Source organism: Arachis hypogaea, chromosome 6 (genome assembly GCF_003086295.3).
Source record: "Arachis hypogaea cultivar Tifrunner chromosome 6, arahy.Tifrunner.gnm2.J5K5, whole genome shotgun sequence".
Lineage (NCBI taxonomy): Eukaryota > Viridiplantae > Streptophyta > Magnoliopsida > Fabales > Fabaceae > Arachis > Arachis hypogaea.
The window spans coordinates 11,960,090-12,032,178 of NC_092041.1; the positions used below are offsets into that span (position 1 = coordinate 11,960,090).

Here is a 72,089-nt window from a genome sequence, read left to right on the forward strand (position 1 = left end):
GTCTGTGATCTGTTTTCATCGGGTTCCCTTATCCTAACCATCCTTGGCCTTCCTGGTTTAACTCTGAAAATTGGAAGGATGATGGTATCGCATTGTATCTTTGGCCACAAATTTTCTCCATTGATTGGTGATATTGACTGCCCATATGTAGCAAGGTATGCTGCCTTGCTGTAATAGTTACTACAATAATCTTCCGGGTTGTCACTCTTTTCAAAGATAGCACAGCAAGCATGGGGACACGGCATACCACACAAACCCCAGAACCTACAACTACACCTTCCAGCCATCAAATCGACCACAAACCTTTCCATGATCATCCTGTTCTTATGGTGGACTTCATACTTCAGGTCTCCTGCCCATTTAGCTTGCCACTCCATAGCTCTAACCGCGATGATATCTAGCCGTTTCTTGGGTTTTGGCAAAAGTGTACCCTCATACCTCTCTGCCTTCTTCTTTTTCTCTGCAAACCTTGTCATCAAATAGCACCTAATCCATTCAAACATTGTCAAAATTGGCTTGTCTCTTGCCTCTAGGATTCTTCCATTGAATGCCTCGCAGCTACGGCAATGGGAAAGTAATTGTCATTTGGATCTCTGCCAACAGCAACTAGCAGCTGCTGTCCATGGTCGCCCTTCAAGTGACATCCATTCGCGCCAATAATAGGTCTACACCCCGCCAAGAAGCCTTTCTTGACTGCATCAAGGCACATGTACATTCTCATAAATCGGGGCTGGTGCGTAAGAGAAGGCCTATCAACCAATATGGTCAGACTAGATCCTGGATTTACCCTAAGTATCTCTGCACAGTAATCCCTTAGTTTAGCATACTGTTGGATTGCCCACCCATGTACCTCTTCTCTTGCCTTCCTCCTTGCCCAGTAAGCCTTACCAACACTGATATTGGCCATGTATTTGTCTTGTATAGTCTGAATAACTGTCGCAAGCTTCATCTCTTCCCCTCTACTGATGTTGTTGGCAATCTTCTTTGAGATCCAACTACTTAGATGCAAGTCTTCCGCTATAGTTCCTTCCACATGTATGCTTTCCATTCAACGTCTTGATCCGGAAACAGTCAGAACCCCCCACCTTACTCACAAAACAAACCCACTTGCACTTTCCCTTTCTTCATTTGCAAACAACTCTACACCTCAGCTTATCATTTTTTCGAAACCTAATGTCCCTACCATTCAATAGGGCATGCTCCTTAACAGCCTCTTTGAATTGACTAAGTGATTTAAATTCCAGCCCCACCTGAAATTCATACTCTCTGTTCATCTCTGCCTCATTGTACTTAGGGAACCTCCTCTTTTTTATCATATCATCAGAGTCCCCCTCATAACTATCTATGTCATCAGTCTCATATCCATCAGATAAGCTCCCAACTTGCTCATCACCCTCCCTTAAACCTTCATCACCTTCAGCTGTTCCAGCTGCTGCAGTTCTCTCATCATTTAGTGGGCCAGTAAATCCCCCAAATGCATTTGATGGTGGATCATTATCCTCCACCTCGAACCCAAACTGATCATCATGGTCACCATCATCAGCACTATCATCAAATACCTCTTCTTCAGTAGAAGGCTCTAACTCAGCATCCACTTCAACCTCTAGCAACCCATCATCATTAGCACTGTCCTCACCTTCCTCTGGCACATAATCAGCATCAGTTGAAGTGATCTGAATCCCATTACTTTCTCTGGCTCCATCGACAACATATACCTCGCAATGTTTGCAGGAATTTGACACCAGTGACCTAGCCATTCTCATCGCATCCCCATCGGACTTCAACTCTCTAAGACCTGACTTCAAATCCATCCCAGGTTCCTTATACCAGACCCTAGCAAAACCCTTATACCCTAGTTGCTTTAGCTGACTGACAATCTCTTGCAATGACCATTCATCAACCTCAAAATGTAAATCCTCCACAACCATTCCTCCTAAATACTCTAATCGTTGTCCACTGTCAATAAATTTGCCACCATGGTGGATTTCGATACTGAAATCCAAATCACCCATAACTGCATATCAAAAAAAAATGCCATAAATCCCTCTTCAAACACTTCGAGAAACACAAGGAAGCTCTAATAAACAGAATGACAAACTTTCACAGGAGAAAAGAACAAAAAACCTTCAACCAGTGAAACGTTGAGCGTTGTCTTACCTAGAGGAAGAAGCAACGCCTACGACGACGGCAGTGATATCAGAGATGCCAAACCCTCCCGCAATATTCCGGTGGGATTAATCTCTGCAGCTGAGCGAGTTGGGAAGCAAGGCATGCACACGAGTTTCTTCTCTAAGTTTGGGAGAAGAGACCGAACAGTTTTCAAGAGGGTAAAATGGTATTTCAGAAAAATATGAGTGAAAAAGCATTAGGGATTTCACATAAAGTTAGGGAATCTTTAACTTAGGAACGGAATATTCCGTTAAATCTAACAGTTTGGTCACGGTAGGGACCTAATTGAAAAAAAAATTGGGGGCAGGGACCCAATTGAAAGGAAAAAAAGTTTAGGGACCTAATTGAAAAATTCGCTAAACTATAGGGGACCAACAGAGTAATTAAACCTTCTTTTTTTAGATACTCTCTTTTTTTTAGAATTTTTTATTTGATTGGATAATTAATTTATTCCTTTTTATTGTTCATTCTCTTCTTTATGGCATGCTGTGTTAATGGAGATTTAATTCACTTCTCTATTTTATGTTACTTTATTTATTTTTAATTTTGTTACTTTAATGTCATTTTTATCTTATTGGTTTATAGACTAATTTTTCTTGTAATTTTTTGTACTCTTATGTACTCTTATTTTTTATTAAATTGATTTGTACGATGTACAAAATTTAGAATTATTTGGCTATTTCAGGCATTTTGCATACTATTTTAGTTTTGTCCATGTCTATCCAAACATAATACAGGACATTACATCAGTGTCTTGTCCATCATATCCAAACACAAAACACAAAAAATAATTTTTGGTGTCTCCGTTCTATTGTCTCTGTCTTAGTGTCATGTTCTATCCTGTCTCCAAAAACAAACGCAACCTATATTCTTATATTTCATATTTGCTAAAGTTTTACATCGTTTTCTCCAAGTTTTTGCTATTCAAAATATTAAATTGGGATAAGTATTGTTTTGGTTCTAATGTTGAGAGTGAGAATCAAAGTTGTTCCCAATGTTATTTTGGATTTAAAATCATCCTTAATCTATTTTTTTCGTATTAAAATCGTTCTTTTAATTTTTTTTGACAAAAATACCCTCCACTACCATCAACACCTTTACCTCCACTACAAAAAAAAACATTAATAAAATCAACACAAATTCAACAAATCCTCATAAATTCAACAAATCAATTCAAATTCAACCACCAAATCAACACACAACAACAATAAAATCAAAAAATAACAAATCAAAATCAGAAGTAGAGGTCGTCGCAGAAACAGAAACATAGGCAGTCATAGAATCAGAAACAGAGGTAGTCATAGAATCAAAAACAAAAACTTAAGCAGAAGCAGATGCAGATGCAGAAGTTGAAGAAGATGCAGAATCATCGGCGCTTGGCCACCCATCACTAACGGCGGCGACAGAGCGTGCGAGGACTGGTGACGCACGCCCCCCTCGGATCCCTCTCTCTCCTCGGCCACCCATCACCAGCGGCGGCGATGAAGCGTGCAAGGACCGGCGACGCACTCCACCCTCGAATCCCTCTCTCTCCTCGGCCACCCATCACCCGCAGACCGACGACGAAGCGTCCGCAGACCAGCTCAATCTCGGATCCCTCTCTCTCTCCTCTTCCCAGCGATGCACTCCACGGCGGCAGAAGCATGCATGAACGGTCCTCCCCTCCACCGACGCTCACTCTCTCTTTCCCCTATTCTCTTCTTCCCAGCCCCTCTTCTTTCTTCTTTCTTCCGGCGACGGCGACAGCAGCTCCAAGTTTCGCTGGCGCCTTCCTCTTCCCCCTCTTTCTTTCCCTTTTCCCCTCTCCCTCCCCCGTTCGCGTTTCCTTTCGCCCCCTCCCCCAAACGCATTCTTTTCTTTTTTTTTTAAATTTATATTTTTATTAAAGTAGGGATATTTTAGGAATAAAATTAAAAATTTTATTAAAAAGGACAATTTTAATACGAAAAAATATGTTAAGGATAATTTTAAATCCAAAATTACGTTGAAACAGTTTCGATTCTAACCCTCAACGTTAGGAACCAAAACAATACTTATCCCTATTAAATTTCTATAGTTCAATAAAATTTGATCCCACCATAAAAGTGGATTTTTTATTTTAATAAAAAAATAAATTATAACAATTACTAAGATAAATAATTTAAAAAATATTTACCAAAATAAATACTTCTCTCTTATATTGTTTATATTGTAAACGAGATATAAACATATCTTGTTTACATTATAAATGAGATAAATATCTCGTTTACGGTGTATTTAAAAAAATAAAAAAATAAAAAATATTAATATTATCAATAATCCAAATTTTTAGTATGCAATTAGTACATAAAAAGGTTGGTAGAAGAGAATAAAATTGATATGTTTGATCAATTATTAAAGGTTGATGGGACAGTGGAATGGAATTAAAATAGTTATCTCTTACCTTATCTCCCACTATCTACGCGAGGGTAACCGTTTCAATTATCTTCTCACTATCCCATTAATCTCTCCTACCAATTGGTAAAACGGTTATTTTTATTTTTCAAATTTAAATCAATTCAATTCGATCATAATTTAATTTAAATTTTTTTAAAATGGATACATAAAAAATTAATACTTAAAAAAGAATATATAAAAAATGTTAGTTTAAATTATGATCCAATTGAATTTATTTAAATTTAAAAAATAAAAATAACCGTTTGCCATTTGCGAGAGAAATTGATGGGATGGTGGGAAGAGAACGTAGAGATAACCATTTCAATTTTCTTTCCACTATTTCTTCAACTTTTTTGAATACTAATTGATCAAATATATCCATTTTAATATCTTCTACCAATCTTTTTATGTATTAATTGCATACTAAAAATTTAAATTATTGATAATATTAATATTTTTTTATTATTTTTTATTTTTTTTAAAAATACATGTATTTCGTTATTTGTTTCGGTAATTATTATAATTAATTTATTTATTAAAATAAAAATTTCCATAAAAGTTGTAAATCCCTTATGGCCTTATTTTAATGACATGAGAAGAAAAAATATGTACAAAATTACTAATATGTCATTCAATTAATGTATTTATTTTGTGCACTGAAGATTTCTAGTATTATATGAACCGATATTGCTTGTACAGGTTACAACTGACTAATTTTTTTTTCTTTTTTGTGTTGTAATTTAGAAGGATTCAAGATCTGAGCTACTAATGAAGAGATGTCCTAACTAGTGGTAAAAAAATAAATATATCCGTTTAAAGATGATAAAAAAATTTAGTTATTATTGGTTTTTATAATATGGAATTTTAACGAAGTTATCATAAAAGTGTGAGTTACAATATTTAAAAGAATTTTATGTGTTTGAAATTGTTTCACTTTAAAATTATATTAATATTTTAATATTGTATGTTAACAGGGGTGGAGCTTACTTGAAACAATGGCCCCAAATTTTTTATAAAAAAATTAGTAGTACTTCTTTAAAAAAATAAAAAATAGTTCAGTTGACTCAAATAATTTACTATGACTTAAAATATTCAAGTTTAATTCTCATCTCTTGTTTTTATTGCACAATCATTTTTAATTTTAAACATTAAAAACATATTAGATTTAGACTGAATTGAGTGGGTCTTTGTTGGCTTTCGCAACACATCAAAATTAAAAGATAAAATCAAATTAAATAAAAAGTTATCTAACAAAAAAAATCATCTAACAATTAAATCAAATAAAAAAAGTTATCTAATAAAAAAAGATAAAAATAAAAAAGATCATCTAACAAAATAAAAGATAAAAATCACTATTATAAAAGCATGCTTCTTTATTCGGATTTCGTAACTCTCTATTCAACAAGCAACATTCCTTCTATTTTTGAGTTCAAATATAAAAAACTAGGTATTTTTTATTTATTTAATTTAATATTATTTTATATTTTATTGTTTATTTAATTTAATTTTTATATGATAAAAAATATTAGAATATCTAATAAGTATTAATATTATTGTATTTGTATAAATTGATAAAAGAATTCAATAAATATTATAAATTGCTGAAAAGTTTAGTTTTGATTCAATTATTGAAAATTTCAAGTCACTAAAAACTCGAAAAGTATTATTATAAATTATTTTGTATTTTTTATTTGTAGAATTATTTATTTATTATCTTATTAATAACAAATTTAAAAATAATTATATTTATAAATTTTATTTTAATATAAATATTATGATTAAATTTTTATATTAAATTTTTTACCCCTCCAAAATTTTGTTTCAAATTTCACCACTGTATGTTAAATTTTTGTTGTATTTTAGTTAGTAAATTATAAATTTTATCTTTAAAGTTAAATTATGTTATGTTACGTTTATTATTTTGTTTTGTTGGATTTTTCAATTATATTTATTATTTTATATAGGTTTAGATTTTTTAATATATCGAATATCTACTTCTCTCATAAGATTAATTAAAAAAAATATTTTTATTCTTAAAATTTATAATTTTATACCATGTGATTTTTTTTATCAATAATTAAAATTATTAAAAAAAATCTATAATCTAACTTTTTGCTTATACATTCTAAATAATTAGCTAAATATTTCTACAAAATCTCAGATAAAATACACAAAAAATTTGCAAAATATAAAATATTGTTTATCATTTATAAAAAATTATATATTTTTTGTCACATTTTATTTTATTAGTAATATTATAAATTCTATTTTCTTTTAATAGTATTTTTAAAAACTATAAATATTATTAACATGATCCTTGAAATTACATTTACATCTTAATTTAGTCCTTAAAATTTAAATTTACTCAATTTAATCATAATTTTGGCATCACTGATTCACTATAGTCAATTTTTGTTATAAAATTATTTAACAGTGTGTTCAGATATAACGACAGCTACTTTGCTAAATCTTTTAATAATTATTTAATGTGACGATTAAAAGATTTTACCTTAATTTATTTTTTAAAAAGCCTTAAAAAAACCCTTAAAGTAAATTAGGATTAGAATTTTAAATGTTTCGTAAAGAGTAATTAAGATAAAAGTTTCAATTATCACTTCAAATAGTTATTAAAAAGTCTAATAAAATATCGGTCATTACATAGCACATGATGACAAAAACAAAATCAAAAACTAATATGAATTGTAAATACTAAATAAATAAAAAAATATTAAGACTAAATTATGACACAGGTATAATTTTAGGATTAATTTAAATATTAACTCATTAAATAATACTTAGAATAAAGAGTTAGGATTTAATATTATGTTTGAAAACCATAAATTAGAACTAAAATTTTACTAAATTTCAGTATCTTTTAAAAAATAAAAATATATGAATGTGTTTGGTTTGTGTTTTTATTTTTTGTTTTTATTTTCAACATTTTTTGTTTAAAAAGTAAAAACACAGAGGTAACAACAGAAAGTCAAAAAATAAAGTTTTATTATTTTTACCGTTTTCACTTTTTTCTTTACAAATTCATAAAATAGAAAATAAAAACACAAATTAAACACACTCTAAAATTTGTAAAAACAAAATCTAAAACTTTAATAATATTTTTTTTTTAAAAATATTCTCATTTAAAATTTTAAATTCCAAATCTATCTCTAATTTTTCTATTTTAAACTAAACATTATTTTAAATCAAACACAATAACAAACCATAACTCAATTTAATATATTTTATAATAAATATAATACAAAAATTTAAGGGTCCAAAATTTAATTTAGTATTTAACTCTCACTCTCCATTTTGAGACGCAGCTTAAGTGAATCAAAGAAAATCTCGAAAAATATTTTCTCTTTTTATTAAAAATGGAAAGATGAGAAAAGAAATGAGAAATTTCCAAAATGAATAAAGAAACAAAAAGGAAGAAGGTTCATAAGCACCGCACAAGAAAACGAAAGCAAAGCCAAGGGGTCAAAGCAAAGGCGAAAGCCAAACCAAAAGGGTCCCTTCCCCCCTCTCTCCCACGAAGAAAAACTAAAGCCGCCCCCTTTCTTTCTCTCTCTCTCTCTCGCCCTACAAATATGAACAACCCTTCATCCTTCTCCTCTCATTCTTATTCCTTCCATTTTTTTTCCAACCTTGTTTTGATTTCATTACAACAACAACTACTCTGACCCCCAACACACACACACACACACACCCCCAACACAATAAAGCTAACTTCTTTTTAAGGTTTGGTTGGTTGTTCAACACGCCTACAAGCTGCTTGTTGTTTTGTTTCTGTTGCTAAGGTAATGATGCTCACATAAAATATCAACATTGGTGCTGGAATCTCTTTAAAGGTTTCGTCTTTCCTGCCATTGCGATCTGGGTTTTCTTCTGTTTGATCCACTTGTTCTGGTTGCGTGTGGTTTTGGCCTTCATTTACCTTTTCTCTATATACCTCGTTTTGAGAGAGAGAACAGAGGAAAAATGAAAACCCCCATGTTGGGTTTTGTTTTTGTTTAAAATTTCAGGTTCGGAGGTCTGAATTGTTTTTTTAATATGAAAAATAAATTAATTTTTCCCAAATTCTTATGTTTAAGGATCAGGCTGATGGATTTATTGAATAAAAAACCAAGCTTGGTGAGTTATTGTTGCATCTCTAAATTCTGTTTTCCATAAATCTCATTGGGATCTTCTGGCTATCATTTTGATGTTTCATGTAATGGATTTTGCTCCTCTCTCTCTCTCTGTTATGAAAGTTTGCATCTTTGCATTTATTGATAGATCTCTTGGTTAGGTTGTGATATTGATCTATGTTTTTGCATTTACTTTTTGTTCAGGGTTTAATTCAGGATTTTGCAGTCTTATAACTCTATGGTAAGCTTCCCCATACTTTTGCTCTGATGTTTGAATGAGGATTGGAAGGGTTAGAAATGGTTTCAGATTTCAAGGATAATGCAGTAATATCATGATGTTCAAATGTGGATCAAAGTGGTTTTGCTTTGAATCTAAATCTCTCTTAAATTGTTTTGATCACTAGGGAGAAGCACCAGCATTCCTTGTTGATGACCTTCAGAATGAGCCTCTTAATGGCTTTGAATTGAAAAATGGAACTTGCAAAACTATAACTACAATTGGAAATAAAATGGTAAGACTATATACCATGCCATGTTATAAAGTAGCTAGACAATCTTCTGCGTACAACGAAAAAATGAGCCTCCATTTGTTTGACAGTATGTCATTGGTGGCGCTGATGATGGAACTTTGTCCATTGAAGTTCAAATTTTTGACCGTAGTCTTGGAGAATGGTCAGTTTAAGTTTCTTGGCTTCATAGCTGCTCCTCTCAAGCTTTTGGTGCTGAATATCCTTTTTAAATTGCAGGATTCATCCCACCGTGCATGGCACCAAACCTCTGTCGAGCAAAGGCCACTCCGCGGTGTTTTTGAACGACCGAATACTAATTCTTAAGAAGGGTGCCAAGTCAGATGATCAAATATGGTTTTTGGAGGTTGGTGTTTTTGCAAACCGAAATCCTTAACTTGATATCAAACTATTACTAGTGTATGGAAAGTCTGAAACATTGCTAGATTTCTGTAGTCTCCTAATGGATGTTGAATTTTCCGTTTTCACATTATTGGTAGGTGGACACTCAATATGTTAGGCAGCAGCAAAAACAACTGGGGACTGAGGTTGTTGCGTGGAGTAAGGGAGTGATAGGTAATGCCGAGAAGCCGGTTGTTATCAGTGGACCTTCTGGGGTAGGCAAAGGAACACTGATATCAATGCTGATGAAGGAATTCCCATCCATGTTTGGTTTTTCGGTGAGCCACACCACTCGTGCACCAAGGGGCATGGAGAAAGATGGAGTCCATTACCATTTTACTGAGAAGAGTGTAATGGAGAAAGAGATTAAAGATGGAAAATTTCTTGAGTTTGCTTCTGTCCATGGTAATTTGTATGGGACCAGTGTTGAGGCTGTTGAAGTAGTAGCAGATGCTGGGAAAGTAAGTTCCTTCTGAATTATTATTATTATTATTAGGGAAAAGAAGCATAGTTTCTATCAAATAGTACATTCCAGTTTATAATTATAATACCTTGGCATACTTAAAATCAATCCTTTGTCTTGTATTATGATAGTAATGAAATTACATTCTATTTAAGGCTTGACATGATAGTACTTCATCCTCCTAAGATTGCATTTCTTTGAATATCTTTTTTTTAGATTTCTCATTAGTGTCTTTTTCTCTCTCTTTAATTCAGAGATGTATTCTTGATATTGATGTTCAAGGCGCCAGATCCGTGAGGTCTAGTTCTCTTGAAGCTGTATTCATATTTGTTTGTCCCCCATCAATGGAAGAGCTGGAGAAGCGCCTTCGTGACAGGTGAATAATAATAAGCTACTTAGCATGCCCTCCTTTTAAAGTCCTCAAACCTCCCAAAATTCATAACTGAACCTCAATTGCTTTGAAACCAGAGGGACAGAGACAGAAGAACAAATCTTGAAGCGACTCCGAAATGCTGCAGCTGAGATCGAGCAAGGGAAATCATCAAACATATTTGATTTCATCTTATACAATGATAACCTTGAGGAGTGTTACGAAAAACTCAAGGTAACATACACAAACCTCTTGATTTTGTGAACTTCTAACCATGGACGTAGGCACGTAGCCTGATATAATGTATCCATTGGTACAGAAATTATTGGGACTTGGTGGTTGTGTTGCTGCTACACCTAAATCAGGTAAGAATCCATTCAGTAAATAAATGTGATGCTCAGTCTTAACTGCATGTACCCAAGTTGATTTGTTGAATCTTTCATTCCAGCAGCACTTGGAGAGTTCAATCTACCATTGGATCATTCGGTGTCAAAAATCGATGACAAGATTATCATAAACTGCATCTCTTCTGGACTGGAGAAGGAATCAAAGAATTTGTAAGCCCTCTAAACTCTCCATGCTAAAGTATCTATTACTCTCGAAATTTAGTACATCAACTATTCAATATAAATTATGTTAAGATTCACTGTGTCACGAATCTAACAGAATTCTAAGTTACAAAGATATTGAGGCAATAGCTTCATTACTAACTTCGCACTTGGCATAACAGAATCATGTTGGATGTCTCCGCGCTCAAAGGAGGTGCACCCGGACGGACAAGAGGATTGGATTTTCAGGCTATCGGCTCGTTTTCGGATGGTTTGATTGGGATGGAAAGGCTTAGCTAACATTCAATGAAACTTGGCCAAACTAACTTGGTTTTCTCCATTCATATATAACTTGAGGAAGATTGAACATGTGATTAGGCATTAGATTCATGTCTCAAACAAAAATATTTCTTTTATTTTTGTCGTCCTTTGATTGTTCTGGCTATTGCATTGATTTGAGAAGTGTTGGCAATCCCACAATGATTATTTCCTCCACAGCCAAATGAGATGGCTTGTGATTTTTGCCTCTCCAAATGAACAATATATGAAATTTGATTCATTTCATGAGTTAGCAAGACACATTATGAACAATGAATGAAATCTTTTGTTTGCTTTAGGCAGTTGGTGTTTGACACGACATTGGATTTCAAGTCACACGTTTAACACAAACTTTGTTGTTTACATGTTTTATGCCTTATTTGTTTCCTATCTTATTTAGATTTTTTTTACTTTTTTTTAGAAAAAATGCTATTAGAACAACACATTTATCAAACTTCGTTAAAGTTTCTCAATATTGTACATGAAAGTTGGTGGAAAATGTTGATTAAAAACATGAATAGATGAAAAAACTAGCATTTCTCTATTCTTGTTATTTCCTTGTGGGGGGTATTGAAAGAAAATAATGGGGCAAGTGGGTATGTCCGTTAAAGCAGTTATGCGAGGGTGAAACTGAAAGGGCAGTGTTGTCAACATCAAGAAGGGGCCATTTGGTCCTTCCACTTACATTTTGCCATACCACCCACCAATCCCATCTTCCATAGCTCTATTTATTCTTTTGGTAAGTTACTCTGTTAGTTTCCATTCCATTTTCAATATCTTTTTAGTTCTAGAGAGTTCAATTGGTCAAATAAGCAGGGGAGTAAAATAACAAATAAATTTTTGAGAGCTTATATTTCGGACAGACTAGCCTCTAAAAAGAGATAGCAGATTAGGATAAAAAGTCTTAATTCTTAGTTAAATTTCAACGTTTATTATTCTAAAAGACTTTATTAATTTAAACTAGGAGTCTTAATAAAGTCTTAATTCTAAAGTCCTTATTTAGGGTAAAATAATAAATAAATTTTTAAATCTTTATATTTTGGATAAATTAACTGTAAGTTCAAAAATATTAATAAAATCTTTTAGAATAATAAACTATATATATATATATATATATATATTATTTTTTTTTTTTTTTTACTAAATCTTGTAAATTGGTTGGTATGTCCAAGTGCAAGTGGAAGGCCACTTTTTCTCCACATATTATGCCAACTTATATATTTTCTTGTAGCTTTCAACGTGTAGAAGTGGCAATGAATGAGGGAATGAGTGGAGGAAGCTTCCTTTACCTTCTGTAGAACAATTATTTGGTACCCCTAAATATATTTAATATATAATTTGAATTTTTTATAATTATACATTTTTGTTTTAGTAATCATAAATTAAACATAAAATTAAATGTACATAATTATAAATGAGTTTAGCTAATGTATACCCTAAGGATACAAATTCAAATTACTAATAATAAAAAATTTTAAATAATTTATTTTAATAAATACACAACAAATATATAAAAATTTTAAATTTTAAATTTTTTTATATTAGCTAAATCCTTATAAAAAGGTCTGAATTATGTTTTAAATGGTGTTTTGGAGTATAGGATAATTTTTGTTAATGTGGGATTAGGGCAAGTTGGCGCTTGGCATATTCTTTTTCTTCCCTACCATTGATTTTTGGGAATGGGGGGGACCCTTGAATTGAAAGAGGGTCATGCCTCACATTCAGAGAGGATCAAGTTGGGTCACTCACTATTGCTACTACTGCTATGCCCTATGCCAATCACATGCTAAATCTTTAACGTCCTACTTGCACTTTAATTTCTCTTCAATTTCATCCCTATTTTTACTTTTTTTTTATTATAAAAATTTAGATAAACTTGATAATATCATTCTATTAAAATCAGGAAATTTCTTTTTTGTGGGGGATTCTCTGAGTGGTTACATATGACCCATAAAAAAATTGCTCGTATTAATATCCAGAATTTGAACTTGTTTCTTTATCACTATATCTAATCACATTTTTTACTTTTACATTATTTTTCTGTGTGTCTATTTTTAATGGTAAATACAATTCATTTTGGAAAAAAAATAAAGAACGAAGCCCTCATTAAAAATTATTTGTTATTAAACATAACAAGTAAGTGAATAAGTTTTATACTTTATTTTCTTTTATAATCTTATAAAAAAATATGGATAATTCAATTAGTAAATTATTCTTTTAAATGCGAACTATTAATATTAAATATAACAAGAAAGTTAAGATTTATTTAATTAATAATAAAATTTTAAAATTATTATATAAAAATAAAAAATTAATTATTATATATTTATATATAAATATATATTATTTAATTTATTTTTAATATATGTACATTATTGATTACAGAGTTGTTATATGGCACGTCATTTCATTTGAAATCTTATTAATTGACCCTACAGGCCGATATACTGCAGTCAACACAAGGAATATAAACTACAAAACCAATCCCTTTTTTTCTTCAGACTTTTATTGAAATGAAATGACATTGCTGTTAATTTCTATATTAAAATGTGTGGTTACATTTCTTCTATATCATTCCTCTATGATTTCTAAAGAGAATTCTAGCTATATTTTCCTGATTATATACAACTTTTCTGTATAAAACCAACCAAAAAGATAGTCAAACATAATGATATGATAAAAAAGTCAACAGCAAAGTTTTTAAGTAATTTTTTTTTGTTTTTTATGATATTTTTCAGTTTTAAAAACTAAGAACTAGTGTAGATCTGAACTCAATTTAAAAGTTTATTTTTTGTTAATAAATCACTATATGTACAAAATAGAATTCAAATTTTCAACACATATTTAAATAAACGAGTGAACATATCACTCAATCAATACAAATTGATTATTTAAGTAAAAAATTTATTTGGAGGATTAGAAATTGTTTTTGAATCAGAACTTAAAACAATTTAGCTTTTTTTTTTTGGACAGGGACCCGGGCCAACAGTTCAGCCCAGGTCCAGAACAGAGACACATGCTCCTAACCGACCCGAAATTCATCCGTGTTCCCCATTCCTTGCTGCGATCCCCATCCCTTGCTGCGCATGAGAGAGGCTGGATTCAGCCCAGGCTACGTTGCGGCTTCTTCTCTTCAGTAACTCTGCGCACTGATCGGACCCCTGCGTGATAGCGACGCTGCTGGAGTGACGGCACCGAAGACTGTTCGTATCTGAACTGCCATCGCACCGTCTTGCCTCCGTAGCAGCAGCCGGAATATCGCCGTCAGCGCCCTCCATCGCCCAGGGACCTTCCAAGCTCTATTACAGCTTCTTCTCCTCAGCAATTCAGAGCAATGAGGGAACCCCTACTTGATACCAACGCCGCCGAAGCTTGCTCGTGTCTGGGTCTCCCCCGCATCGAATTCCTTCCGGAGCATCAGCAAGGACATCGTCGTCGATGTCCTCCCTCGCCCAACAGTTAAAACCGCACTGGACCTCCTCTGCTTCATGATCCCGCAGCACCATCCGTGTAATAGCGTCGCCTTGGGTTGCATGTAGATCCTCTGTCTCAGATCATTGACGATCTGGATTAAATCCTGACTTTCCTGCCTCATTGCTTGGTTCGAGCATCTTCTTTTTGCCTAATTTGATTTTTGCTATAATTCTTTATAATACTTGTTTTACATTTGAAACTCACTTATAATGATGCTTTGTATGTCTGCAGGTGGTCTAGTACTCCAACTCGCTCGTAATAATTCTGTTTCTGCTGCTTTTGTCACTGCATGGGCTAGACGATTTTTGTTTCTGGGAGTCCAAGTCATTCCCTTTTCAGGTAAACTCTTCATTAAAATTTGAATATCTTGGATTATGGCCAATGCCTCTCCTAAGGTTGTCTTGGATTTAATTGCTTGAACGAGCTTTAAGTTATCAAATTCTATTAGAGTTCTGTCCATTTGTAGATTGTTCACTATGATTAATGCTTGCCTTATTTCTTGAGCTTCTGCCATAGTATTTGATTTGGCTTGAATCTTTCCTGAGAAACCTAATATAATCCTTCCTTTACTATCTCTGATAACCACAGCTATTGCACCTGTTCCAGTATCGTTTCTGAAGGCTACATCAACATTTGCTTTCAACCAGTTCTCAGGGAGAGGTCTCTATTTCACCAAGTTAGTTTTGCTCCTATTGGCTTCTATTTTCTGTGTCTGTTGTTTTTCTACTAGTTTCCAGTATGTTGCCTTTAGTGCTCTTGCCCTGCTGATTGTGCAACAAGGATTTACTTCCTATTGTTGAAATAGCTTGCTGTTCCTCATTTTTCATATCTCCCACATGAAAAATCTTAACTTACTAATTCTCTTCTCCTGGTCCTCTCCACCACCTGCTCTCACCTTTTTTATGCATTCCACCATCCAATTTCCGATTGAGCTAACTGTCTCAACTGTTGGGGTCCATTGACATTCCGCTCCGAACCATGTTGTCCTAGCCCAATCGCATAGCAGTAATGCATGTTCTACTATCTCTAAACTTTTTAAGCATATTTGACAAACTGAATCTGGTGCCATCTTTCTTTTATGTAAGTTATAACCTACTAGTAATATATGTTGAGTTAAGAAATTAACTAAATTAATTAGTGATGACAAACATTATTTTTGGCAAAATAAATAATTAGTGTTGATAAATTAATTAATGAGTATATGTTGCTAATTATTTACTATTATGTTGCAGGCCTTAATTAAGTTGCAGCAGCCCAACATCAAACAAAAGATATCAGCTAATGGACTGAATAGTAAGTGAAAAAATAAAGACAAGCCCAAGTCATTCATCTCAAGCAAAAGTCATCAAAGAAGCAAAGCAAGGCACCAACGGGCTGTAGTAAAGAAGAACCCGATCCAAGCCCGAAATTGATTTTTAATTTCCCACCATCTTGCATTACCATAAGCAACGTTCCTCTCTTCTCTAATCAAGTCACATCAAGGTTTCAGAAAAGTAAGAAAGAGAAAGAGAGAGAGAGCTTCTTCACCAAGATAGTCACCAAAGAAGCAAGAAAGAGAAACTAAGCTTGAAAGGCAGAAGTCATCTCAACAAATCCAAACCAAATCAAGCTTAGGTTATAGGTAAATCTTTTCCTCATACATGCAACTCGGTCTCATCTCTTCTTTCCAACTCTCTGCTCTATCTGAAAATGGCATTCAAGAGAAAGTTGTGCTCTGTCCTATTCTGCTTCACATCTACGGTCACAAGTGATACTTGGGGACCAAGTAGTTTTTCAATGGCTAAGATCAAGTTGACCATGTGAAGATTTCTATGGTTACTGCTTTGTGGCTTTCGGTCAAGATGAGAAAGTCAGAGGGAAAGTTTCTACTCTGGGGATTAAGATGAAAAAGTGAATCTGGGGTTGGTGAAGCTCAAGGCTCAAGGTGTTGATCTTGGAAGAAGATTCAAGCAACATGCAAGAAGAATAAAAGAAGACTTCTTGCTCATTCAGAACCAAGGAGAGAAAACTAGAGTGTGAGAACAGTGTTCTGAAGTTCCTCTACTTGGATAATGCTTACTTTCAAAGAAGCATTCGGCCAATACTGAAGAACTGTATCTGAGGTTTGTGAATCTGGTTATGCACATAGCAAAGAGGCTACTGATGAAGTCAATCTCCTTCATGTTTTACTGATTGTAATGTACTTTTCTATGTTTATCTTTCTGTAATTTCTATGAGAAAAGGCATTGTGAGAAAACTCAAGTAAAAGCCATGAGTGGAAAAAGGCTGAGTGAAACACTTGAGGGAAAAGCCTAGAGTTATTTTCTGATTTCTTTAGGTTGGCTAAGTGTCTTGTATCTTGTACCTGGTTGGTATCCCTTTCTTAGTTGGGTTAGCACTAAGAGTGAATAGTTAGGAGTTACCATAGCCAATGTCAAGTTAGGACAGAACTTGAGTGTGAAATTAGTGTATGTAATACTGTTAACTATAGTGAAATTCTTCCATAATTGTGGAGGAGACTGCATGTAGGTTGCATAGCACAAGGCAACTGAACCAGGATACATGCTGGTGTTCGCTTTTCTCTTTTCTACTGAGTTCTGTTTTCTGATATTCATGAGACAAAAATAAATTGTCTCATAAATTTTCACTGCTGAGTTCAAACAGAATCAGAATTGTAATATTGTTTAAAAGGGTTATAACAGCAACTTAAAAAGGAAGGCATAGATTCAACCCCCCTTCTCTAAGCCTACCACAACCTTCAATTGGTATCCAGAGCTGAGGTCTCAAGAATTAAGCTTAACCGCTTGGAGCAAAGATCCAATGGCAAACAACTTGGGTACAACCACAGTTGCTTACACCCTCACTAAAGGCCAGTCAAACAACCGGCCACCTTTCTTCAATTGGAAGAACTATTCCTACTGGAAAGAAAGGATAAGGATATTCATCCAATCCATTGACTACAACATATGGAAGATCGTTGTAAGCGGTCCAAAGATCCCAACAAAAACAAGTGCTGATGGAGTGGTGACTCCAAAAGAAGAAGCTGAATGGAATGAAGATGATAAGAAGAAGATAGAGCTGAATGCTAAAGCAATCAACCTTCTTCACTGTGCTATCAGCTTTGAAGAGTACCGAAAGACGTCTAGATGCAAGACAGCCAAAGAAATCTGGAAAAAACTCCAGGTTACACACGAAGGCACCAAATAAGTAAAAGAAATGAGGATTGATATGCTGCGAAAAGAGTACGAGATGTTTAGCATGAAGGATGGAGAAAGCATTGATGAAGTGTTTGAGAGATTCTCAATCATAATCAACAACCTTGATGCTATGGGTACAAACTATGCAGAACAAACCTTGGTGAGAAAACTCCTTAGAAGCCTCACAAAAGAGTGGGAAAACACTGCCACTGTCCTAACCGAGAGTAACAACATAAGTCCCATAACCTATGATGAGCTGAGAGGAAAACTCCTTGCCTATGAAGCCACACACACAAACACTGACTCAAAAAAAAAGGGAATAGCCCTCAAGTCACAAATAGAACCAAAAGAGAGTGAGTCTAGTGATGGTATTTCAGATGACGAGCTTTTGTTTTTTGCTAGGAGATTTAGAAGGATGATGAAGAACAAGGGCAAATACAAGGGTTCAAGTTCAAAGGAGCACAAGATAGACTTGAGCAAGGTGACGTGTCATCATTGCAAGGAGGCTGGACACTTCAAGTCAAATTGTCCAAAGCTCAAAAAGGAGGACAAAGGAAAGAAGGAAAGGAAGAGAGTACTCATGGCAGCTTGGGAGGATCTTGAGAATGACTCAAATGAAGAAGAAGAATCTGAAGGAGATGACAAAGACTGCTTCATGGCTGGAAACAACAATCTTGATGAGGTAAACTATTATGATTTGACCATTGAGGACTTGCATGCTATTATTGATGATCTCACTTTAAACACATCAAAACTGCTTGATAAATACAATGAATGCAGATCTGAAAGAGATGTGTTAAGAGCTGAAAATAATTTTTTAAAGGAAAAAATGAAGGAAACTGAATGTGCATTAGACATCATTGAAGAAAACAGATTTCTAAAATATGAACTTGAAAAATTAAAAGAAAAGCACATTGTGGATCCTTCTCATGAGTTAATTATTGAAAATGAAAGATTAAATGATAAGATTAAAAGGCTGAATGGTGACTTAGCAAAATTTGCTCAAGGTTCCAAAAACTTGGACACATTACTTGCAAGTCAAAGACCATTGTTTGAAAAATCTGGTTTAGGCTACATAGCCAAGGAAGATGCAGTTTCTAATACTTCCTCTATAAAATTTGTGGCTTCTTCATCAAATACCAAATCCATACCAAGCAAATCAGGTATCGGATATGTTTCAACTTGTGAAGAAAAATTTGATGAAGCAAACACAAGTGAAATTGAGCCTTCACCAAGAACTGGTCCGAGTCCAAACCGGCCAGGTTTGGGTTACATTTCAAAAAATGAGGATGCTTTCAAGAAACCAATATTTTACAACAAAACCTCATTTTCGAAAGGTAAAAATATTCAAAAAAAATTATGGTGAAAACATTTTTGCAAAGAGGAATAATTATAACAAAAATAAGTTTGTCAAAAGAAATGCATCTCCTCCAAAAACCAGAAAATTCCAACCATTTAATCATTTCAAGCAATATAACTCACCTCAATTTCAGCGGCACACATCAGAAAATCATTGTGTTAATTGCAAGAAATTTGGTCACTTATATGCACAATGCTTCATTGAAAAAAGAGTTGTTGGAAACAAAGTTTACAATATTGTTTGTGATTTCAATGCACTTGGGCAACCAAGATGGATTAACTTCAAAGGATCCAAATTAATTTGGATAGCTAAGGCTACTTGAAACTCATCATGCAGATTTGCCTAGCATCCAAGAACAAAAAGGACATGTGATACATGGATAGTGGATGTTCAAGGCACATGACTGGAAGGTCAACCTACTTCATCAAAATAAATAAGTATGATGGAGGTTTTGTGACCTTTGGAGATGATGGTAAAGGTAAAATCATTGCTGTTGGAAAATTAGGTAATGAGCAATCTACTTTCATTGATGATGTGCTTTTGGTATGTGGTTTAAAGCACAATCTTTTGAGTATAAGTCAGCTGTGTGATTTAGGATATTTAATTGTTTTCAAAAGGCTTGAATGATGTGTTGTTAATGAAAAGACAAATGAAGTGATGTTTGTTACCAAGCGTTTCAATAATATATATGGACTTACTCTTGATGAACTAAAGGATCAAAATGTAGCATGTCTTCACTCTAAAGAATCTGAAAAGTGGTTATGGCACAAGAGATTGGGCCATGCAAATATGTTTCAAATAAACAAACTTGTAAAGAAAGAATTAGTAAGAGGTCTCACTTTGATAAAGTTTGACAAAGACATCACTTGTGATGCTTGCCAAATGGGAAAACAAACAAAAAGTTCTTTTAAACCAAAGGAAGACATCTCTACTAAAAGACCACTTGAGTTGCTACACATTGATTTACTTGGTCCAACAAGAACTTAAAGCCTAGGTGGTAAACATTATGGTTTAGTAATTGTGGATGAATATAATAGGTTTGGTTGGGTTTTATTTATTGCACACAAAAATGAAGCCTTTTCGGCCTTTGAACCTTTTTGCAAGAAAATTCAAAATGAAAAGGATTTGAAAATCTCTTCTATAAGAAGTGATCATGAAACTGAATTTGAAAATAATTTGTTTGAAACCTTTTGTGAGGAATTTGGAATATCTCACAACTTCTCTTATCCAAGAACACCACAACAAAATGGTGTTGTGGAAAGAAGAAATAGAAGCATACAAGAGATGACAAGAGCTATGCTTTGTGAGAGTAATGTTCCAAAATTCCTTTGGGCTGAAGCGGTTAACACAGCTTGCCACATTTTAAATAGAACAATCATAAGGAAATTTTTGAAGAAAACCCCTTATGAACTTTGGAAAGGCTACCCACCAAACTTAGATTACTTGTACATCTTTGGATGCAAATGTTTTGTTTTAAATAACAAAGAAAATTTGGGTAAATTTGATCCAAAGGCTTATGAGTGTTTGTTTGTAGGATATTCCACAACTAGTAAAGCATATAGGGTTTATCATCAAGATGCTAGAATTATTGAGGAGTCCATACATGTTAAATTTTGTGATACTAACTTGGTGCAAAGCATTTTGGAAGTTTGTGATGCAGGAAATCAAGCTCAAAAGGAGGATGAAACTGCAAATGCTGAAAATTCAAGAGACAATTCCATGTTGTCTCATGAATCTGAAGGAAATCTTGCGGCTAGCAGCGCCCAGAATCCCTTGGTGACTGAATCTGCCTCCAAGTCCACCAGACCTCGTGAGTGGAGATTCTTAAAGAATTATCATGAGGAATTTGTCATTGGGGACGTCTCTCATGGAGTGCAAACAAGGTCTTCCACTAGAAAGGCCAATGAAGGATCCAACATAGCCCTTCTATCACAAATAGAGCCTCAAAACGTCAAGGAAGCACTTGGTGACCCTTCTTGGATTAAAGCTATGGAGGATGAGCTTCTTGAGTTTGAAAAGAACCAAGTATGGACTTTGGTTCCAAGGCCAAGTGGAAAGAAAGTGACCGGCACCAAGTGGATATTTCGGAACAAGTTGGGAGAAGATGGTAGCACTGCAAGAAACAAGGCAAGGCTAGTGGCTCAAGGATATGACCAAGAAGAAGGAATAGACTTTGATGAATCATTCGCCCCTGTTGCCCGAATGGAAGCCATAAGACTTCTCTTAGCTTATGCTGCATTTTGTGGTTTTAAATTATATCAAATGGATGTAAAATATGCATTTTTTTAATGGTGTGATAGATAGAGAAGTGTATGTGGAGCAGCCTCCTGGTTTTGAAAATAAAGAACATTCTAATCATGTTTTCAAATTGTCTAAAGCTCTCTATGGTTTAAGACAAGCTCCTAGAGCTTGGTATGAGAGACTTAGCTCTTTTCTTTTGAAAAATGGTTTTCAAAGAGGTACCACTGACACAACTCTATTCATCAAGAACTCTAATGATTCTTTTATTCTAGTCCAAATATATGTTGATGACATTATTTTTGGATCAGCAAATGAATCCCTTTGTTCTGAATTTGGAAAACTCATGACAAGTGAATTTGACATGAGTATGATGGGTGAACTTAATTTCTTCCTTGGGCTGCAAATTAAACAAACTGAAAAATGTATTTTCATTCATCAAGAAAAGTATGCCAAGGAATTAGTTAAGAAATTTGGTATGGAAAATGCCAAATCCATGGGAACACCCATGCATCCTAGTTCTAAATTAGATAAGGGAGAAACTGAGAAAGATGTTGATGAAACTAGGTATAGAGGAATGATTGGTTCACTTATGTACTTAACTTCCTCTAGACCCGATATTGTGCAAAGTGTTAGATTGTGTTCTAGGTTCCAATCCAAACCTAAAGAGTCACATCTTTCTGCAGTTAAAAAGATCATTAGATACGTTCATGGCACATCTAATTTTGGTCTTTGGTATCCTAAGATTGATGATTTTTCTGCGGTTGGTTATTGTGATGCAGATTTTGCTGGTGATAGAGTTGATAGAAGGAGCACTTTTGGTTTATGTTGCTTCCTTGAAAAGTCCTTAAATGTTTGGTCAAGTAAGAAGCAACCAACAGTGGCCTTATCCACTGCAGAGGCTGAGTATATAGCTGCTTCTTCTTGTTGTTCTCAGCTTTTATGGTTAAAAACACAGCTTGCTGATTACAAATTAAAGGCTGAAAATATTCCCTTGATGTGTGATAATATGAGTGCCATTAATATTTCTAAAAATCCAGTTTTGCACTCAAGGATGAACCATATTGAAGTGAAATTTCACTCAATAAGAGAACATGTCCAAAAAGGGGATATTAGCATTCAATTTGTTAAATCTGAGGAGCAATTAGCATATATTTTTACAAAACTATTAGCTGAGGATAGATTTTGTATGCTTAGGACTTGTCTAGGAATTTTGAGTTATGATTCTTTATTTGAAAATTGCCGATGTATTTGCTGGAGATTTTTTGTCTCATAAATAGGTATGGGACAATTCTGGGCAGGTGATGAACGTCTCCATCAAGCCAGCATGTTCTAGGCTTGTTTCAAATGAAAGATAATCTGAGCCAACCTCAAAATCAGATCAAGAGTGGTCCATTGTGTTTCCTTAAATCCAACTTTCTCTGGGCCCATATGTGAATGTTACATTTTTTTGGTGATGGGCTGTGTGTTTATTTTTTTAATAATTTTTCATTTAATGTTTATAATTCAAAAAGATTTTCAATTTATTTTTTGGTTTTTCAAAATTTAAAATTCATTTCCTGTTTTTATTTTCAAATCAAATCAAATCTTAAATTTATGAGGTCAGGTCTTTTCATGTCATTTCAAAAAGTGATGCAGTTGCATGGTTTTAGAAAACCACTTTTGGGTACGGTTACCAACACTCCCTCTCTTCCCTCAATAACTTCTCCTCAACCCTTCGGTTTCTTCCCTTTCACTCCACTGTCTCTTTTCCATCAAAAGCCTAAATCTAACCAAAAATGGGGAAGAAAGTTATTGCCAAAAGAGCACCGCGTGAGAAAATCGATAAACTTCCAGGATATCCTAGACCATCAACTCGTTCTCAGGACACCACTTTTACTCTATCACCTTCTCCTCCTACCTCTCCTCCTCGCACTTCTCCCATGGCATGGACCAAGACTACACCGAGGTACCCTGCTCCTGCCAAGCTGACACCACCACCAAAGGCCACAACTTCCAAGCCAGGCTCCTCAAAACCTGGTTCTGCGAAGCCTAGCTCCTCCAAGGGCAAACATCCGGCGCCTGAGGAACCTGTTCCCGAACCAACACAACCCAAATCCAGGTCGGTTCCTGTGCGCTCTCAACGAGGTAACCCTCATCTCCCTCTCAAATCTGTTAGAGAACCCGGCATTGACCCTTTTGCTCACAAATCGCACTTCATGACATCTCACTCAGACTATAACCCCCATCGTTTCAAATCTGCCATGAACCATGACTTTTATGAGGGATTTATTCAGTACCGTAATCTATGTCCCTCTTTTCTTGCTGATTTACCTGATTTGAAAAAGAAAGGTTTTCCTTTTATTGAAAATCTGGAATTTTTAGACTGGAATCACCTTTTCAAAATCAAAAAATCTGTTTATCCTCAATTAGTCAAAGAATTTTATGCAAACATGACTTACCATGAAGGAAGTGTGCATTCTTATGTTAAGGGCAGAGACATTATCTTGAATAATGAAACCATCAATGCTTCCTTGAAGTACACTGATGTTGGGCCGTGTGCTTATACATCTGTGAAGTGGGATGAAGGTGTTGGTATCTCTTACCATGATGCTCTGGCTCACATTTGTGAACATGTTTCTTTAATTGATGGCATCACACCCACTCACAAAGCCCTAGGATATGAACGTGCTCAGTTGCATCATATTATCAACCCCATCTTAATTTCTCAAAGTAATTCATATCAAAGGGTTTCTTACACGGACACACTTGTTTTGTATGCCCTAATCACTAAAACAGAAATCTCTTTTGCCTATTTGATGGCTAGATACATGTTTGATTCTGTTAGAAGTGTGAAAGATAAAGCACTACCTTATGGCATGTTTTTAACTTGCATATTTGAAAATTTTGGTGTTGACCTGTCAAATGAGGATTATGAAAACAGACATTTATACCTAAAAGGGGGTGGTTCAGTGAAACAGCAAAAAGGACCAACTAGATCTGAGAGAGTGGTTCTAGATGATGATGATGAAGAGTACATCCCAGATGACTCTCCTCCTCCTTCCACTGAGGGCACTTCCATTTTCACTGGGAAGAAATCTGCTCCGCTGAATGTGGTCAAGGATGTTGCTCAAGAGTTTGTTTTCCAATCAAATCATTTGATTGCCATGAGCAAGGAACAAAGGAAGCTAGCTAGCAAGCATGAAAACTTCCTGAAGAAATCAAGAGATAGGGTGGCTGTGCTCATGACCTTCATTGATAACCTCCATAATGATGAAGACATTGCCACTGATGTTGAGGAGGAAGATGCTTCGGAGGGAAATGGTTCTGATGCCTAGGATTTGTCTCAAAAAACTGCTGCTGCTGCTCTCTTTTTGTCTCATGAATTTTGTTTCTTTAGTTACTTTTGAACTGTTTTATTTTGGATGACTGTAATAACTCTAGATATTGCTGCACCTTTGGTAGTTTAGTCAGTACTTTGCACTATGGACTAACTCTTTTCTGCAGGATGCAAGACTTTGTTTTTGTTGATCTTGCTTATTATCCACCCTTGATGACAAAAGGGGGAGTAATAGCAATAGGATAATAGATTCAAGTACTTTTTTTGGGATTTTTGCTGCATTAATACTTGATTTCACATGTTTGCTGATGGTATTAGCTTGATGTTGGGCTGATTATGTGATGTTGCTTAACTGATATCCCTTAGCCAAAATAAATATATTTTAGCTCTTTATTGTGCTCTCTTTAAAATCAAAGAAAATTAGGAACAAAGAGGAAAGCACAAATTCAGGGGGAGCTAATCCTGAAAAGGAAAGGGGGAGCAACATAAGAGCAAATAACAAAAATCAAAGGGAGTCTCTAAACCTTACTCAAATATATTTCCTTTTGATTACTGCTTAAATTATGTTTGTCATCAAGGGGGAGATTGTTGAGTTAAGAAATTAACTAAATTAATTAGTGATGACAAACATTATTTTTGGCAAAATAAATAATTAGTGTTGATAAATTAATTAATGAGTATATGTTGCTAATTATTTATTATTATGTTGCAGGCCTTAATTAAGTTGCAGCAGCCCAACATCAAACAAAAGATATCAGCTAATGGGATGAATAGTAAGTGAAAAATAAACACAAGTCCAAGTCATTCATCTCAAGCAAAAGTCATCAAAGAAGCAAAGCAAGGCACCAACGGGCTGTAGTAAAGAAGAACCCGATCCAACCCCGAAATTGATTTTCAATTTCCCACCATCTTGCATTACCATAAGCAATATTCTTCTCTTCTCTAATCAAGTCACATCAAGGTTTCAGAAAAGTAAGAAAGAGAAAGAGAGAGAGAGCTTCTTCACCAAGATAGTCACCAAAGAAGCAAGAAAGAGAAACTAAGCTTGAAAGGCAGAAGTCATCTCAACAAATCCAAACCAAATCAAGCTTAGGTTATAGGTAAATCTTTTCCTCATACATGCAACTCGGTCTCATCTCTTCTTCCCAACTCTCTGCTCTATCCGAAAATGGCATTCAAGAGAAATTTGTGCTCTGCCCTATTCTGCTTCACATCTACAGTCACAAGTGATACTTGGGGACCAAGTAGTTTTTCAATGGCTAAGATCAAGTTGACCATGAGAAGATTTCTATGGTTACTGCTTTGTGGCTTTCGGTCAAGATGAGGAAGTCAGAGGAAAAGTTTCTACTCTGGGGATTAAGGTGAAAAAGTGAATCTGTGGGTTGGTGAAGCTCAAGGCTCAAGGTGTTGACCTTGGAAGAAGATCCAAGCAACATGCAAGGAGAATAAAAGAAGACTTCTTGCTCATTCAGAACCAAGGAGAGGAAACCAGAGTGTGAGAACAGTGTTCTGAAGTTCCTCTACTTGGATAATGCTTACTTTCAAAGAAGCATTCGGCCAATACTGAAGAACTGTATCTGAGGTTTGCGAATCTGGTTATGCACATAGCAAAAAGGCTGCTGATGAAGTCAATATCCTTCATGTTTTACTGATTGTAATGTACTTTTCTATGTTTATCTTTCTGTAATTTCTGTGAGAAAAGGCATTGTGAGAAAACTCAAGTAAAAGCCATGAGTGGAGAAAGGCTGAGTGAAACACTTGAGGAAAAAGCCTAGAGTTATTTTCTGATTTCTTTAGGTTGGCTAAGTGTCTTGTATCTTGTACCTGGTTGGTATCTCTTTCTTAGTTGGGTTAGCACTAAGAGTGAATAGTTAGGAGTTAGCATAGCCAATGTCAAGTTAGGACAGAACTTGAGTGTGAAATTGGTGTATGTAATACTGTTAACTATAGTGAAATTCTTCCATAATTGTGGAGGAGACTGGATGTAGGTTGCATAGCACAAGGCAACCGAACCAGGATACATGCTGGTGTTCACTTTTCTCTTCTCAGCTGAGTTCTGTTTTCTGATATTCATGAGACAAAAATAAATTGTCTCATAAATTTCCGCTGCTGAGTTCAAACAGAATCTGAATTGTAATCTTGTTTAAAAGGGTCATAACAGCAACTTAAAAAGGAATGCATAGATTCAACCCCCTTCTCTAAGCCTACCACAACCTTCAATATATCATGACTTGCTTTCCATAAGAACATTATGATCTTCTGTGTGACTTCTATTCTCCATACCTCCTTCCATATCTCCCTTTATCTTCACTTGTTGATGAATTTCCATATTTCATATTCTGCCCAACTCTTTTTACAGCATAATATCTGGTTCTTATTGAGTTCATGGCCAATACAAGTGGTCCTCTTTGTTCATTACACTAACAGGGGTGCTGAGAATCTCTTTGCAAATTTTCTGGAAAAATATGCTTTCAGTCATTCTTTTATTCCACCCTTTCCCATTCACAACGAGATCCTTTACCTTCGAGTCATCTGTGCTATTTGCATTAAGAGGCCTGCCCCTCCCAGTGATCCAATTGTCTTTCCAGATGCTTACTTTGGAACCATCTCCTATACTCCACTTTGCTCTTTCCCATAATAACTATCTTCCATGCAAGATGCTTTTCCAGACCCATGACGCGCCCTTTTTACATGTCGCTGCCCAAAAGTTACCATCCGGAAAATATATCGATTTCAAAACTTGTAACCAGATTGTATTTGGGTTCTTCAATGCTCTCCATGCTTGTTTGGCAAGGTAGGTAGTATTTTGTTCTTCGAGGTCTTTAAACCCCAGTCCTCCATTGCTCTTGCTATCAGTAATGCTATCCCACTTTTTTCAATGGATGCCCCGTTCCTTCCCCAATGTTGCCCACCCGAATCTCGCAACCTTTGTACAAATTCTCCTGCAAAAACTCTTGGGAAACTTTATGACATTCATGGCATATGATGGCATTACCTGAATTACAGACTTTATTAGTGTTTTTTTGCCTGCTTGATTCAGCAATATTTCTTTCCATCCTTCTAGTTTATTCATGATTTTTTCTTCAATCCATGCTAGAGTCTTGTTATGAGATCTTCCCCATATGACTGGTAACCCCAAGTATTTTCCTGTCGTGTCCCATGTTGTCATTCCTAAAATCTCTTTAATGTCTACTCTCGTTTGTATCGACACTTGACTTCCAAAGGTAATACCTGACTTGTTCAGGTTTATCCTTTGTCCGAATGCCTCTGTGTTTTCATTTAGCACGGTGATAATCTGAAATATCTCATCCTCCTTTGCTTTCGCGAATATAATGTAATCGTCTGCGAACAACAAGTGAGTAAGAACCGAGCTGTTGGGGCTATCTTCAGACCTGTTATATAGCATTTCGCTTGAGCCTCCTGCATTAGAATCGTTAATACCTCAGCTGCTAAAATGAAAAGATAGGGGGATAATGGATCCCCTTGTTGAAGACCCCTCTAAGGCTTGATCTTCTTCGATAACTCTCCATTGACCTTTACCCTATAACTTGTACTTCTGACACATTTCATTACCAATTTAACCCATTTTTCGGTGAACCCGAGTTTCATGAGCACCTTTTCGAGAAAATCCCATTCTAACCTATCATATGCTTTATTCATATCCAACTTGATTGCTATTTTGTGATCCCTCTCTTCTTTTCTTGTTTAGGCTATGATAAACTTCTTGGACAATTATTACATTATTTTGTATGAGCCTTCCTCCCACGAATGCACTTTGAGTTGGGGACACTATATCCTCGAGGAGCCCTTTCAGCCTCAACACTATGACCCTCGTTATAATTTTGTAAATAAAGTTACAACAGCTGATTGGTCTTAACTAATTAAGTTCTTTCGGATTCTTGACCTTTGGAATTAAGACTACTATGGTTTCGCTAATCTCTTCCGGCAAGTACCCATTCTGAAAGAATTCTCTAACTACTGCACATGCCTCCTTCTTAATTATCTCCCAGTGTTTTTGATAGAACAGTCCATTCAGGCCATCTGGTCCAGGAGCCTTGAGGCTGCCCATGCTGAAGACTGCTTTTCTAATCTCCTCTTCTGTGATCTCTGAGATCATCTCCCTATTCATGTCTTTCGTGACTCTCACTGAAATATTGCTTAAGACTGATTCACAATTTCTTTTGTTGTTGGAAGTAAATAACGCATCAAATCGTTACTCGATTTGGCTCATAATTTCTTTCCTATCCTTTATCCATGAGCCCGCCTCATTTTTAAGCTTATCAATTCAGTTCCTTCCCCTTCATTGAATGGTTGTGGCATGGAACAAAGATGTGTTATTGTCTCCCCATTTCAACCACTTCAACCTGGCTCTTTGTTCCCAAAATTTTTCTTCCTGTTTCCATAAAGCAGCTATATTCTTCTTTATCCGCTGTATTTTCTCCTGCTTCTCTTGTGTTAATTTCGAATCTTGTAGCTTCTTTAATTCCTTCTTTAGCTTTTGGATTTCTTTGTCTGCTCGTTTAAATGTCCTCTTGCTCCACTTTTTAAGCTCCTCTTTACAATTTTCCATTCTACTTGTTATTCCTTTCCAAACGCATCCTTGGATGTTTTCCTTATCCCATCCCTTTCTTACTGTATTCTCGCACTCATCATAATCGATCCAAAAGGTATCGAATTTGAAACTCTTCTCTATTCTTTGAACTTGATTTATGTCCAAAACTAATTGGCACTGGTCAGAACTAATAGCCGGCAGAGCTTTGAGTGATGCCTGCTAATACAAAACTCTCCATTCCTAGTTGATTAACGCCCTATCTATCCTCTCCTTAGTGATAAATCCTGCTGAACCATGTGAATCTTCCTCCCTTTATATCTAAGTCCATAAGATAATTCATATCTAAAAATTGCCTAAATTCTCTCACCTGGCTTTTGGCTTTGGATGCAAACCAATTTTCTCCTCTTGGCTCAAAATGTCGTTGAAATCTCCTATGAATAATTGTGGCTCCTCCTTGTTGTCATTATTCGCTGTGATAGCTCTCCATTGTTCTTTTCTTCTTCTAGAACATGGGTTTCCATATATGAAGTTGCACTTCCACATCTTCCCTTTTCTATCATCAATACGGGCTTTTATATGATTATCACACCAAAAATAAATGTCAATATTATATATTTCATTCCACAAAAGGCATAGCCCTCCGGACAGTCCCCGGAGTTCTATGTGAAATACATTCTCAAAATGTAACCTTATTTTCAGCTTCTTAATAGTACTTTCTCTAGCTCTAGTCTCAATTAGAAATACTATTGCAGGCTTTAATTGTTTGCACATGCTGTGTAATTCAGAAACTATCGCGGGGCCGTTACCCCGCGACAGTTCCAACTTATGATGCTCATGGTTGAGTTGGGGGCATGTATAGGCCCGCCTCCTTAGCCATTGAGTCTTCCAAGTCATCTCTGATATGTGATTCTTCCTCATGAACTCTTCCTTCTATTAGGCCTCTGCTCCATTTGTTCTTCTTGTTGGCCTTCCACATCTGCGTAGCTTCCTCTTCTTCACTCAGAAAATTTTCAGTCTGCTCCTGTTGGTCTTCTTCCCTTCTTATTTTAAGCTTCAACTTTTCCTCCATTCTTTGAACAAGTTCTGTTTCGTATTCTCTAGAAACTACAATTGCTTTGCTATTTTTCTGCTCTATTTTCTCTTCTTCTTTTGCTAGTTCTACATAATAGAAGCCTCCATCGCTTTCTGTGACTAGCTGCTTGCTTCTCTGTTTTGACTATTTCTCGTTTGTTTTATACTATCTGATTGACCCATCAATGTCCATGTTATTTCTATTTTGGGCCTCCTCTTCAACTTCTCTTTCTGTGTTTTTCTTCCTTTTTTCTTCAGCCATGCTTTTGTTGAACTCCTTTAATATTTGTCCAATAGTCAGGTTCCTCTCTTCTTCAATTGGCCCACTTTTAATTTGTTGTCTATTTCTATTGGGCCTTTGGTTGATGAAAGTCCATACCCCTCTTTTTGTGCTGTCTATTCTTCTCATGCTTGGCCCACCTTTCTCTTTATGCTTCCTAGGAATCTTGCTTCTATCCTCCCCATTCTCCCCTACCTTTTTCTAATTTTCTAACCTTATTCACGTTTTTCATTGTTACTGACTCACTGGCTTGCTGATTTTGTAGGATGACCCCTTCCTTTTTTCTTTTTCTGTGGTTTGCTGTCCCATCATCTAAATTGAAGATATTGTTGTACTTCTCACTGTTCATTCCATCATCATCAGCCCCTTCATCTTGATCTTGCACTTCTTGTATTGCCACTTGTCTCTCTCCCATTTGCTCCTGTGGATTTGCTAATCTGTCCTAAGATTTCTCAGAGGCACTAGCTTGAGAGCTTCTCACACCTCCTAGACTTGGCTCCCCTCTGTTTCTCTGTGATTATCTCTGTTTCTCCTCCACCCAATTGTTTTGTTCCTCCTTTCTCCTCCTGATTCCTGCCTTTCTTGCCTCATTCTCTATCGACCTCAGCCCTGGAGTTGTGAGTTCAGGCCCATATCTAGGAATTTCTGGGTTACTAATGACCTCACTAGCTCCGTACCACATGCTCTTTTATTATGCCCAATTCTTCCACACTTATAACAATAATCATACAGTTTTTCATATTTAAATTCAGCCCATGAGTGGCTTCCATCATTTCTTTTAAACCAAAATCCTATTTTTAAAGGTGTTTGAACGTTTATCTCCACTCTGACCCTCAAAAAAGATCTAAGCTTGTTTCCTTCAACCAAAGGATCTTCAGCACTTATCACTCTCCCTACTATGGCTCCTATTTTTTCAGCATTTTTTATATGAATTTTATCATAAGATAACTCATGTATTTGAATCCAAATAGGAAGCTGATTGCAGTTTACCTCATCAATGGACAGGTTTGAGCTTCACCATTGCAGACTCAGCATATGACCTTCTATTCTCCATGGTCTACCATCATACGCTCTTCTGGCTTCCTCTGGACTTTTGAAGTTCAAGATAAAGGAGTTTGGTCCTGCATTTATGATCCCCAAACCCTGCGGATCTCCCCATATATTGAGAATCGTTTTGTGCACTGTGATCGTATTTAGCACCTTTTCCGTCAACACTCGGCCAACTAATTTTTTATCTGTATTATCTTCATGTTGAGCTGGAAATTCCTCCAGGTCTAGAACATCCCCTTGCATGCCTGCATTTTCTATACCTTTCATGACTTGCCTTGTTGAGTTTGTATCCCTTCTTTTGTTCCATCTCTCTCAGTTGTTTTGTGATTATCTTCGAATTTGTACCTGAACTAGACTTGAGAAATTGTTAGGATCAAAGCTCCGCTTGTCGAAGCAGTGTAGCTCCATTCCTAGAGAGTGTGAGGCTCCACTCTTGGAGAAGTTGGAAATGGGAGCTTGTAGACTAGCCACTGATCTGTTCTAACATGGGTATCAGAGTTTTGCTCTGTACAATTGTTAAACAATTTAGCTAAAAACTAAAAGAGACGTTGTATGAAGGTCCATTACGGTCCAGAACGTTATATAGAAAATTAACAAAGATTGGAAGTGGCCCAATTATTTTGGAGGCCCATTTCAATCAATAAAAATCTTACTTGACCAAAAAAATCAATAAAAATCTTTGATTTTGTTGGCCATTGGCTATCGGCTATTGGCCTATTCTATCTGACAAAAACAATAAATGGGACAGGAAAAAGCTGTGAAATTTTGTGGCGACAGCAAATCTAGGAACCGAGTTTGGTTTGGAAACTTGTGTTGTTCACGAGATTTTACTGCTGTGCTGATACGTTCCCCTTCCTTGTACACATTCTTAAATCTAGAAATTAAGGGTGTGTTTGGTAATCACGTTTGAAGGAAAAAAGCACGTTAGAGTTTCTTGAAAGTTTCACTTTTTTGTTTGGCTAATTTTCTTCTTTACAAACGCAGAAGTGCTTTTGTTCCTAACCAACGTTTACAAGAAGCAATAATTTCTAGCTTCTCCGTTGCACTAACGTGCTTTTAGCTAATACCTTCAATATTTATTTTTCTTTTACCAACTTTATCCTTTATACATATTATTGCATTATTTATAGAATTCTTATTATTCCTCTCTATATGAACTCTTTTTTATTATTTTTTATCAATTTTTTATTTGACATTATATATTTTTATAGTTATAATTTTTGTGTATTATATTTATTATTATCTTTTTATAATAGAATTTATTGATTCCATTAGATAATAATAATAATAGTTAAAAATTATAATGTACTAAAAAAGAGTACTAAGAGTATTAAAAATATACTATATAAAAAATATATAAGAAAAAAATATAAAAAAAATTAAACATGTATAAAAAATAATATTATAATTTAATGTCATGTCCTTTTAAGTAATTATCTATCTAAAAGTGATTTTAACTAATGTTATCCAAACAAAATTTATTTTATTAAAATCAATTTTGGTAAAGAGTTGCCAAACATAAATCATGTTGACACAAACTTACTTCTATCCAAAATCAATTCTATAAAATCACTTTTATTCAAATTCCAGTTTGACCAACCACAATCCAAACACACACTAATTCATCCATTTAGTCAACAACTTCATGCCATAAACAAATAATTAAAATGTCAACTCAACAGATGTAGTTAATAGTCAATTCTCAATACATTAATTGATCCAAGCCAAACCCAAATAATAATCTATAATAATGTACCTTACATATAATTAATTCTTAGATAGCAAATGAGATATATTTTTATTTTATTTTATTTTATTTTATTCTATTATATTATATTAAATTTTATGTTGGCAATAGGGAAGACTATATCTTTTGGTCTATAATCAAGCACTTGATCCAATATAATTTAGGTAAAATTCTCATGGGGTATATTAATAAGATATTCTAGTTTAAAGATATAACACTTTATATATTTGTTCAAATAAACTTAAATTTTTAAATTTAAAAAATTTAATTTTTATTAATAAAAAATAGCATAAAATAAATAAAAAAATTATAATCCCAAAATAAGCTAAAATATCTTTTTCATTGGATTCTCCTAATATATATCTTCCCCTTGGTGTACTGTTTCCATTGGTATGACACACCATATTTCCAATCATACAATAAACCCAAAACAAACTAGAATGATTATTTTGATGTACCATCCCATGCATGCATATCACTTTATTTGTTATTATTCTATCCCTCTATCTTTGGATTCTCATCTTGAAGCTGCAAATGCCTTGCCTTTTTCATTTCCATTTGTTATTATTTTTCTTTTTGTCTATTCTTTTTGAGGTACTGTCAAAGGTATATAAGGGTGGCAAATGATAATGATAGCCCAAGTTTTAATTCTTCTCTTGATTATGCTTTTTGTGTCATACATGCAACTTTAACCCTATAAAGTTGACTGGACACTTACCATAGTACACAGTACATGCATAATAATAAAGAAAACTTTGCAGAAAAATTTAGATAAACTAAAGCAATATATATCTCTAGCATTGTGTTATGTGTGTGGACTCTAGAGTGCATTTGATCACTTGTTAAATAAGTAAACAGAAAACGATAAATATATTCCTACCTTTTATCTTAACGACAAATAAGTTATTGATTAATTAAAAATAAAAAAATGTCTATCACTTTTTAAAATATAAGACATCTAAGACCTTTCGAAGAATCTATTTGTTCTTATATATTTTGGACAAAAAAATTTAGATATCTCGCATTTTAAAAAATAAGAGATATTTTTGTATTTTTAATTAATTAAAAACTTATACGTCTTTAAATTATAAAATTAGAGACTTATTTATCTTTCTCACTTAAAAAATGGCATAACAAAAAAAATATTCAAAAGCATTCACTTCTTCCATATTCAAAAGTTGTCCCCTTTTTTTTTCATTTCTATGTGTATTGTGTTGCATATGGAGATGACATGACACTATCAAAGGTAACATTAGCTAATAATAATAATAATAATAATAATAATAATAATAATAATAATAATAATAATAATAATAATAATAATAATAAACCTTTGAAATTTGATAAATGTAATTTTTTTGAAAAATATTCATCAAAACAATATTAGTCAACTTATTATTTTACAAGAAATTACACTGATGATGATGAAGCCAAATATATATATATATATATATATATATATATATATATATATATATATATATACAAATCAAATCAAAGATATATACTAATTATAAAACCACTTAACCCTCAAAATTTTTACACACTTAGAATTTAGCAATAATAAACATACATAAACACTTTGATAATTTACAAAAATGTGAATATTGAATAGCAACACTACTCCAACCAGCAAATTAAAACCAAAACAAAACAACACTACTACTATACTATATATTAAGAAGAAGAAATCACCATTCCTAATAATCAAATCAAAGTAGGTAGCTAGTTTTAACTTGCACCCTATATGATGAAGTCATAACATCACTAATTAATAATAGTCATCATCACCTCTGGAATTATTCAAGAATCTAAACAGAGACATTTTTGAGTGCTGAGAAGAAGAATAGCTCTATGTCTGGTGAATGAAAAAATGCTACCGATGATGATGGTGAATTTGATGAACAAGATGGTGACATCACTCTTCTCTTCTTCTTTGGAGGTGGTGGTGGATTTGTTGTTAAAACCTCTGGAATTCTGAATCTTTTACCCTTTGGTGTCACACACCCACTTCTTCTTCTTGATTCTTGCTCAATGTTTCTTGTAGAAGATGATGATGATGATGATGATGATGCCATTTCTCTATAACAATAACAACTAACTAAATTCTAAAATTTCAAATTAAATTAATAATATATTAATAATGTGCTTCTATATATATATAATAAGATTTTCAAAGCCAACTATCTTCTCTCATGCCATAGTAATATATAACTCTGAAAATTGAAAAATCATAGTATAAACTAAATATATAAAAATAACAAAAATGAAACTACTACCACTATGACACTATCTAGGAATACTAAAATTAATAAATTTTATTGCAAGTTTCTTCTTCCGAATCCTGATGATAAGATAGAAAGATAAATAGAAGTATAGAAAACTCTGGAGCCAGCTTTTGCCCTCTAACTATAGAAGAAGCATATATATAACTTTTTGGTCGAGGTCATATATATAATAAGGTACATAATATAATTACCCCACCTAATGTTCTCTCTTCTCTTATTTATAGTGTTGGAGCTGCTGATGCTATCATTCTTTATTATTCTTTTTATTGTTAAGGTTTTTTTTAAACAGTGTGGTAATAGTTAGTAGTATATCACCTTTATTTCTCTCATGATTGTAGTATAAAAAGTAGTTAAAAGTAAATTCACTTTTTCATAATGATTTTTAACCATTATCTTTAGCATAATAACAACAATAATAGTTCTTATTATTATTATTATTATTATTATTATTATTATTATTATTATTATTATTTAACTGTGATGTTATTTAAAATACCAAAATTAATTGGACAAATTTAATATAAGTTAGGCACCTCTTTTTGCATGATTTCTTAAAACTTAGCAACAGATATTTTTTTTTTTTTGAAGAAATAGCAATGGAGAATTTTAAGTAGTTAACGGTCAAAATAACTTTTACATAATCCGTGTTCAGTGAACAAACATAATATTGGCATTATTTCATTAATTAAAGTAATAACTTTAATTAGGCTTGTTAATTATAAATTTACAACGAATTGCTTAGGATATGTTTAAAAAAAAATCTCTGACATGCATGGATCGAATAGTGGATACAAAAGGTTGAGTATACGACTAATAATGATCGCTTTTCTCTGATTTATTCTACCGAACGAAGGTACTTGGTTGGTACAAAACTGTTAATGAGAAGCTTTTCTGTTTTGTTGTCGCTAATTAACATTTTTTTAAAAAAAAAAAAGAAGGAAAAAAAGCTGTTAATTGACCAGTTGTCTAGAGTATGGTCATTCATACATCATATATAATTATGTATCCTGAAAAAAGAATGAAGCAAATTCATGTCACCATGTGAGAAATATTTGGCATCCCATCCCATGATATGTACTAATACTACAATAGATAGAACATTACTAATGCAAAAAATTTGAATATACTTTTGAAAAAAATAAAATAAAATTAATAATTTCATTAATTGAATTTGAAAAATAATACGCCCACCGTGGGGCTCGAACCCACGACCACAAGGTTAAGAGCCTTGCGCTCTACCAACTGAGCTAGACGGGCTTGATGGTTCATGTTTCCAATATTATAATTCTTATAGATTTTTAACTTGTTTGTTTGAACATTTTTTGGGCCTTAATGAGAGCCATTGTGGCCCAATGAACTAGAGAATGGGTTGTTTCGTAAATATTTTAGTTTTTGTTTCTTTAATCTAGAATTTATAAATGAATAACAAAATTGCACGCTGTACAATCTCTTTTTATTATATTGAATTTTTAATTTAATTAAAAATTCAGTTTATAAATTTAGAGTGGTTGATATTAATTTGTATCTTTTTAATATTTTTTTTTTAAATGGTAATTTTTAGAACGCATTTTAACTAACAAAAAGATTAAATAAGTAACTAAGTTTATTATTATATAAAAATAAAATCAACTATTGAGATTGTTCTTTTTATATATTAATAGACTATACTTGTTTAATATTCGAATTATCTCTTTTTATTTGTATAATTATCTCAACTTAATATTTAATATATATCTAATAAATATGTTCATTAGACAAAGTTATTTTCATGATAGATGAGAATATAGAATATAGAAAATAATTAAACAGCAAATAAAAAAAAAGTACTTCAAAAAAGATATTTTACTACCCTAATACTTAGTTCTTTTTCATCCATAATGTCTTCATGTATAACTCAATTAGTTTGCTCACTATTATTTTTATGCACAATTTTCTTAACTTATTTTTCTATCTATTTTATAAAAGATTAACTTCCACCAATTTGTTCTAGAAATGAATAAAATTCAGCCAAAAGAACATAAGACTATATAATTAAGATAGATCTTCATCATAGGTCTCCCATGATAATGACTTGTGAATGATAGGAATCTGAACTCTCACCTTCATGAAAGGCAAAATGATACAATCAATTTCTTGGTATAATTAAAGAAAAAAATACTTAAATACCATGTCGAATTTTCGATCACTTAATCATACTTTTGCAGTATTGATCATACTTAATCATACTTTAATATAAACATAATGAATGGTATAACATGTATCATTAAACAGTACATCATTCAATTTTACTCTAAGAACATTTGCATCTTAATGCAACAATAACCATAAGGGTATACCATGAAAACAAAAAAGCACTCTTCTTTTAGTACAAATTTGGATGCTAACCAATGAAGTACTGAAATTATTAGAAACTGAAAAGAATTCACAAAATTTGTGATAGTAATGAACCTGCTCAGTTCTCTATCAGAGCAACACTCTAATGATCATGATCAACAAGATCAGGAAACAACAAATAAAAATGACATAACACATGCTTGCAGGTTACAAACCTTACAACCACAGCCTCCAAATCCACATAAGGATCTGTGATTGGTACAGCTTGCACTTCTAGTTCTGGCTTGATAGACTGCATGTTTTTGTAAACCAATTCAAATAGAAATTTATATAAGATATTTTTTTCTTTCAAATAAATAGTAAGTGCTATGCAATTGATGGATGGATGCAGATTAGGACACCATTTTCTTGCCCTTCCACCCTTAGAAACTAACAATACAAAGACAGACCACTTAAAAATAGACATGCACTGGTCAACAAATTAATAAAATAAGTTCACCCATCATGAAGAGGCTAAACTTCTCTTGGCTAATAATAGAGATTATTTCTGATAAATTATATATAAGAGCATAAGGAAAACTATCATTGCTAATTTGCTGTTGTATCTATATCAAGGTTTCAACATTGTATATCCTTTCCTCAATAGGTTGTATCAGTTCAGCAAAGTGCAAAGTGGAGAAGGATCATATAAGGAAATTACAAATCTAAAAGCAAAAGCAAAACCTGAATAGATGAGGGAAAGAGCTCTTTTGTGAGCAAAATCCATGCACCATAAATAATAATTTAGTAATAAGGTGATCTTTTATCTTATAGTTGAAATTACCAGTTAACAGGCTCAAATCTCAATCATACAATGTTTAAATTAATGAGCTCCTGTACAATTTAATAGAGAAGATTAGAAAAATAAATAAATAAATAAATAATATTTTTGTTTGTTTTGAAATTAAAAAAGAAATTACCTTTGCCTCACAGCCAGTAACACTTTCAACGGCAAGATATCCACCACCATTCTTCTCTTCCATCTCCGACGGTGAATCTCCACCAGTTAACCATACCATAGAAAATATTCAAATATATGTTGTAGCACAATAACAACTACCATGGTCAAGATCATTGATTTATAATTTATATTCCATAGTACAGTACTTTACTGCTTGTACAAGAGGGCTTTTGTGTTGCAATAAGGTAAATAATGTTCAATATTCTAATTAATATTATATACTTTGTATAATCACTCACTAGAATGGAATGCACCAAAAAGATTGAGAAATCAGAAACTAAACTTATATCTTAGCCTACTTTATGCTTAACAATAAACAATATTTAATAAGCAGAAGGTTTTCTATTGAAGGGGAAAAATGGACAGAAAAAAAAGGACTTTAAATTAATGCAGATCCTGAAAATACCAAATGAACACGACCTTCAAAGTTTATAGTCACAACCCCAAATTAGTTAAGGGGTAAAAAACTATTTTTTTTCACCTAAACGTTAGTCTTAGTCCAACTACTATACATGTTGAGTATGAAGGTGACTAGAGTTGTAAAATAAAATGAACAAAGTTCCTACAAATTTATTTGGAACATCACCACTACTGAATGTCAGATTCTGAAACATCATCTTCTTGTGTCTCAGATTCTTCCAGCAATGGTCTGTGGCCAGAAAATGGAGGTGGTGCTGGATCAACACTCAATGTTCCATCTAATACTCTCACTACCTCCAACATTGAGGGTCTTTGACGTTCATCGCTTTGTAAGCACCAGAATGCAATTCTCAACACCCGTTCAAGTTCATTTGAGTTGGCACCACCTTCAATTCTTTTATCAATGACATTTGCAGCATTCCCTTCTATCCATTCTTTATATGACCACTCACAAAGTTCTGTCTGATCTCTACATCCGGTCAACAAGGTTAGGACTAACATGCCAAAATCTGCTATGTCCCTCTCGGCCGAAAAGCCAGAGTACACAGCCTCGCCGTCTACTATTGCGAACCCAAATTCACTCACCTTGGCTTCTAAGTTCTCATCCAACATGACATTTTCACACTTCAGATTTCCATGACTTATAAACTCCCTGCATTCAGAGTGAAGATAATTGATGGCCTTGGCCACACGTGAGCAGATGTCAACTCTCTTTCTCCAAGTCAGTTTCTTGCAAAGAGGGGAATCGTCTATATAGTTCTCAAGAGAACCGTTTTTGACGTACTCGTAGACTAAGAATCTATGATTGAACTCACAACAATAGCCCTCCAGCTTCACAAGATTCCTGTGGTGGATGCTTCCAATCTTCAGAACAGCACTCCGAAACTTCCTGTCATCTATGGGTGCATTCAGCTCTTTAACTGCAACAAGAGATTTGTTTGGTAGCATGCCCTTGAACATATTTGGTCCAATCTGATCCTTGAAGTCTTCGGTGAGGCTCTTGATCTCTGAAAAAGATAATGCAACTAAGCCCTTTGAATTTGCACCTGCGGAAGCTAAACTTTCTTTCCTCCTAGTAGAAATTTTTCTTCTATAGATGTAGAAAACAATTCCAAGCTGAATGATAACAACAACGAAACATGTGCCTGAGGCTGCTCCTATTAAACAAGGAACACAAAATCTAGGAGCTTGTTTGGTTGGAGGTGTGCTTCCAAGTGTGGGATTTACTGCAAATGGAAATGAACATCTCTTAACAAATGATACCGAGCTTAGAGACGGATCTGAATAACCAGTGATATATTCAGATTTCTTTATTGAGCATTGGGGAACACCATCATTAGAAAAGGTTGCAACCGTACACCTTGAATCATTCTGGCACAATTGCATACATTGATGCAGGCTACTTATGATACCCGGACCATCAACAGGGTAAATTCCATATAGGTGTGTGTTCCAATATGTCATCATAGTGGAGCCAGGTTCACACTTCTGTTCATATGGAACCAAACAGGTCCCGGTGTCGGTCTGCTCGAAAGGGCACACACAATCAGCAGTACCTGAGGGAGACAAAACACAGACCCCTTGTTTACCACAAGTTGCAAAAACCTTGCACTGATTCTCAACAGCTTGCCAGACAGATCTCCATGACTGTGAAGCCTCCACCCATGAATATAGGCGGAGATTGCCATCGACATCTATCCTAAGAAATCGGTAGTTCACAGATTCATTGTGGTCTTCCCCAAACACACTCCAAACAACATTAGAACTGTTGTCTAAAAGTTGTAGAGCTCCATTGTTTGTCAGATATGCAGTGAGATTCGAAGTGGAGGGGCTTTCGCTTATCCAGTAGGGAATATTACTTTCCCAGCGAAGCATTAGGTGTCCTGAAACATTCATGGAAAGAGTGTAGTAACTGGACACTAGATCCTTAGTGGCAGCACGAAGCGATTTATCACAAGATAGATACTGTCCTGGGAGAAGTGTATCATCTGGATCATCAAAACTTTGCCAAATTATCTTTTGCTCTCTGTCCATCAGAACAAGATTACCATTATCAAGAAGAGAAGCCGACACGACACCCTTGTTACTGGTGTTGCTGTTCCATGCTATCATTCCTTGATCATCAAACAGGATCATATCTCCATTTGTGGTGATTTGGAAACAAGACTTGTTACCTACTGCAGTCTGAAATCCAGCAGTCCACACCATTGTTTGTTGGCTGTACGGTATAGACTTGTTGTTGAATCGAATACCAATACTAAACTGGTTAGGTTCATCCGAAATGTTAAAGAACCCGACTGCAAAATTACCATTTTTGGAAACCCAGCTGCCATTGTCAACCACACAAAGCTTAGAACCTACTGGTATGTCAGCCCTCACAACAGGATATAGCAAGAAGCAGATGGATACACATAACAATAGTGGTGACCTAAGGTGAGAATTCTGTTCAAGCATATCTGTGTATGCTTAGATTGACAAATTAAGATGAATGATCCTTATTCCAAAAGTCACATCTAAATGTAAAGATATTGGTTTCCACCTTGGCAATTATACCAAACACCTGTAGAGGGATAATAAAAAATAAAGTTTAAGTAAAATGTCTTTGTCAAGCCCCAAGTGTGGTTCGGCAGTGCAATGATAAAAGCTCACACATGCATAGTATCTTTGAAAATTAGGCAAAGAATTGTCACAATTTCTAAAAGAACTACAGTGGAAGAGAAAAATGCTCAAGTATGGTACCTGAAAGAATAGTACTCCAAACTCCAAAGCTCAGAAATTCAATAAGCCACCACAGAATGTTGCCATGAACTTCAACATGATTGCAGTAAAGTAACTTGAAACTTCATAGGGTATGTAATCCATGTATGAGTTGTATATGCAAGGACAAAGATAGGAGACCCTAAAGTGGAAGCCTTTCCGAAAAAGATGAAATTTAGTGCCAAAAATTGGTACTTTATGCAGAGATGGGAACCAAGTCAAACCAAAGTGGAGCACATTTTGGAGAATGCAATCACTTTCTCAAGGTTCAAACTTGAGCATGAGCCTTGAAAATGAAACATCATAAGCATAGAGCAATTCCAATTTCCAACAAGAAGAGAACTTCAAAAAGGAGAATGCGAAAAAACACAACCTTTGAACTGACACAACAATGTTGATGATGGCTCAAAAGAGTTATCTTTCCATTTTTCTGAGCCAGAGAGAGATAAAGAGATCTGAATGTAAAATCCCAAAAAGGGGAAAAAGGGAAAGGGGGGGGTGTTGAAGCTTAGAATCAGAAGAGAAGAATATTGAACCTGAATGCAACAAATCTCATGACCCCAGATGAAAATTTTCTTCCTTTTTTTTTCTTTTTCCTCTGTATTTTATTAGAAGCAAACACAACTTAGCTGAAAGGGATCAAAACTGAAGACCAAAGAGGACAAAGAGGGAAGTAGCAGAAACACTGAGAAGCGAGAGATGAACACACGTTACAAAGAACAGAGTTGTTAAGTTGGTAATGGATTTGGAAAGGACATGCAATTGAGGAGTGTGAGAAGTGTGAGGGAAAATGGGGAGCTTGGATTTGTGGGTTCAGATTTGGAGAAGGAAAAATGAGCTATAAACGGTAAGAGAGAGAGAGAGAGAGAGAGAGAGAAGAACTGGGTTTTGTGAAATGTAGTGTGTGTGTGTGTGTGTTAATGTGAATGCGTGTGTGTGAAGTGGAAGAAGGATAAGAATACCAGAAAATGAGGAACAAGAGGAAGAGGAAGAAGAACAATTTTTTTTTTCTTCTTCTTGTTTTGGTAACTTGGAAGACTACGATTTATTAACGAAGAACATGAAGAGTGAAGCTAAAATTTTAGTTTGAAAAAACATAGATTTCATTGCCAGACAGCTAACAAAACATATCATTTTCTGTCCATATTTAGTTCATAAACATATTTAATACATAATATTACAAAATATATTATTGACTAATATTAATAAAATAATATTCAAATTCTTAATATTTTATCTTTTATATATTAATTAATTATTTTGTGTTAATAAGGTAGTAAGTTTAATTTATTTAATATTTAACTTGTGTATAAAAATGTTAAGTAAATAAATTATTTTTATAATTAAGATTAATTAAGTCTTTTTTATATGTCTTCTCTTTTTTCTTCAATTTATTTTTTATATAACAATAAATTGTTAGATCAATTTAATTAAATTTAATTATTAAAATAATTTGGTTATAGAATATTGTTATTTATGTATTAAAGTTTTCTAACAATTGTTACTTCTTGGCCTATTAGAACTAGAATATTGCGAGAAATTAAAAAAATAGTAAAAAAATTAAAAAGAAATTGAAAATGAAAGTTTTTTATATTTTTTATCAGTTTTAACTTTTAATGTAGTGAATAGATTAAAAAAATTAAAAGTTTTTACTTTTATCACCCCTTTTGTTTACTGTTCACTTTGGTTACAAAACCAATTCTATGATATCTATAAATTTTTACTTAAATTTTGCTTAATTTATTTTTTATAATAAATTTTAATTTTTTAAAAATTGTTTATTCTTATATCTTTTAAATTAAATAATAACTTTTCATTTTTTTAATAAATTCACACCACCTTTTAATCATGCACACTTTTTCAAGAACTTCCACTCTAAATTCTTCACTTTTGTGGTAGGTGTTAACAATTGCCCCTTGGTTTAACCCAAATTCATCATTCACTATTGATTAACTTTAAGCCACCAGAAAGGGCTATATATGATGGAGCTATGTATGTGTATTTATTCTAAAATAATTATAAGGAATTATTTTTTAATCAGTTAATATTAATTAATTTTTTATTATAAAACTATTTCTTTTAAAATATAGAATTTGTAATTTAGGATTTAAAATCTAAAACTAAAAAAAAAAAATTGTTGATATTAATTAAAAATTTGATTTCTTAATTAAACTCGTATAAATTATATTAAAGGCTTCTCATGATGAAGTTCTAAGTTAGTTGGGTTAAAAAAAAGGTGCTATTTAGATCATGACTACAACATATTTAAAAATATTATATTAAAAAAGAAGAAGAAATATTTCAAAAACTTCAACCTCAATACAAAATTTAGAGAGGCATTACTAAAAAAAGAAAGAATAATATGTAAAAAAAATAGAAAAGAAAAATAATAAAAAATTATCAAAAATATTATTTTTAGTTATAAACTAAATTTTTTTAATTTAATAATATATTTTTAGTTTATTTTTTAAATATTAATAATTAAAAATAATAAATTCAAATGATCTAGTATTTTAATATTTTTTAAATATTAATATGAATTGATGCACGGCAAGCTAAGCTTTTCCATTACAGCCTTTAAGACAAATGTACACGTGTGACCACGTGAACTAATTAAGCTAATATAGTTTATTATTACCCAGGAATAAATATATAAATTTCCCTCAAATCTCTGTACCATGTAGTAGTTGACTGAGGGTTATGGTATAATTACTATTATATTATACTAACCTCTTTTTAACACCAGCAAGATTCTTATTATATGCATATCATAAAATAATGATATGGGGTGTTAAATTAAGATCATTATTAAATTGCTATAAAGTTAACCATATGAAACAAACCTATGGAATTGGCTAGACAAATAATCCTAGCCAGCTACACTATGCATGGGCACGAGTTAATTATAACTTACTAGTCACCCTTTACATCATTAAAATAATAAATAAGAAAGGGAGATTCACTTTTGATATATCCTTTTTCTTTTTCTTTTTTATTTTTATGAAAAGAATAATTTTTGTTAAAGTATGTGCGAAAAGTGCTGGTTGAAAGCATAAAGTGGCATTTTCTTTTAATTTCTTTAATTCTTAATTAATAACAAAATAGATCCGCTAATTACTTTATCAATGCCCTTGTATGGGAATAAACAAAGTTTGACAAGATAGTTTTAAGGAATTAAGTATAATTTTGGTCACAACGTAGAGACTAAAAATCGATTTTATTTTTGGCGCTTTTTTACTACAAAATGGTCTCCAAAATTTCAGTTTATTTTAAAAGCGTCTTTCGAACAAAAATGTCATTCTCCCTTCTTCCCCAAAATCAATTAACGCAGAACCAAAAGCTGAAGCTGAACTAGACGTTGGAGCAGAAGCATAAGCAACACCAATAAACCAAACAACCAGAAGCACAACAACAACAACAATTGGATAATGAAATCAACAGAAAGATAACAACAAAAGCAAGAACCCAGAAGATAATGAAATCAGAACAACAACAACAACAAAAACCCAGAAAAAGAGAAGAAAAAGAACCCAGAAACATCATTATTAAAAGAAATACCAGAAAATCATCATCATCATCGTCAAGAACCAAGAAAAACGAGAACTAGAAAAACAAGAACCCAAATGCAGAACTCAGAATTCAGAAAACAAAAAAATCATTATCGTCGTCAAAACTCAGAACTAAATTCTTCCTCTTTTTTCCTCTTTCATTGACAAAACTCAATTGCAATTACTATAATCATAAGCAGTATCACTAATAATAAAACAACAACAATTGTGAAAGGCGAATCAACAATAGCAACAACAAAAGCAAAAATAGAAGCATAAGTAGAAGCGGAAAGCAGAAAGCAGAAGCAGAAAAGCAAAAGCAACAACAGGGCTCGATGGCGACGGGACCTCACTCCAGCGGCAGCGACGGATAGGGCTCGATAGTGACCGACGACGACGGTTCGCGATGAAGACGACGGCAGGGCGTGGTTGGACGCGGTCTTTATCAATGCCTATGTGCTTCTCTTCTCTTCCTCTCCGCTTCTCTTTCATCAGGGCGTGGCAAGACGGCGGTGCGACTTCCCTTCCCCCTTCTTCCCTTCCCTCCCCTCTCTTCCCGTTTCTCGCGTCCTACCCCCAATTCCTCTGTATCCCTTTCTTTTCTTTTTTTATTTCCTTTTTTATTTATTTTATATTTATTTTATTTTATAATTTTTTTAATGAGAGGTAATTTGGTAATAAAAAAATAAAATTAGTAAAAATAACGATTTTAAAATAAACTAAAAACTTAGGGACCATTTTATAAGCAAAAAAAAAGATCGGAGACGAAATTAATTTTCGACCTTTACATTGATACTAAAATCATACTTAACCCTAATTTTAAGTGATTGAACATTGTTGCAGATATTGTTATTTTATTATTATTATTATTATATATAGGGTTAGATGTGAATCGCATAGTAAAATACAATTTGGATGAATGGTTAATTTTATTATATGACTCACTTGCATTTTATGTGAATTAATGTGTCTTTTACAATATAATATATATGGTGTAAGTAGGAGGATTTATTTTTCACTAACCACATAACTAAATTTTTATTAAAATTGCATAATTGATATATTGTTTTTTTAAATTAACTTGGAGGCAATCATTAATAAGGAAATAGGGCCCCAAAGTACCCTCTCGATGGAGTAGTTCAACAACTAATGCTCGTGATTGAATTTAAACTTTTGTTTTATTATCCTAATGTAATTTGATGGGTAAAAAACGTATATAAGGCAAGGACAGATTTTAATTACGTAATTCAGTTAAATCAGATTTTTATTCATTAATCAACCAAAATACATTATAATGTAATTCGAAGCAACAAAATTTGAATTAGATTTGTTCATAATTCGAATCGACTTAGCTCGAATTATGACTAACTATTGCGCACAAGTAGTTCGAATCAAGTTGCCACGAATTACACAACTATAGTTCGAATTTAAACAATTCGAATTACATGCATTTCGTGACATAGAAAAAGTTCGAATAGTATCAATTCGAATTACTCTTTTTTACATGTGTGCCACTGGAAGAGGAGAGAGACTTAAAAGTGTTGAAGACAAAGGACCGAGAAGCTGACGACAAAGTAGCGCTCTGCCTCTCACCCATTATTCTGTATTCTATCATAAAAGCAATTAAGAGTTAACTGCGAGAATTGGAATTTTTATTAGAACTTTTGTTATTAAAAAAATTTAAATATTTTTATTTAATACATATAAATAAATATATTCAAAATTTAAATATTTTATATTTTTAATAAAAAATTTAAATTTATAAATTTAATATGTACTCTTAAAGCACAAAATAGATAAATCCTAACATTTATGCTAAATTTAACAATTTAACCAGTTTAAATTTTATTATAATTTTATATTTTATGTACTTAATTTATATTTTAATTTTTTATAAAATTCAAATTTTTTCTACTCTAGTAATATTTCATTAGATTCATTACTCCATGTTACGTTAGGTTAGCATTATTTTTCACATTCTTACTTGGATAGTTGGATATTTATCTTATAATTGATACAAAAGATATTTATTGTATAATTTTATTTTTCTAAAAATATTGTATATATATATATATATATTGATGATTACACAATTTTAGAAATATTTAAAAAGTATTATTAAAATTAAAATTATATTTTTTATTATTTGACAATAAAATTAAAAATTAAAAATTAGAGATTAATATTGCTAGGTAACCAGTAGTTGTGGTGGTAAATTTGTACCCTAACAAAAATATTAGGAATTAATATTGTTAGGTAGACAAAAAAAACAGTCAAAACTTACCTTATTTACTATTAATTATATAAATTTGGTTACAGAATATTTCATTAACAAAATTAATTATTAGAAGTTAAATAAAAATTTGATATAAAAACTTTTAGGAGGCCAGTCTTCTTTCTCAAAATGGAGTAATGAATCTAATGAAATATTACTAGAGTAAAAAAAATTGGGATTTTATAAAAAATTAAAATATAAATTAAGTACATAAAATATAAAATTATAATAAAATTTAAAATTGTTAAATTTAACATAAATTTTAGAATTTATCTATTTTGTACTTTAAGAGTACATATTAAATTTATAAATTTAAATTTTTTTATTAAAAATATAAAATATTTAAATTTTGAATGTATTTATTTATATGTATTAAATAAAAATATTTAAATTTCTTTTAATAATAAAAGTTAAATAAAAATTCTAATTAATACGTAATTACTCTCGCAGTTAACTCTTAATTGTTTTTATGATAGAATACAGAACAATGGATGAGAGGCAGAGCGCTGCTTTGTCATCAGCTTCTCGATCCTTCATCTTCAACACTTTTAAGTCTCTCTCCTCTGCCAGTGGCACACATGCAAAAAAGAGTAATTAGAATTGATACTATTCACGAAATACATGTAATTCGAATTGACTAAATTCGAATTATGGTTGTGTAATTCGTGGCAACTTGATTCGATCTATTTGTGCGCAATGATTGGTCATAATTCGAGCTAAGTCGATTCGAATTATGAACAAATCTAATTCGAATTTTGTTGCATCGAATTACATTATAGTGTGTTTTGGTTGATTGATGAATGAAAATTTGATTTGGCTGAATTGCGTAATTAAAATCTGTCCTCTGTTTATATGCGTTTTTTACCCTAATTTAATTATAGGATAAAATATTATTTTAACTTTTAATATTTGAATTAAATTTTAATATTTTAAATATCTTATCTTATTTTTTAAAAGTTTTAAATTTTTATTTCAAAAAATTTTAAATAATTTAACATTGTTCTACTATTAAATTTGACATTCACAATGAGCATATTTAAGAACAAATAACATTTAATTTAGGGCATTTTACTTATTTAAATAAAATGGAAGAATCCTTTACCCAAATGTGCAAAATAGATAGTTGTTACGTGTATGTGTAAAAATCCTATGCTGACGAAGGGTTTTTGCACATACACGTAACAACTATCTGTTTTGCACATTTGGATAAAGGATTCTTCCATTTTATTTAAATAAGTAAAATGCCCTTTAATTTAAGTATATAAATAAAAAATAATCATTCATATAATAGAATTTTTTTTTAATTTTGAAGCATTGACGATTAATTGATAGAATTTAAAATTTTTTTATAATAAGAAGATTAAGAAAAAGAAGTATTACAAAAATCTTTTGATTATCTTTCTCTAACACAAGAAAAAAATATAACTTAATAATAATATTATTAATGTCTATGTCACTCATTCAATTAATTATTTATGTAAATTTAACAATAAGATAATATTGAATCTGCTTGAATTTTTTTAGAATTAAAGTAGAACGTTAAGGACCAAATTAAATTAGCATTTAATCCAAATATTGAAGATTAAAATAATACTTGATCTTTAATTATATTATATTATTATGGGTCTTGCTAACTTGTATCCTAAGAACATATCTTAAGGATATCATAAAAAAATATTTTATAAAAATTATTGAAAAATTAAACATTTTTATATTTTTAATGCATTAAATATATCAAAAATATTTTAAAATTTATTATTATATTTTGAAAATATGATCTTAAGACATAAATAACTGAATCCTATTATTATATACTAATATCAATTAAGGCCTAACTAAAACTAATAGGAGTTAAAAAAAAAGTGATGCATATGTGTTTTGGACGAAAATCTATATACTATATGAAGATATGCATGTAATTAACTGAAATTATATAGCTTGATTAAATTTAGTTGCATATCGATAAAACTACTGTTCGTGTGTACCCAATATTAAAAAGATAGTTTGACTTTTTTCTATTTTATTTTACCTTCTTTTCTATATTATATATATCATAATAATTGGAAGGAATTTGGTGTGCATATTTTTTTTTTTTGAATAGTTTTTTTTATATATATAATTTATAAAATAAAGTTTATAACTTTTTATTTAAATTAAAAGTAGTTATATATCTTTTTTATTACTTTCATATTATTTGTTATTATATATATTTAATAAACAAAAAGTAAATTAACAAAATATATGAGTGCTTATTATTATTATTAATAATAATAATAATAATAATAATAATAATAATAAAAAAGTGATTCAGAATAAATTATGTTGGCATCTGCATGACTGCATGAGTAAGAATTTCTCCCTTAACAATCAAAGGTCAAGTTAGAGTTAATAATTAAAGAAAAATGCTAGTTGTACAATATTAATCAGCCTTTAACCAGATTTAAATAATATTTAATTATTTTTTGTTGTAATATGTTTCTATTTTATAGATACATATCTATAATTAGATTTTAATTTAAATTTTAAAATTCACCCACTTCATTGGTGGTTACGGTGACTTTGTTTTACTTTCGTAACTTCACGTAATAGATGCAGTTTTTTAAATTCTTTATTCCACGGACATTCACACGCATTAGTGAATCTCAAACTAAAAAGAACGCTGCCAGCTGAATTTTCCATCTCGTCTTCATTGGTGAAGACTATCAGCACTTCCAATTGAAGCACTTTTTCATTTTGTATTGGTGAAAGGTATCATTATTTTCTACACATGTGTTTATGTAATTTGTTAAGAAACATCAGATTCATAAAGTCTGCCATCGGAAGCCTTACTAGCTGCTGATTTTCCTTTCTTTGTACCAGATGAAGTACGTTTTTTAACTGGTATTATGATTCTACACTGCACATTGTTTATATCATAAGGTTAAATATAAAATTTTCACCGAAAACACTTGTAGATGTCCATTTTAGTTAAATATTTTGGATCAATAAGACCAAAAAAAATTATCTTGTGCTATTAATCTAGATTTTTGGATGTGTTCTAAATATATTGTTAATTGGATTGTATTATTTTGTATGTGTAATAAACTTACGACATAAATTAATTTCAACCATTATTTAAAATACCAAAAATTAACATAAAAAAATTAAGATGAAATAAATACTAATGCTCAAACAAGTAATAAAAATATTAACTAATACTATAATAATATATGTTGGATATTTTTTATAATTAATAAAAAACTATTTAATTGTTGATTATAATAACTTTGAAAACGTTAATGTTCAAATAAGTAACGAAAAAATCCAACTAATAATTTAAATAATATATATTAGATGCATTTTATCGAATCAAAAATCAAAATAATTAATTATTTTATGTGCGTTTTTATGTAAAAACTAGAATTTAACAATTTTGAAAACGTTTATATTTAAAAACTAGATTTTTACGATTTTAGATGTGTTTTAAAATATTGTGTCTATAATATCATACTATTAGATGTGTTATCATTTAAAAAATAACGAAAAAATCCAACCAATAATTTAAATAATAAATATTAGATGCATTTTATCGAATCAAAAATCAAAAGATTAGTTGTATTATGTACATTTTTATTTAAGAACTAGAATTTAACGATTTTGAAAACGTTTATATTTAAAAACTAGATTTTTACAATTTTAGATGTGTTTTAAGAATATTTTGTATATAATATCATACTATTAGATGTATTATAATTGGAAAATAAAAACACAATTTTTATGACTATAGCTACAGTTTCTCTTGTAAACTCTAGTTTTCTTTTTGTTTCTTTACTCAAACTAATTAAGTACACGTAATAATCTACGCTAATTACTTGTACAAGTTCTTATCTTTATTCTCATTCCAACAAATAGATGTATTTCTTTTAATATCAGTGTAACCAGCTCATGCAACCAACCCACCAAGCTAATTGACTATGAAAGCTATTCAACAAAAATAACACACTACAAAATAGAACTTAATCATAATTTCCTTGCACCCGTCAGAGTTAATCCATTCTAAAAAGTAAAAAACCTAAAATCAATAAAATTATTTATTATTGGGGGTAGAAAAGAAAGCTTTCACATAATGTTGTAACACTTAAACACACAAATGAGAATATTAGTGCTCATGTCCTATAATCGTTCAAGCCTACGATATGAAAGAAAAGTAAGCAAGAAAGAAAAGTAATTTTCCTCACAACCATGAACCTAAGCCACCAGTAATAGCTAAATTGATATAACGTAAGTCAGCAACCATGAACTTACTAACAAAAAATTCGATTCGAACACTTCCAAAAAATACAACATTGGACATGCAAAGATAAAAAAACATTACAATATATATGTAAATCTTCTCAAGCCATTTTATTCGGAATTTATTTTTCAAATTAGAAAAAAAATCAAAACTTTATATAGAATAATGCAAAAATTAGTGGTGTCAGAACAATCCAAACCTCAGTTAAGTCGCCCGCGTGGTTGATGTGTGACAAACGGCGGCGACGAAGATGAGCCTGGAAGGAGAGGAATGCAGCGTTGTGGATGAGCGACGTGGTGGAGGAATGGGTGGCGCGGACGAACGGCGGCAGGGAGTGACTTCTATGGGTTTCCAACGAGCGCTGCCGAGTTGCCGTTGTAGGGCGTCGATGATGAAGGCCGACGAAGAGGGTGGTGCAAACGAACGGCGGCAGGGGGATGAAGTCTCTCTGTCTTCAGAGTGCAGCTGAATTGCCGTTCTGAGTTTTTTTATTTTTGGATGTGGGGTTTTGTGACTACTCTTCTCCTATTTTGAATGTGTTTAGTGAATCATTAAATGATTTAAAATTTAATTTAGAATTTTAAAAGTTAAATTTTAAATTTTGAGTAATTTAAATTTTAGAGGTGTATTTAAATTATAAAATATTATTATATTAAATATATTAAATTTAAAACAGAAATTTAAGATTTAAATTTTAAATTTTAATTTGATTTAATTTGAATTTTAAATATGAATTTAATTCTTAAAGACACTAAATCTAATTACAATTTTTAGATGTGTTGATTTTTTTTTTTTGAATTACTGTAAAAAAAGACTGAAAATTATACCATATTTAAAGAATACCTAGTTGAATTGATAATTAAAGTCAAAGCTAATAAATAACATGTGATAATAGCAAAGTCGTTTAAATAAAAAGAAGGATAAAGTATATTTTGAGAAAAAAATTAAATAGATCTCCGAATTTATAATTTAAAGATATATAAGTTTTTTATTAATTAAAAATATAAAAATGACTATTATTTTTTAAAATATAAGACAATTAAATTTCTCTTTTCAAAATATATAAGAATAAATAGGTTATTTGAAAAGATTTAAATATTTTGAATTTTATTCGATTCGAACACTTCCAAAAAATACAACATTGGACATGCAAAGATAAAAAAACATTACAATATATATGTAAATCTTCTCAAGCCATTTTATTCGGAATTTATTTTTCAAATTAGAAAAAAAATCAAAACTTTATATAGAATAATGCAAAAATTAGTGGTGTCAGAACAATCCAAACCTCAGTTAAGTCGCCCGCGTGGTTGATGTGTGACAAACGGCGGCGACGAAGATGAGCCTGGAAGGAGAGGAATGCAGCGTTGTGGATGAGCGACGTGGTGGAGGAATGGGTGGCGCGGACGAACGGCGGCAGGGAGTGACTTCTATGGGTTTCCAACGAGCGCTGCCGAGTTGCCGTTGTAGGGCGTCGATGATGAAGGCCGACGAAGAGGGTGGTGCAAACGAACGGCGGCAGGGGGATGAAGTCTCTCTGTCTTCAGAGTGCAGCTGAATTGCCGTTCTGAGTTTTTTTATTTTTGGATGTGGGGTTTTGTGACTACTCTTCTCCTATTTTGAATGTGTTTAGTGAATCATTAAATGATTTAAAATTTAATTTAGAATTTTAAAAGTTAAATTTTAAATTTTGAGTAATTTAAATTTTAGAGGTGTATTTAAATTATAAAATATTATTATATTAAATATATTAAATTTAAAACAGAAATTTAAGATTTAAATTTTAAATTTTAATTTGATTTAATTTGAATTTTAAATATGAATTTAATTCTTAAAGACACTAAATCTAATTACAATTTTTAGATGTGTTGATTTTTTTTTTTGAATTACTGTAAAAAAAGACTGAAAATTATACCATATTTAAAGAATACCTAGTTGAATTGATAATTAAAGTCAAAGCTAATAAATAACATGTGATAATAGCAAAGTCGTTTAAATAAAAAGAAGGATAAAGTATATTTTGAGAAAAAAATTAAATAGATCTCCGAATTTATAATTTAAAGATATATAAGTTTTTTATTAATTAAAAATATAAAAATGACTATTATTTTTTAAAATATAAGACAATTAAATTTCTCTTTTCAAAATATATAAGAATAAATAGGTTATTTGAAAAGATTTAAATATTTTGAATTTTATTCGATTCGAACACTTCCAAAAAATACAACATTGGACATGCAAAGATAAAAAAACATTACAATATATATGTAAATCTTCTCAAGCCATTTTATTCGGAATTTATTTTTCAAATTAGAAAAAAAATCAAAACTTTATATAGAATAATGCAAAAATTAGTGGTGTCAGAACAATCCAAACCTCAGTTAAGTCGCCCGCGTGGTTGATGTGTGACAAACGGCGGCGACGAAGATGAGCCTGGAAGGAGAGGAATGCAGCGTTGTGGATGAGCGACGTGGTGGAGGAATGGGTGGCGCGGACGAACGGCGGCAGGGAGTGACTTCTATGGGTTTCCAACGAGCGCTGCCGAGTTGCCGTTGTAGGGCGTCGATGATGAAGGCCGACGAAGAGGGTGGTGCAAACGAACGGCGGCAGGGGGATGAAGTCTCTCTGTCTTCAGAGTGCAGCTGAATTGCCGTTCTGAGTTTTTTTATTTTTGGATGTGGGGTTTTGTGACTACTCTTCTCCTATTTTGAATGTGTTTAGTGAATCATTAAATGATTTAAAATTTAATTTAGAATTTTAAAAGTTAAATTTTAAATTTTGAGTAATTTAAATTTTAGAGGTGTATTTAAATTATAAAATATTATTATATTAAATATATTAAATTTAAAACAGAAATTTAAGATTTAAATTTTAAATTTTAATTTGATTTAATTTGAATTTTAAATATGAATTTAATTCTTAAAGACACTAAATCTAATTACAATTTTTAGATGTGTTGATTTTTTTTTTTTTGAATTACTGTAAAAAAGACTGAAAATTATACCATATTTAAAGAATACCTAGTTGAATTGATAATTAAAGTCAAAGCTAATAAATAACATGTGATAATAGCAAAGTCGTTTAAATAAAAAGAAGGATAAAGTATATTTTGAGAAAAAAATTAAATAGATCTCCGAATTTATAATTTAAAGATATATAAGTTTTTTATTAATTAAAAATATAAAAATGACTATTATTTTTTAAAATATAAGACAATTAAATTTCTCTTTTCAAAATATATAAGAATAAATAGGTTATTTGAAAAGATTTAAATATTTTGAATTTTATAAAATAAAAAATATTTTATATTTTTAATTAATTAAAAATTTATTTGTTTTTGAGATAAAAGGTTAGAGATCTATTTATTATTTTTTTATTTTTTATCTTTAAAGTTTACCAAAAATTTTCTATTTGCATCAAATCTATTTTTGGCAAATAATTTTTCAAAATACTTATTAGGACTAAAATAATTTCACAAGAACAACTTTAATGTAAGCAAAATTAAACATAGTTATCATATACTGAATTAATCTTAATTTTTTTAAAAATTTAACTGTTAATAATATATTTGATACAAATAAAAAATATTGAGATAAAATTAAAATAAAATTAAAGTTAAGAATATTTTTAAAATTTTTGATAAATTTAAAAAAATACTTTATCCTATACAAATTACATCTTAGCTAACAGTTAGATTTTTAATCTGATAATACATATTTGATAAAAGAAATAATACATAAATTTAGCCATTTGCCTTGTATAGGTATACACTATGAATTACGAATATTTTATCGAGTTATCGTGTATGTTCACATGTCAGATATATTTCAGATAGACATTCATCGATATTTGTCTAATATGTATGTTTGCTGTGTCTAATCGTATTTTAATAAAAAATAAAAATTCTTCTCTAAATATATTTAAACACATCTAAATACCATTATATATCAGTATATTTAACCTTATTCTTAACATGTATTAATTGTATTTTTAAAATAAATTTAAAATAATATGTATTATTATTTGTTAAAATAAAAATATTTTAAATATTTTATATAATTAAAAAAATATTAAAAATAGTTAAAAATTTATTTTATATTTTAATATTAATAAAATATTAAAATATTATTATAATTTATTTAAAAATATTTTATATTTTATATTTTTATATCTTATAAAATTTTAAAATTTATATATTTACATATTTCATATCGTATCATATCTTATCTTCATGTCGCTCTCGGTGACTATAGATTCCATAACTTTTGTTGCTTTGTTGCCTTTCTATACCTCTGCATCTTTATGTTGACTTTTGTGTCACGAGTCTAGCAGGTATGAGATTTTTAGAACTTAGAACAACTCAGAAGTATGAAGTCATTCATTCATTTATTTTTCTTCTCTACTTATTATTATTATTATTATTATTATTATTATTATTATTATTATTATTATTATTATTGACAGATACTTTTTATTATTACTGCAACTAGATCAATTTTCTTTTATTGATTAAGCCACCCCAGCATATTTAATTATTACTGCAAACGATGAAATTTTCTTTTATCAATCTCCACGCTCGCTTTTCTTTTCTTTTCTTTTTTCTTTTATGATATATTTTCTTTTTAATACTCCTTTTTTTCTCTTGTTTCTTCTCTTTTTATTCTTTTTATTGTGAAGAAAAAATGAAAAAAAATTGCATAAGAATAAACGGAAAAATATTGAATTTTTATATTTATGTTCAAAATTGTCATATTCATCAAAAACATTTATGTTTAATTTTTACAAAATTGTTGTGTTTTATTTATTGTTTTAATCTTTTTCTTGTTCTTCCTATTCTTCTTTTTTAGAAGAAAAAATAAAGGAAAAAATACAGTTTTTTTGTTATTTTTAAAAGGAAAAGTCTAGGGGGCCAGCAGTTTTGTTGAATTTTGGCCAGCATGTAACCAGCAGAAAAATGTGAGTCATTGGATGAAATCTCACACCAATCTCACACCATTAAATTATCATTAATGGTTATTTGCTGGCTACCAATCACAAAAGTTACTGGCCCTTAGCATTGCTCTTTTTAAAAATATCCAAATTTATATGTCACTGTTATTTGAAAAAAATAATGACGTTTAAAAATTTAGTTGAAATTTGATTAAAGAAATACTTTATTTACCTTACATTTGCATTAATGATTATCCCGCAACAGCATTATTTTTTGACAGGCAATAATTTTGGTCAACCTATATATATATATAGTTGAACTACACTATCATTCTATCAAGGAGGACAATAATTCACAAAACATGAATTAAATGATATTGATTCATAGATTTTTATTCTTCCCTTTAATGGGTGTAGTAGGATTATATTGCATTATTTGATCTCTGTTAAGTAATTTCTAAATATGTCTAAATTATACAAAAATGGAACTTATTATTAGTACGTAAAATATTGTACAAAGACATTACGTGTTGAATAAAACTGTTGTCCATAATTTGGTAAGTTATGCATATCAGTATATGTGTGTAATGCAAAAATTATATTACAGCATCATCACATACCATATTATTGTCCTCAGAGTAAATGGCTAAATTTATCTTTATTTATTTTTTTAATTAATTAAAAAAATGAATTAAATTTGTTTTATAAAAATTTTAAGTTAATTATATTAATTTTTTATTGTTCATAATATTTAAATTCGTTGATATGATTGATTTAATTTAATTGTATACAATTATTTTGTTAATAATCAATTAAAACTGTTAAATATGTATTGTGATTAATATGGTATCACTTAACGTGCTACATTCATACTTTGTTAGCAATAAAATGATTAATGTGATAAACGAATTTGATTAAAAAAAATTAAAGACTAATTTAAAGAATAAATAATTTTTTAGAGACGAATAAATTTTATCATTTACTCAATTAAATTTTTACCTAAAATTGAGTATGAGATTTTTTAGTCATTTAAATAAAAATTTGCTTTATTTTTCATTTTATACCATTTTAAAAAAATTTGCATTTTTGTATATTATCTTATAATTTCGCACTCACTGTCTATGAAATTGAAAATAAATTTTTTCTACTTCAATTTTGTAGCCATTAACATAATTGTAGAAGAACATATTTTATCCCAAAGTTGCACTCATTCTGAGTGTAATTAACAAAGAATATATTATATATGAAAACTAACAACTAGTATAATTGAAACAAATATATAGAAATTAATGAAAGGAGTAAAGTATAGATAGCTGGTAATTAGCTATTAATAACCTGTATAGCCATTAATTAGTCGTAGTTAGTAAAGTGTGTATATAAATATACTAAGCCCATAGCTGTAATCAGTTCATCAACACAATACACACACTTTTATATCCAGAACCTTCTCTTTATCTCTCTCTTTGTTGTGATCTGGTATCAGAGCCAAATCCTCAACAACGGCTGACTCAAGTGATAGAGGAATTCAAGTCTTTAACAATCCGATCAGAATCAAGCTCGACGGAGATAACTTCCTGCCATGGAAGGACCAAGCCGAATCAACCATCGAAGGATATGAACTCACCGATCATGTTCTTGGAGAAAGAATTTCAGAAATGTTATGAAGAAGGAAGATCGAAGAAATGGAATAATCTCACCCAATTACAAGCTGTGGAAGAGACAAGATGCACACACACTTTTGAAGACCTGGCTTCTCACATTGATGACGTCGTCGCTCACCGCAAGAATAGTTGGGGGCACATTTTCATACCAGGTTTGGAAAAGGTTAGGGACATTCTTTGCCTCACAAACTAGGACAAAAGAGAATCAATTGAAAAATAAACTAAGCAATGTGAAGAAAGAAGGTGCAATGTCTAAGTAGTTGTTAGAAATAAAAAAAATTGTGGACTCTCTGACCTCCATAGGAATTCAGATGAGTGAAACTGAATGTATAAATGTGATCTTGAGAGGTTTATTGGAAGAATACAGTCTGTTCATATATGCGATTAATACTAGAGAAACTCTAGTAAATGTTGATATTCTTGAATCGATGCTATTAGCTCAAGAAGAGTGGATTGAGAAATTTTGAAATTTTGAGGCTGTGATTCAAGCAAATGTAGCACAAAGAAAATTCAACAATGAAGGATACAGTAGATAAAATGATGAAAATATGCACTTTATTGAAGGCTATAACAAAGAAGCTGAAAGAAATTACATGAATAACAACTATGGAAGTGGCAGCAACTACAATTTTAGAGGAAGAGGAAGAGGAGTGACAAGAGGCAGAGGCAGATTCTTTTAGGAGAGGTCTACATGCCAACTATGCCAGAAATATGGTCATTTAGCCATGGACTGTTGACACAGGTTGAATAAAGAATTTTCTAGTCGACAATTTAAAGTACAAGCCAATCTCACCACCACGGACACACAAGCTTTATCATTCACTTTTTTTTATCCAAATTGGTACCGGACTCAGAAGCGACTCATCATATGACACCAGATGTTTCGCAATTCACAGAATATTATCTATATAGAGGCAATGAGCAAGTGCAAGTGGGGAATGGTAACTCTTTACACATCTCTAATGCTGGTAGCTCTTTAGTTAAACCATTTTTAGCTCCAAGAACTTCTAAACTACAAAGATTAATGCATGTACCTGATTTAACAAAGAATCTTCTCAGTGTCCATAAATTTATGAAGGTTGTGGTAGGTTTAGAGAAGGGGGGTTGAATCTATGCCTTCTTTTTAGTTGCTGTTATGACCCTTTTTAGACAAAATTACAATTCTGATTCTGTTTGAACTCAGCAGCAAAAATTTATGAGACAATTTATTTTTGTCTCATGAATACCAGAAAACAGAACATGGCAGAGAAGAAAGAGCTAACACCAGCATGTATTCTGATTCGGTTGCCTTGTGCTATGCAACCTACATCCAGTCTCCTCCACAACTATGGAAGAATTTCACTATAGTTAACAGTATTACATACACCAATTTCACAGGATTGACACAATCCTTTCACACTCAAGTTCTAACCTAACTTGACATTGGCTATGCTAATACCTAACTATTCACACTTAGTGCTAACCCAACTAAGAAAGGGGTACCTCACAGGTACAAGATACAAGACATAAACATACCTAAAGAAATCAGAAAATAACTCTAGGCTTTTCTCTCAAGTGTATCACTCAGCCTTTTTCCACTCATGGCTTTTACTTGAGCTTTCTCACAATGCCTTTTCTCACAAGAAATTACAGAAAGATAAACTTAGAAAAGTACATTACAATCAGTAAAACATGAAGGAGATTGACTTCATCAGCAGCCTCTTAGCTATGTGCAAAACCAGATTCGCAAACCTCAGATGCAGTTCTTCAGTATTGGCCGAATGCTTATTTGAAAGAAAGCATTATCCAAGTAGAGGAACTTCTTAACAGAACACTGTTTTCACTCTCTAGTTTTTTCTCCTTACCTCTGAATGAACAGCAAGCTTCTTTTTATCTCCTTGCATGTTGCTTGGTTCTTCTTCCAAGGTCAACACCTTGAACCTTGAGCTTCACCAACCCACAGATTCACTTTTTCACCTTAATCCCCAAAGTAGAAGCTTTTCCTCTGACTTCCTCATCTTGACCGAAAGTCACAAAGCAGTAACTATAGAAATCTTCTCATGGTCAACTTGATCTTAGCCATTGAAAAACTACTTGGTCCCCAAGTATCACTTGTGACCGTAGATGTGAAGCAAAATAGGGCAGAAAACAACTTTTCCTTAAATGCCATCTTCAGATAGAGCAGAGAGTTGGGAAGAAGAGATGAGACCGAGTTGCATGTAAGAGGAAAAGATTTACCTATAACCTAAGCTTGATTTGGCTTGTATTTGTTGAGATGACTTCTGCCTTTCAAGTTTAGTTTCTCTTTCTTGCTTCTTTGGTGACTATCTTAGTGAAGAAGCTCTTTCTCTCTTTCTCTTTCTTACTTTTCTGAAACTGATTTGACTTAGACCACATAGAGAGGAACGTTGCTTTAGTAAAAGCAAGTCAGAGGGAATGGAGGCTTCAATCTTGTATGAGAAGCTTGGTGAGATTAACTTGAATTGATGGACACAGGCTTGGATCGGGTATCCATTAGCTTGGCCTGTTTTGATTTCTCAGCTTTGATTCCTGTTTGGGCTTTGTTTATTTCATTAACCCATTAGCCTTGTTTTATTTTCCATTCCATTTGGGCTGTAAATCAGATTTTGGCCTGCAGCAGTTTTATAAATAATTAGTAATATGAAATTATAATTAATCAACACTAATCATTTATTTGCCTAAAAATAATGTTTGTCATCATTAATTAATTTAGTTAATTTCTTAACTCAACAATCTCCCCCTTGATGAAAAACATGATTTAAGCAATAAGCAAAAGAAATGAGTTTGAGTTAGAAACTCCCTTTGATTTTTGTCATTTGCTTTTATGTTGCTCCCCCCTTTCCTTTTCAAAATTTGCTCCCCCTGGATTTATGCTCTTCGCTTCTTTCCTATTTACATATGCTTATATGGAACCAAACAGATGCTATGTATCAACCAAAAATGTAGCAAACAGTGATAGTTTTAATGGCCAAAATAGAGTTTTAACACATTAGGGCCAGGGTCAAGATAGCAACATATCATAAAGCAAGTTTTCAACCTCATTCACAACAGTTCACAATATTTGCAAATATTTGCAAATTAAGCTTATTAAAATCTGTAGCAGTCAAACAAAGTCCACAAAAACAGTAATCAAAGGTAACTTTAGTCAGAATAGCATTCCAGCTATTGCTTCTATTACTCCCCTTTTTGTCATCAAGGGTTGATAATAAGCAAGACCTACAAAAACATCACTATAAACCCTGCAAGAAAGGTCAGTGCACAGTTCAAATTACTAACTAAACTACCAAAAGTGCAGCAGTATTCAAAGTTTTTACAGTCATCCAAGACAACAAAAATAAGTCCAACAGAAGCAAAAGAAATCAGAGTTTATGAGACAGAAAACAGAGCAGCATTACTAGTTTTAATGAGACTAATTCTAGGCATCAGAACCATCCCCCTCCAAAGCAGCTTCCTCTTTAACATCAGTGACAATGTCTTCATTGTTATTAAGGTTATCAATGAAGGTCATGAGCACAACCACCCTATCTCTTAATTTCTTCAGGAAGTTCTCATGCTTGCTAGCTAGCTTCCTTTGTTCCTTGCTCATGGCAATTAAGTGATTTGATTGGAAAATAAACTCTTGAGCAACATCCTTGACCACATTCAGCAGAACAGATTTCTTCCCAGTGGAAATGGAAGTACCCTCAGTGGAAGGAGGAGGAGAGTCATCTGGGATGTATTCTTCATCATCATCATCTAGAACCATTCTCTCAGATCGAGTTGGTCCCTTTTGCTGTTTCACTAAACCACCTCCCTTTATATATGAATGTCTATTTTCATATTTCTCATTGCTCAAGTCAATGCCAAAATACTAAAAAATACAAGTTAGAAACATGCCATAAGGAAGTGCTTTGTCTTTTTCACTCCTAACAGAATCAAACATGTATCTAACCATCAAATATGCAAATAAAAGTTCAGTTTTGGTGAGAATGGCATATAAAACAAGAGTGTCAGTGTATGAAACCCTTTGATATGAACCACTTTGATGAAGTATGATGTGGTTGACCATTCGGTGCAACTGAGCACGTTCATATCCTAGGGCTTTGTGAGTGGGTGTAATGCCATCAATTAAGGAGACATGTTCACAGATACTAACCAGGGCATCATTGTATGAAACACCAACTCCTTCATCCCACTTAATTGAAGTGTAAGCACTAGGCCCAACATCAGTAAACTTCAAAGCATCACTGATAGTCTCATTGTTTAAAACTATATCTCGGCCCTTTACATATAAGTGAGCAGTGCCTTCATGATAAGTCATATTAGCATAAAATTCTTTGACCAACAAGGGATAAACAGGCTTTTTGATATCAAAAAGATGATTCCAGTCCAAAAAATCAAGTTATCAACAAAAGGAAAACCTTTTCTTTTCAAAGAATGCAGATCAGCTAGAAAAGATGGACACAGAGTACGATACTGGATAACCCCTTCATAAAAATCATTGTTCATGGCAGATTTGAATCTATAAGGGTTATAGTTCGAGTGAGAGGTCAAAAAGTGAGCTTTGTGATCAAACGGCCCAATGTCAGGTTCTCTAACTGATTTGAGAGGAACTCGAGTTTTACCTCTCTGTGAGCGCACAGGAACTGACCTTGCCCTGGGTTGTGGTGGCTCGGGAACAGGTTCCTCAGTCGCCGGACGCTTCCCTTTGGATGAGGATGGCTTTGAAGAGCCAGGTTTTGAAGAGGCAGGTTTGGAAGGCATCGCCTTTGGTGGTGGTGTCGGTTTGGCAGAGGCAGGATATCTTGGAGTGGTCTTGGTACGAGCCATGAGATCAGTTCGAGGAGGAGAGGTAGGAGGAGAAGGTGAAGGAGTGAAAGTGGTGTCTTGAGAACGAGTTGATGGTCTAGGATATCCTGGAAGTTTATGGATTTTCTCACACGGTGCTCTTTTAGCAGTGACTTTCTTCCCCATTTTGGTTAAATTGAGGCTTTTGATGGAAGAGAGATAGTGGAGAGAGAGGAAAGAAATCGAAGGGTTTGAGGAGAAGTTATGGAGGGAAGAGAGGGATTTTTGGTAACCGTACCCAAAAGAAACTTCCTCAAACCATGCAACTGCATCACTGTTGAAAAGACTTTGAAAAGACATGACCTCATTTAAGAAAGATTTTATTTGATTTGAGGAAATAATTTCAAAAAATCAGAAACCTTTTTTTTTTTAATCAAACTGAAAATCTTTTTAGACCAAAAATATTTTAATGAAAACCCTTTTTTTTTTGCAAAAAAAAAAAATAACCACTCAAGCTAACAAAAATCTCAACCAAGCAAAAATGTGACATTCATATTTGGGCCCAGAGATGGTTGATTTTAAGGAAAGACATAGGATCACCCATGATCTGAATTTTGAGCATGGCCCAGTTCAACTAACTCTTGCAAGAAGCCCAGAACACACTGAGTGAAGGGAATAACCATCATCTGCCTAGAATTGTCTCATACCTGTTCATGAGACAAAATTGCTCCAGCAAGCACATCAGTAATTTTTAAACAAAGAATCATAACTCAAGATTCCAAGACTAGTCCTAAGCAGGAAAAATCTGTCCTCAGGCAGTGGTTTAGTGAAAATGTCTGCCAATTGATCTTCCAATTTAACAAATTGAATACTAATATCCCCTTTTTGAACATGTTCTCTTATTGAGTGAAATTTCACTTCAATATGCTTAGTTCTTGAGTGCAAAACTGGGTTTTTAGAAATGTTAATGGCACTCATGTTGTCACAAAATAAGAGAATATTTTCAGCATTTAATTTGTAATCAGCAAGCTGTGTTTTTAACCATAAAAGCTGAGAACAACAAGAAGAAGCAGCTATATACTCAGCCTATGCAGTGGATAATGCCACTGTTGGTTGCTTCTTACTTGACCAAACATTTAAGGACTTTCCAAGGAAGCAACATAAACTAGAAGTGCTCATTCTATCAACTCTATCACCAGCAAAATCTGCATCACAATAACCAACTGCAGAAAAATCATCAATCTTATGATACCAAAGACCAAAATTAGATGTGCCATGAACATATCTAATGATCCTTTTAATTGCAGAAAGATGTGACTCTTTAGGTTTGGATTGGAACCTAGAACACAATCCAACACTTTGCACAATATCGGGTCTAGAAGAAGTTAAGTACATAAGAGAACCAATCATTCCTCTATACCTAGTCTCATCAACATCTTTCTCAGTTTCTCCCTTATCTAACTTAGAACTAGGATGCATGGGTGTTTCCATGGGTTTGGCATTTTCCATACCAAATTTCTTAACTAATTCCTTGGCATACTTTTCTTGATGAATGAAAATACCTTTTTCAGTTTGTTTAATTTGCAGCCCAAGGAAGAAATTAAGTTCACCCATCATACTCATGTCAAATTCACTTGTCATGAGTTTTCCAAATTCAGAACAAAGGGATTCATTTGCTGATCCAAAAATAATGTCATCAACATATATTTGGACTAGAATAAAAGAATCATTAGAGTTTTTGATGAATAGAGTTGTGTCAGTAGTGCCTCTTTGAAAACCATTTTTCAAAAGAAAAGAATTAAGTCTCTCATACCAAGCTCTAGGAGCTTGTCTTAAACCATAAAGAGCTTTAGACAATTTGAAAACATGATTAGAATGTTCTTTATTTTCAAAACCAGGAGGCTGCTCCACATACACTTCTCTATCTATCACACCATTCAAAAATGCACATTTCACATCCATTTGATATAATTTAAAACCACAAAATGCAGCATAAGCTAAGAGAAGTCTTATGGCTTCCATTCGGGCAATAGGGGCGAAGGATTCATCAAAGTCTATTCCTTCTTCTTGGTCATATCCTTGAGCCACTAGCCTTGCCTTGTTTCTTGCAATGCTACCATTTTCTCCCAACTTGTTCCGAAATATCCACTTGGTGCCGGTCACTTTCTTTCTACTTGGCCTTGGAACCAAAGTCCATACTTGGTTCTTTTCAAACTCAAGAAGCTCATCCTCCATAGCTTTAACCCAAGAAGGGTCACTGAGTGCTTCCTTGACGTTTTGAGGCTCAATTTCTGAAAGAAGGGCAATGTTTGATTCTTCATTTGTCTTTCTAGTGGAAGACCTTGTTTGCACTCCATGAGAGACGTCCCCAATGACAATTTCCTCAGGATAATTCTTCAAGAATCTCCACTCACAAGGTCTGGTGGACTTGGAGGCAGATTCAGTCACCAAGGGATTCTGGGCACTGCTGGCTGCAGGATTTCCTTCAGATTCACAAGACAAAATGGAATTGTCTCTTGAATTTTCAGCATTTGCAGTTTCTGGTTTAGCTTGTCCAGAATTTTCTTTTCCATTATTTTGAGCAGTTTCATCCTCCTTTTGAGCTTGATTTTCTGCATCACAATCTTCCAAAATGTTTTGCACCAAGTTAGTATCATAAAATGTAACATGTATGGACTCCTCAATAATTCTAGCATCTTGATAATAAACCCTATATGCTTTACTAGTTGTGGAATATCCTACAAACAAACACTCAAAAGCCTTTGGATCAAATTTACCCAAATTTTCTTTGTTATTTAAAACAAAACATTTGCATCCAAAGATGTGCAAGTAATCTAAGTTTGGTGGGTAGCCTTTCCAAAGTTCATAAGGGGTTTTCTTCAAAATTTTCCTTATGATTGTTCTATTCAAAATGTGGCAAGCCGTATTGACCGCTTCAGCCCAAAGGAATTTTGGAACATTACTCTCACAAAGCATAGCTCTTATCATCTCTTGTATGCTTCTATTTCTTCTTTCCACAACACCATTTTGTTGTGGTGTTCTTGGACAAGAGAAGTTGTGAGATATTCCAAATTTCTTACAAAAGGATTCAAACAAATTATTTTCAAATTCAGTTCCATGATCGCTTCTTATAGAAGATATTTTTAAATCCTTTTCAATTTGAAGTTTCTTGCAAAAAGGTTCAAAGGCTGAAAAAGCTTCATTTTTGTGTGCAAGAAATAAAACCCAACCAAACCTAGTATAGTCATCCACAATTACTAAACCATAATGTTTACCACCTAGACTTTGAGTTCTTGTTGGACCAAATAAATCAATGTGTAGCAACTCAAGTGGTCTTTTAGTAGAGATGTCTTCCTTTGGTTTAAAAGAACTTTTTGTTTGTTTTCCCATTTGGCAAGCATCACAAGTGATGTCTTTGTCAAACTTTATCAAAGGAAGACCTCTTACTAATTCTTTCTTTACAAGTTTGTTTATTTGAAACATACTTGCATGGCCCAATCTCTTGTGCCATAACCACTTTTCAGATTCTTTAGAGTGAAGACAAGCTACATTTTGATCCTTTAGTTCATCAAGAGTAAGTCCATACATATTATTGAAACGCTTGGCAACAAACATCACTTTATTTGTTTTTCATTAACAACACAACATTCAAGCCTTTTGAAAACAACTAAATATCCTAAATCACACAGCTGACTTATACTCAAAAGATTGTGCTTTAAACCACATACCAAAAGTACATCATCAATGAACGTAGATTGCTCATTACCTACTTTTCCAACAGCAATGATTTTACCTTTACCATCATCTCCAAAGGTCACAAAACCTCCATCATACTTATTTAGTTTGATGAAGTAGGTTGACCTTCCAGTCATGTGCCTTGAACATCCACTATCCATGTACCACATGTCCTTTTTGTTCTTGGATGCTAGGAAAATCTGCATGATGAGTTTCAAGTAGCCTTAGGTATCCAAATTAATTTGGATCCTTTGAAGTTAATCCATCTTGGTTGCCCAAGTGCATTAAAATCACAAACAATATTGTAAACTTTGTTTCCAACAACTCTTTTTTCAATGAAATATTGTACATATGAGTGACCAAATTTCTTGCAATTGACACAATGATTTTCTGACGTGTGTCGCTGAACTTGAGGTGAGTTATATTGCTTGAAATGATTAAAGTGTTGAAATTTTCTGGTTTTTGGAGGAGATGAATTTCTTTTGATAAACTGATTTTTATTAAAGTTATTCCTCTTTACAAAAGCATTTTCACCAGAATTTCTTTGAACATTTTTACCTTTCGAATATGAGGTTTTGTTGTAAAATGGTGGTTTCTTGAAAACAGCCTCATTTTTCGAAATGTAACCCAAACCTGGACGGTTTGAACTCGGTTCAGTTCTTGGTGAAGGTTTAGTTTCACTTGTGTGTACTTTATCAAATTTTTCTTCAAGTGTTAGAGTATTTTCAATACCAGATTTGTTTGTTATGGTTTTGGTATTTGATGAAGAAGCCACAAATTTTATAGAGGAAATATTAGAAATTGCATCTTCCTTGGCTATGTTGCCTAAACCAGATTTTTTTAAACAATTATCTTTGACTTGAAAGTAATTTGTCCAAGTTACTAGAACCTTGAGCAAATTTTGCTAAGTCACCATTCAGTCTTTTAATCTTATCATTTAATCTTTCATTTTCAGCAATTAACTCATGTGAAGGATCCACAATGTGCTTTCCTTTTAATTTTTCAAGTTCAGATTTTAGAAATCTGTTTTCTTCAATGATGTCCAAAACACATTCAGTTTCCTTCACTTTTTCTTTTAAAAATTCATTTTCAGCTCTTAACACATCTCTTTCAGATCTGCATTCATTGTATTTGTCAAGCAGTTTTGAGGTGTTTAAGGTCAGATCATCAATAATAGCATGCAAGTCCTCAATGGTCAAATCATAATAGTTTACCTCATCAAGATTGTTGTTTCCAGCCATGAAGCAGTCTTTGTTATCTCATTCAGATTCTTCTTCTTCATTTGAGTCATTCTCAAGATCCTCCCAAGCTGCCATGAGTACTCTATTCCTTTCCTTCTTTCCTTTGTCCTCCTTTTTGAGCTTTGGACAGTTTGACTTGAAGTGTCCAGCCTCCTTGCAATGATGACATGTCACCTTGCTCAAGTCTATCTTGTGCTTCTTTGAACTTGAACCCTTGTATTTGCCCTTGCTCTTCATCATCCTTTTAAATCTCCTAGCAAAAAACAAAAGCTCGTCATCTGAAATACCATCACTAGACTCACTCTCTTTTGGTTCTATTTGTGACTTGAGGGCTATTCCCTTTTTCTTTGAGTCTGTGTTTGTGTGTGTGGCTTCATAGGCAAGGAGTTTTCCTCTCAGCTCATCATAAGTTATGAGACTTATGTTGTTACTCTCGGTTAGGACAATGGCAGTGTTTTTCCACTCTTTTGTGAGGCTTCTAAGGAGTTTTCTCACCAAGGTTTGTTCTGCATAGTTTGTACCCATAGCATCAAGGTTGTTGATTATGATTGAGAATCTCTCAAACGCTTCATCAATGCTTTCTCCATCCTTCATGCTAAACATCTCGTACTCTTTTTGCAGCATGTCAATCCTCGTTTCTTTGACTTGTTTAGTGCCTTCGTGTGTAACCTGGAGTTTTTTTCATATTTCTTTGGCTGTCTTGCATCTAGACACCTTCCGGTACTCTTCAAAGCTAATAGCACAGTGAAGAAGGTTGATTGCTTTAGCGTTCAGCTCTATCTTTTTCTTGTCATCTTCATTCCATTCAGCTTCTTCTTTTGGAGTCACCACTCCATCAGCACTTATTTTTGTTGGGATCTTGGGAACACTTACAATAATCTTCCATATGTTGTAGTCAATGGATTGGATGAAGATCCTTATCCTTTCTTTCCAGTAGGAATAGTTCTTCCCGTTGAAGAAAGGTGGCCGATTGTTTGACTGGCCTTCAGTGAGGGTGTAGGCAACTGTGGTTGTGCCCAAGTTGTTCGCCATTGGATCTTTGCTCCAAGTGGTTAAGCTTGATTCTTGAGACCTTAGCTCTTGATACCAATTGAAAGTTGTGGTAGGCTTAGAGAAGGGGGGTTGAATCTATGCCTTCTTTTTTGTTGTTGTTATGACCCTTTTTAGACAAAATTACAATTCTGATTCTGTTTGAACTCAGCAGCAGAAATTTATGAGACAATTTATTTTTGTCTCATGAATATCAGAAAACAGAACATGGCAGAGAAGAAAGAGCTAACACCAGCATGTATCCTGGTTCGGTTGCCTTGTGCTATGCAACCTACATCGAGTCTCCTCCACAACTATGGAAGAATTTCACTATAGTTAACAGTATTACATACACCAATTTCACAGGATTGACACAATCCTTTCATACTCAAGTTCTAACCTAACTTGACATTGGCTATGCTAATACCTAACTATTCATTCTTAGTGCTAACCCAACTAAGAAATGGGTACCTCACAGGTACAAGATACAAGACATAAACATACCTAAAGAAATCAGAAAATAACTCTAGGCTTTTCTCTCAAGTGTATCACTCAGCCTTTTTCCACTCATGGCTTTTACTTGAGCTTTCTCACAATGCCTTTTCTCACAAGAAATTACAAAAAGATAAACTTAGAAAAATACATTACAATCAGTAAAACATGAAGGAGATTGACTTCATCAGCAGCCTCTTAGCTATGTGCAAAACCAGATTCGCAAACCTCAGATGCAGTTCTTCAGTATTGGCCGAATGCTTCTTTGAAAGAAAGCATTATCCAAGTAGAGGAACTTCTTAACAGAACACTGTTTTCACTCTCTGGTTTTTTCTCCTTACCTCTGAATGAACAGCAAGCTTCTTTTTATCTCCTTGCATATTGCTTAGTTCTTCTTCCAAGGTCAACACCTTGAGCCTTGTGCTTCACCAACCCACAGATTTACTTTTTCACCTTAATCCCCAGAGTAGAAGCTTTCCCTCTGACTTCCTCATCTTGACCGAAAGCCACAAAGCAGTAACCATAGAAATCTTCTCATGGTCAACTTGATCTTAGCCATTGAAAAACTACTTGGTCCCCAAGTATCCCCAAGTTCGATTTCACCAACTGCAAATGTCACCACTGTTCAAAAAAATGCAAATTTTCATCTTTGACAGTTAAGATCAGGTCACCCTTCCACTAATATTTTAGTAAGAGTCTTAAAGTCGTGTAATATTTCCTCCGAAGTCCCTGATTTGATTTGTAATTCTTGTTGTCTTGGAAAGTCCTAGTAGATTCCTTTCAATATTTCAAGTACAAAATTTACTAGTCCATTAGAGCTTGTTTACACTGATATTTGGGGACCTTCCCCATTTTCTTCAATAAACGATTCTCGGTATTACATACACTTTCTTGATGATTATTCTAAATTCACTTGGATATATTTGTTGCATCATAAATCTCAAGTACACAATGTCTTTGTGCAGATTAAGAAAATGGTAGAGCTTTAACTAGGTGTAAAGATTAAACAAATTCAATCTGATAATGCTAAAGAGTTTGTTGCTCTAACAAAATTTCTTAGTGATGAAAGTATACAACACAGGTTCTCTTGTTCTTATGTCCACTAACAAAATAGTAGTGCCAAGTGAAAACATCGGCACATTATTACAATGGGACTCACTCTTCTTGCTGAAGCTGACTTGACAATGAAATTATGGGGAAAAGCCTTTGCTACCCCCTACATCGTAGGTGGGCTGATCCATTCCTGTGTCCAAACCTCCAACATCCTTACCAACAGCGTGCTGAACATCATCATCCTTAGCGGATGGTCCTCTACCTCGAGCCTGTCCATGACCATCCCGCCCACCCTACTGACTGGCTCTACGTCGAGGAACACGATGATCCACAACATCTCCATCATCAGCACCACCTAGGTCCTCATCCAAACAGTCGTCGAGCCATCACCACTCTCGATCGGTGGTACCTGTGCCTATACGCCAACGCCGATCCACTCGCCTGTTGTCCAGTCTATCGGGAACCTGCGCCCTGGGAGGTGCGTGCGACGATCCTATGTGACGAACCTCCTCGGTCAAAACAATCGGTCTAGGATCATGAAATGCAACATCTGGGGATAGGAATCTATGGGTCACACGGCACCATCAGTCCAAATACTCAGCTGATGGACCGGGGTCAGCTACTCGATCGACCGGTATGACTGAATCAATCTGGTTCTCCCAATGCAAATGCCACTCCTAATAATATCTGGGGAACCATCGT

At 32.8% G+C, this 72,089-nt stretch overlaps 4 protein-coding genes and 1 non-coding gene across 8 annotated transcripts; 2 read left to right on the plus strand and 3 right to left on the minus strand.

Annotated features, from left to right (window-relative positions):
• The first annotated feature begins 7,902 nt into the window (after window positions 1-7,902).
• LOC112696046 (guanylate kinase 2) lies at window positions 7,903-11,616 on the plus strand. Of its 4 annotated transcripts, none has more exons than XM_072196723.1 (12): window positions 7,903-8,381; window positions 8,676-8,715; window positions 8,916-8,952; window positions 9,116-9,223; window positions 9,310-9,383; window positions 9,458-9,584; window positions 9,718-10,080; window positions 10,337-10,458; window positions 10,551-10,686; window positions 10,772-10,817; window positions 10,901-11,009; window positions 11,183-11,616. In XM_072196723.1, exons 3-12 carry the CDS (start codon window positions 8,950-8,952, stop codon window positions 11,298-11,300), a joined length of 1,206 nt encoding a protein of 401 aa, XP_072052824.1. In that variant the 5' UTR covers window positions 7,903-8,381; window positions 8,676-8,715; window positions 8,916-8,949; the 3' UTR covers window positions 11,301-11,616. The 4 variants fall into 4 exon arrangements, with proteins under 4 accessions (XP_072052824.1, XP_072052825.1, XP_025604414.1 ...); XM_072196724.1 differs by having other exon boundaries at window positions 10,904-11,009; XM_025748629.3 differs by lacking the exon at window positions 8,676-8,715 and having other exon boundaries at window positions 8,025-8,381.
• Window positions 11,617-13,237: 1,621 nt separating this feature from the next.
• Window positions 13,238-21,896, plus strand: LOC112696047 (uncharacterized). Its single transcript, XM_072196725.1, has 5 exons — window positions 13,238-14,919; window positions 15,024-15,131; window positions 15,381-15,468; window positions 16,025-18,650; window positions 19,665-21,896. The coding sequence occupies exons 4-5, from the start codon at window positions 17,988-17,990 to the stop codon at window positions 19,698-19,700; spliced, it is 699 nt and encodes a 232-aa protein (XP_072052826.1). The 5' UTR covers window positions 13,238-14,919; window positions 15,024-15,131; window positions 15,381-15,468; window positions 16,025-17,987; the 3' UTR covers window positions 19,701-21,896.
• A 7,289-nt stretch (window positions 21,897-29,185) lies between these two features.
• On the minus strand, window positions 29,186-29,980 carry LOC114927811 (uncharacterized). The gene is made up of 2 exons (XM_029298837.1): window positions 29,805-29,980; window positions 29,186-29,624 (listed from the first exon to the last, which is right to left on the minus strand). The coding sequence occupies exons 1-2, from the start codon at window positions 29,978-29,980 to the stop codon at window positions 29,186-29,188; spliced, it is 615 nt and encodes a 204-aa protein (XP_029154670.1).
• Window positions 29,981-37,057: 7,077 nt separating this feature from the next.
• Window positions 37,058-37,130, minus strand: TRNAK-CUU (transfer RNA lysine (anticodon CUU)). Its single transcript has one exon. It is a non-coding gene; the product is annotated as a tRNA-Lys (tRNA).
• A 2,399-nt stretch (window positions 37,131-39,529) lies between these two features.
• Window positions 39,530-43,522, minus strand: LOC112696048 (G-type lectin S-receptor-like serine/threonine-protein kinase SD3-1). Its single transcript, XM_025748631.3, has 2 exons — window positions 42,367-43,522; window positions 39,530-42,187 (listed from the first exon to the last, which is right to left on the minus strand). The coding sequence occupies exon 2, from the start codon at window positions 42,079-42,081 to the stop codon at window positions 39,796-39,798; it is 2,286 nt and encodes a 761-aa protein (XP_025604416.1). The 5' UTR covers window positions 42,082-42,187; window positions 42,367-43,522; the 3' UTR covers window positions 39,530-39,795.
• Window positions 43,523-72,089: the final 28,567 nt, after the last annotated feature.

Bases quoted from the DNA above. Each gene is read 5' to 3' on its own strand.
- LOC112696047 (XM_072196725.1), top strand. From the start codon at position 17,988: ATGAGGATTGATATGCTGCGAAAAGAGTACGAGATGTTTAGCATGAAG. The intron at 18,651-19,664 runs GTAAACTATTAT...CTCATCATGCAG, and splicing joins GAAACAACAATCTTGATGAG to ATTTGCCTAGCATCCAAGAA.
- LOC112696048 (XM_025748631.3), bottom strand. From the start codon at position 42,081: ATGCTTGAACAGAATTCTCACCTTAGGTCACCACTATTGTTATGTGTA.
- LOC114927811 (XM_029298837.1), bottom strand. From the start codon at position 29,980: ATGTGGAAGTGCAACTTCATATATGGAAACCCATGTTCTAGAAGAAGA. The intron at 29,625-29,804 runs GTGAGAGAATTT...GCCGGCTATTAG, and splicing joins CATCCAAAGCCAAAAGCCAG to TTCTGACCAGTGCCAATTAG.
- LOC112696046 (XM_072196723.1), top strand. The intron at 9,224-9,309 runs GTAAGACTATAT...TTTGTTTGACAG, and splicing joins CTACAATTGGAAATAAAATG to TATGTCATTGGTGGCGCTGA. The intron at 11,010-11,182 runs GTAAGCCCTCTA...TTGGCATAACAG, and splicing joins GAGAAGGAATCAAAGAATTT to AATCATGTTGGATGTCTCCG.